Genomic DNA, 72,089 nt, shown 5'->3' with positions numbered 1-72,089 from the left:
TGCACTCTTACCCTGTGAGGAAATGTCACGAAATACCACAAATCCACTAACAAGAGTTTTATTAGGATGAGAAAGAAAGGGACAGACGTGAACAGGCCTGTGGAAACACACATGGTCAAGAGAGAAAGTGGAGCCAGGAAAAATGGCACCATCTTATAAAGGATGGGCTGCAACTGCATACACACTGACCCATGTGGCTGCCTCACATATGCATGTAGATCACATGGTTGCTCTGCACGCTTTACACAACCACATAAAGGAGCAGGGTCCTGGTCACGCCAGACATTTTGAGCCGGAAATGGCTATTTTGAACTGGAAATAGATAGGCGGAAGTGTCTAGGTCTGCTGGGCATGCCCAACCGTGGGGGCATGTTGTGACTTCATTTCAGTCAGAGGAAAGGCACTGGGACAATGCTGATGGGTGTGAATCATGGGGTGACTGATCAAAAGTGTTCCAGCAGGCACAGGAAGAACAGACCTCAGGGCAGCAGGTATGGCACTTAGATACAGCAAGGAGCAACACAAGGCAGGTCTGCAGTTCTGCAGGACTCTAGTGAAATGTGACATGGCGGCTATGGGGCTCAGAGGAGTCTTGCTCTTGTACCTTAACACCAGAGGGATAGGGTTGAATCTGGGGGAAGAGACATCCAAGAATCCCAAATGTGTTCCGGGATTCATAGGTATGAGAAGTCTACAAGGCATTCAGACTGCCCACAATGTGGTGCTAGCCTTCCATCCATCCTGGACTTGGATTCCTACCAGTAGACCTTCCTTCCTGTGGCCTGAATGTTTCTGAGAACTCACACATTTTCTCTAGCAACACTCTGAACTAATGAAAATCTAACCCATCTTTGAGGACCAGTAGCCCCTCCTGCAGGAGGGAAGGGAAGGGTGGATGTGGGGGTGGGGTCAAGACTGGGTTTGGAGGCTGCAGCCCTGTGTGTGCCCGCCCCGGAAGTGACTTTGGACACAGCCCTTAAAAAGGCGGCCAGGACCTTAGTCTCAGGGCATAGGTGGGGGTCGTGGGGGTCGTGGGGCTGGGGCAGGGGCAGTCTTCTTGCAGAGCAGAAAGTCTCTAACCTTCTGCCAGCTTGGCACCCAGGCATGCAAAAGACTACACGCATGCTGGGCATGAAGCCGCAGCGCCTATGGCTTTTAAAAAGACTTGCTTTCTCTGGTATACTTAGGAACTCTCCTTCCTTGAGGCAGACAATTTATGAAGTACTTGTAGACCTAAATTCTCACTCTCCTCCTGTTCTTAAAACTTCCCAGTAACGAAGAAAATGGCCGGGGTAATTTTCTAAAAGTGGTGGTGGCTTGGGGGTGGGGCATGAGGGTTGGAACAGGGTTGGGTAAGGGTAACTTTCCTAAAAGCGGGGTGGCATAGTGGAGGGGGAGGGGTGAAACTCTGTTGTTTGGGCAGGGGTAATTTCCTAAAAGAGGTGGTGGCATGGGGGGTGGGGGCATCAGGGTTGGAACTGTGTTGGTAGATGGGGAAAGAAAGCAAAGCATGATGCTCATTCTCAGCCTCACAATGGTTTGCTAGGACAAAACGAAGACATCTAGCTACTTGTTTGAAAAGCTCTGAAACTCTAGTTGGGAAACCAGAGAAGTGGTCTTTCAAAGGGGAACCCTTAGGAATTTGCCTTAGATGAATCAAATTCTGCTTTATAAGTTGGAGCCAGGTTTGTCCTGCTAATTACTCTGCAGGTCAGACCCACCGCTTCTCGGGTTCTCCTGGACACCCACCTGCTTCCCATCTTGCCTGATCTTAGCTTATCCTCTTACTCTAAAGTTGCTATCTAGTTAGTGGTTAGATGAATTTACAGCCTGCTTGCCCAAGTTTCATAGAGAGCATTTTTAAGTGTCCTCTTTTGGTCCTGTGTGGGAACCTCAGTGTTACTTGAAACTGTATCCTGTTTTCCTTAGTACCTGGTCTCTGTGCTCTGACACATCAACATTGAGGTTCCCGAATGCTACCTCCTGCTCTGTGACATCTGTTGTCTGCCAGGATTGTGGGTCTAGGGGTCCTAAGTAGTTTACTTTTCTGAAAAGTATTGACTTAGTCACAACTTTACTTAATGAGTCTCAACCTGGTGCAACCCTGAAACTGTAACCAGTGAGTCTCACCTGCCCCAACCTTGAAACTGTAACCAATGTGTCTCACCTGCCCCAACTTTGAAATTTTAACCAATGAGTCTCACCTTCTACAACCTTGAATCTTTAACCAACAAGTCTTACCTGCTCCAACTTTGAACCTGCAACCTTTTAGGGCTCTAGCCTGCTCTCCCCCACTTGCTGTGATGTTTATGGGTTGGCACTATGTCTCAAGGCTTGGAATGAGAACCTCCAAACTAATGTGGGTGCTTAATTACAGTTATGACTTACAACAGTCCCTTTTTTACTCTAGCTACCTTAATGCACAGTGTTGATAAACATGTGGCTGGCTCTGGTCTAAGGCTGTGCTAGAGATGTTTTCTCTAACAGCTACATGTCTGTCCTCAGATTCTGGTACAGAAGAGTGTAGGCTGTGAGTTTTTGATCTACTATGTAAGTTGTTAGAGATGACCTTCATAGGGCTGGAGAGATGGCTTAGCAGTTAGGAACACTGACTGTTCTCCCAGAAAACTCAGTTTCAATTCTTAGCTCCCACATCACACCTCACAACTGTCTATAGCTCCAATTCCAAGGAATCTGGCATCTTCCCAGACATACAGGCAATACCAAAAATTCAAATGAATGACAATGTTATAAAAATACATGAGCTGGAGTGCTCACTAATCAAGGTGGGAAGGGCCATGATAAAGCCTGCAGTGAGGGAGGGGAAGGAGGACATTCATCTCAGTTGGCCTGTACTTTATGCTTCAACAGCTACCTTCACTTTAAAGACACCCTTAGACAGCAGTGGGGCATCTGGGTACAGAGAAGAAGCAGGTGTAAGTGGTCAGGCTAATTTCTAGAGATTGAAGCTTGTACTGACATCCTCATCTCCCACATTAGGCCTTCATCAAGTCAGTCTTCAAGAAAGCACCTAGTGAATCTGGTTTTTAAGCTGCCTCATGTCACCTGGGTCTCTTAGCCAACTGATGCTGCTCTACATCAAATCAACCCATTACAGCCAGTGTGGTCTTGGTTGGCTCCTTACCCCTCTACTCACCTATGGCCTCTGAAGTCCTGGAGTTACCTGTCCTGCTTGGCTTTCAGAGAGCTTACTGGTTGTGGTTCTTCTCTGCCTAGCACCTACCTCAACCTCCTGTTCCTGCTCTTTCTAGGCCATTCCAGATACCTCCACTTGAGGTCTGCCCTCTTTACAAGCTACATACTGTGGAGTTCAGCACTGGTTATGACATTTGTCCCTTACCCCATTAGCCCTGAGCTTTCCAGACAATCCCAGTGAAGCTGATGATTGTCATTGCTGTGAAGACATGGGCAGCATAAAATGTCACAAATGTGCATTCAATAGCAATGTTGATGCTGACTCTAAAAAACGAATTCCATCTGGGAGAAATGAGCTTCAAGCACTTGTTAGATTCTGGGGCAGGGCCTGGTGGAGGTGTGGGGATTGTCTGTGAGGAGAGCTGAGCTGTTAATTCCAAAAGGACTGGTGCTCTGGGGTCCAAGCCTTGTCTGAGGACTGGCTCAATGAATTCTGGCCTGACTACAGACCTGCCCAAAAGTTATTAGCCTCTGTCTGGTAAACTCTCTAGAGAGGGATAACAAGGGAAATGTTCTCTCATCTGCAAGGGAGCTTGTTTACTGGATCCCTCCTGAATGTCTCCATAAATACTTTTTTCAATTGATCAGCCCCATGGCAAGCTCATGGCACCCTGTTTGCTTAGTTATTTTAGTTTTTGTGAATGATCCAAGAACAACCTGGGGAAGTTTATTTTCAGCTCACTGTCCAGGTTCCCAGCCTCTCTCTGAAGGAAGTCCAGGCAGGATTTGGAGAGGAAACTGGAGGATGCTGCTTGCTTCTTGCTCTCTAGCTCATGATCCTCATGCTCACCATCTTTCACAACTCAGCTACCTACCTGCTCAGTGGACTAAATCCTCCCCATCAATCTAAACAGTTGATCACAGATGAAGCTACTCTTGAAACCTCAGGGGGCAACTCTGATTGCAGTTCCCCTATTCCCAGGTGACTCAAGAGCTGTGTCAGGTTGACAGTATCCACCAGCACACCGGCTTTCCACTATATCATGGACCCAGTCACTTTCCAGTATGAGATCATCTACAGTAGTCACTTCTAAGAACTTTGCATCCCTGCCAACATCACAGCCACTACTATTGGGGAGATGTGTCCTGTTGTGGTTTTTACCCATCTCATTTTCCAGAAACTAACTTCCTAGGCAGTTAACCCTCTTAGTTTCATGGGTGGGGTGGTGATGGTACTTGGTAATGATCTTCATGAGGTTTGGCTGATGGCTAACTGCTGCAGTTGGCAAATCTTGTTATGAAAGACTGAGAGGGAGGTAATCATGTATCCTATGGCCATTTAGGGAATTCTCCTGTAGTAGGTATGGGGCCTGTCACTGTCTCCTGCTCTTCAGTCCCCACCTCCTTTTGATGGAGTGCTGAAGCTCAGGAGCATCAACCTTTACCTTCCTTGTGCTCTACCAAGTAAAGTGGTGCCCCGAAGGCCAGCAGACCATCCAGCCTCATCTGTTTGCCCACCCATGGCTATTTTCCAGGACAATGTTTTCTGCCCTCTTCTTTGGTGCACACTTTAAGAGAGCTCTGGGTACTAGTGTATGCTGTGTCTGAGCATAGTTTCCACCTACCAGTCCCAAACAGGGTTTTGTGGTCTAACAGTCCTGACTGTCCTAGAATTTGCTTTGTAAACCAGACTGGCCTCTAATTCTGAAACCTGCCTCTGCCTCCTCGGTTCTGCTGGGATTAAAGGAGTGTGGGACCACACCTGGCTTAACCCTTGTCTTTATTTCGGGGGCAGCAGGGGTTCAGGTTTTAACTTGTACAAGTTTAGAAGCCATAAGTGGTGTGCACCTACGGATCAAGATGAGTGGTTGTTTTAGAGTTGCTTAATACACAGAGAAACCCGATACACAAGGACTGATTTTTGTAAACCTCAGATTCAGCCATTCACTCACACTTGGAGTTAATGTACAACACATTCTAGCTTGAGCACCACTATTCCTCCTTGGCTTGGGCTTTTCAGCCAGCTCTCTTGACTTCCAGAAATGTGGTGACATGTCTGGTTGTAATGTTTGGTTCTGGGAACTGGTATGTGTGGTCTGACTGTGCTCAAGGCATGAAGGCTTGTCCTTGTGACTTGTGTCTGGGTTACTGTTTGCAGGGTCTGGGCTGAGGGTCACAGCAGAACCCATTGCTGGTTGCATGGAGGCAGCTTCCACAGAGATCTGCTTGTACAGAGCTCAGCCTCTCCTGATTACAAGTCTAATTAGCACTGTGCTCTCATGCTGACCCTGAGTGGGAAAACTATGGCATCCATTGGGCATCAGCATGGTTTTGGGGTGGTCCTTCAGAACTTTTCTGGAACTCGCTCAGTTCTCCTGCCAGGCGCTGCAGAGGATTGTGGTGTAGGTCCTGTATTTTCCAGAACTCCATCCCAGCTCCTGCCTAATAAGCCTCTGACCTTGTCTCCAGAGTGGGTGCTTCTGCAGGCTTCTCTCTTAGCTTCCTCCCTACTCCACAATTGCATGAACAGGAACCAGAGGCCTGTTCCTTCCAAAAGCACATCTACAGGGGTACCTTAGCTTCCATGGAGAAGGGATGCTGATGAGCTGGTGGGTCTACTCCAGGCTTCTCTCTTCCTCTTGTTTCCTAAAAAGAGTGAACTCTGTCCCCACAGATTATCTAGGGGAAGACTTAAGTAATTATCTTTCATCTGAGCTCTTCCTGCTGCTGGCAGGTACTCCAATCTACTTCCCTATGAATTGAGTATTCTCCACAAAGGGGGGAACTGAGCTGTAGACCTGCATGTGAATAAGGAATATTGGTTGACAAGGAAACCATAACCAAGCAACTCCAAACCCGAGTGGCCTAAAGAACAGAAATCTGTCTTGAATAGATGCCCAAATGAGGGAATGCTGGGTTGCTTTCTTCTGAGACCGAAAGTGAAAGTGAAATCTGTTCAGTCCTCTCTCTCACCAGGCTCCTGCTATGGGCTCTGCTTATTATACCTTAGCTTTTCGAGTACCATCCTCTTGGACCCGACAGTCTCCCTGTATACGATGTTTGCAGGTTTCTTCTGTATGAAAACACTAGGCCTATCTTAGCAGTTGGATGCTGCTGTTCTCCAAGCATCTTGTCAGTTTTCTGTTTTCATCGAGAGTATTCTAATCTTGAGACCACATCTCACAGGACTGTGTCGGCAGCTTGCACAGTCGTATAACACTTTAGTTAGGCTTATTCTAGGCTCCACTCTTAGCTCCAAGAACACTGGCACCTTGAAATGGCATGCAGCTGGGGTAGGTCTTCATGTAGCTACTGAGGCAGGGGAGGAGTAACTGAAATAATCTGAGGGTGTAAAGCCAGATGATCCTGAGGTGGGAGGGGTCAGCTGGTTGCTCTCAGGAGGAAGGCTTCAGCTAATTCCTGCTTCCTCTGAGTGTGGTTTCCCCTTCATGGTACAGAGACTGGCAAGGCTCTGGCAACCACAGAGGAGCTCACTGCCTAGCAGGGAATGTCTCCCTGCATCAATTTTATTTACTCTTTGAAGAGGAATTTATTCAAGTGTACTACCAGAAAAAGATAATTGAAAACCTGTTTTTGAAAGGCAGAGAGGCCTTTACCTGTGTCTTACCACAGAAATAGAAACCTTGAAATACCATGACCAAGGCAACTTGGAGAGGAAAGGGTTTATTTCAGCTTATACTTGCACATGGCAGTCCATCACAGAAGGCAGGATCTGAAGCAGAAACCATTGGGAAAGTTCTGACTGCCTTCAGTCCCCCATAGCTTCCTTAGCCTGCTCTCCAAAGGACCACAATCCTGAGGTGGCACCACCCACAGTGAGCTGAGTCCCCTAATACCAAGAAAATGACCACAGGCTTGCTTGCCCACACCCTAATCAGATCGGGACAGTGTTCTCAATTGAAGTTCTTTCAAAATGATTCTAGCTTGTGTATGTTAATATAAAACTAGCCAGCACAGACTGTCACATGGCATTTTACATCCTCTTGCCATAGGATAACCAGTACTCAGCTCTTCAACATTTCATTTAGATGTATACATGGAAGTATATTGCTTAGGTGGAGTCCCCAGGTGGGCAGCTCCATTGTTTGCCATCTAACATACTTTAAAGGCGAAAATGTGTAGAAATGGCCAAGCTATGTCTGTTTGGCATGGTTTGGAAAATGCTGTCAGTTTTGAATGAGTTCATTCTGCAGAAGCAACAGAGAACAAAAACACCCAGCTGGGTGCTCATGGCATCCAGTGGAGATGGCTGGAGGAGACCTGCTAGGGCACCAAGAGGTGACCTTAAACTAGGCTTACATCCAGCCAAAATCACCTTGGGGAGGCCAGCTTGACTTGCTAATGGAGAGTCCCAGGGGGAGCAGAGTGTGTCTCCCTAGGGTGAGCTTTTCATTGAAAGAATAAATAGGAAAAGGATACCAGTAAAATGGGCCAGATTTTATTTCCACAGAAACAGACCTGGAAGAGCTGAGAGCATCCGCTGAGGGCAGGCAGGAAGGCACCGAACTCAGAAGCCTCCAGCCAACACTGTTCCAGCTAGGGTTTGCAAGGTGGCCTGAACTCAGGAATTCCAAGTGGCTTAAGCCACACCTCACTTAAAAGGTTGCTTATGAGAATCCAGGGACAGCCTGGGGAGGCTGAGGTAGTGAGATACAGGTGAAAACTGGAATTGACAGCTAGGAGAGGGTCCTGTTGTCCTCTTCGTTACTGCAGGCATTTTGGATGCAAGAACAAACACTAGAAAACTCTGTTGGAAATGGCTTTCCCCGCCCACAGCCCCTTTTAAGGGCGCATCGTTACTGCTGGGTACGTTGGTTTTTTTCTCTGTCCTGTTTAATAGAACTACAAGGGGCAGTGGAAGCACATCTGGAACATTATGGGTCTTAGACATTTGAAAATATGCTGGAGTCTGGCAAAGGATGGCCCTAGTACCCAGAGTCTGCTTTCAAGCTTCCTAATCCGCACATGACAAGGTTTCCATCCCATCCTCCTTTAGATATATTTCCTATATATCCTATGTACATGGTGGAAGCAAGGGCTCTGCTTACATTACTGATCATTAAAAAATGTTCCCTATAACTCCAGTCATTACAGGAAGTAACAAAATAGCTGAGCTTTGTGTTCACTGTGATATTACAGTGGGAGAGAGAAAAGCAGAATTGTGATTAGTAGGTACAGAGACTAGTAGAGAGGGACAATTGGCTGGGGGGACATAAGACAGTTTTGAGTAAAGGAAAATGTAAAAAATGCCATCAGATAATCTGTAAGTTTCAGTTCTTAGGAGGCAGAGACAAAGACCCTGCAAGCCATGTTGGCTTATGTGCTTTGGGAGAGACTAACAAGAGGGACATGGCAATAAGGAAGGGACAGGGCAGGAAAGGTGGCCTGCTGCACCGACATTGGCCATTTGGAAAGAGGGACTATGTGTGGAGTCCTGAAGGGGACATAGGAGCCTGAATCTACCCAATGGCTGCTGCAGCCCTCAACTCCTCGGGTGTGCTTCTCTCTGCATTCCCAGACACTACCCCACTGGTGCCCTCCCATGTCAGTTCAGAGACTGAGTCCTTCAGTGGGTAGGCTTTCATGGGTGGATCATAAGTGGTCATACTTCCATCTGGGTGGTCCTCCCAGGAGTTTAGAATCTGATCAGGGCAGTTCTTGGTGAGGTTGTGTCACAGATGTTGGCCCTGTCCTCATGGGGTTGGTTTTTGTGTGTGGGTTTTCTTCTGGGTGTTACTTTTCCAGTGTCCCCCAGGCTACTTGAACTGAAAGCATTTCCCTAAAGCCTGACTCTGACCAGTGCACTGAGTACTGTAATGTGCTGGTGCATGGTTCTCAGTCCACCAATATTCTGACTAGGTTTTTTGCTTCTCTAGTTTCCTGATGGTGTGGAGCAGCAAGCTGCTGCCCAAGAAGGCATCTAACTGCTGCTCTGGAGACCTGAGAGGTAACTGTTCACCTCTCTAGATATGAGCATGGGCTTGGGAAGAGTGGGCCCTAAAAAATCAGGCCTACTAAAGTCTCCTGCCATAGCCAACTTTATTCAGAGCATCAGACAACTTCCACTTAGGTGACTCTGTTTAACCATCACTGAGTAAAATGTACAATCACGAGGACAAGCCACACATGGTAAAAACTTGTTTTTCCATAGAGGCATTGAAACAAATGATAGCCAGTTGGAATGAATAATCGGAAGTGAACTCACTCCTCTCTGCTCCACTTGGGAGGGAGGGGCAGGTAGTGACATTCCAAGAACAACTCATGTCATGGAGGAACAGATTAGACTCTTGTTTACTTGGAGTTTTCCTCACGAGGTCTCAAATCTCACACAGCTTTATTCATGGATCATGTTCCCCAACTGAATATCTCCTTAGCTGCCATATGCAGTCTCTGTCAAAAAAAAAAAAAAAAAAAGTGGTGGACACTACCTTAAAACGGACTTGAAGCAGGGAGATCACTAGACTGCCCTAATCATGAACTCCACTCCCATCCCCAAGATGGGCTCTGAATTTTCTGTTTTCATAATTGGAGTTCACTCGTGGGTACAGTGTATTCTGAGAATCTCTTGATTCCCCTGCTTCCAGCTGCAGGCTTTCCTCATCATCTTCCTTCCAATTTTCTCTCCAGCCCCTCCACACAGCCCAATCAATCAGTGCTGCTCGAACACAGATGGCATGCGCCCATTTACTGGAGTGTGGGCAACCTGACCAGGTGGCCACACTTCCAAAGAGAAACAACACTCCATCTTCCTGTACTATCAACTGCTGCTAACTGCTAAGGTAGGAACAGAGCCTCATGAGCTCCTCACATATCCATGCTGGAATTTGGACTGGAGGATCGTGTGCAAATTTATAGCCACATGTGCCATGCAACAGCCATGTCTGGAAGACAGCATTTCACAGTACTCTTCCCATCCTCCATCTCTCATAGTTTTCTGCCACCTGTTAATGGTTTCTGAGCCTTGTTGGGAGAAGGGCTGGTGATAAAAATGTCCCAGTTCGGGCTGAATCCTTAAGCCACTTATCTCGGCACTTTGACAGGTTATGAAGTCCTTGTGTGTGATGGAATACTAGTTGATGGTGTTCCATTTGTTTATGTCATGGATATTTGTTTAATGGTGCAAAGACATGTTGCTTTATATTGTTTAACTAGGTGAAGCTGTGAGAATTGAATGTCTAAAACCCTTGATTGGTCTAACCAAGAGCTGTACAGCTAATAGTGAGGCAGGAGAAAGGACAGGTGGGGCTTGCAGGCAAAGAGAAGAACTAGGAGGACACATCTGGGAAGAGAGATTGAGACACAAGAAGAGAGTGTGATCATCAGGGCCAGCAGCCCCTCGGTTATACATCAAGGCTCAGAATAAGAAGTCAAGAAAGGAATATAGAATAAAGACAAAAGCCGAGAGCAAAAGTAGACATAATAATCTTAGGAGAGCAGGCCAGAATTAAGCCAAGCTAAGGCTGGGGATTCATGAGTAAGAATAAGTCTTCATGTGATTTGTGAGCTGGGTAATGTGCCCCCAAAGAGTAACTACACCCATGTCAACAGAAAGCTTTTCTGACCAAGAGGGAGAGAAGCCCAAATCCTCATCTATACAATACTTTGCTCAATGGTCATGTCATAAACTGCCTTCAAATAGTGTTTTGTGTTTCCTTTGACTATTGTAAAGACAAGCTAGGTGTGAAGTTCATAATGAGTTGAGTGTGAGATCAGGCCTTGGTGCTTTGCTTGACTCTGGCTATAGGCTTAGTCTCAGTGCTTGGGCCACTTGCTTCCGGGTGGTTATGCCAGGAAAAGTGGGTTAAAGATGGAGAGTGGGTGGCCCCTCTGCAAATTGACTTGAAGTTGTCATCAGCATCCCAGAACTTGGTTGGAAGATGCCATGCTTCCCTTGTAATAGCATGGTTGTGTTTTTGGGAGAGATGGTATATTTCCTTGTCTGGTCCCTTCTGAAGGTAGAGCTCTGCAGTTCTCAGGTTCATTGCAAAAGTATGGTGTCTGAACGTATGTGGTTGCTGTTTAAACCTGGGGTAGAAGTGGCCATAAAGGATGAAGGATAATAAACAGATGGACTGCCAAGGGACAGATGTCTCTGGACCCTTATTGTCTGTCTGAGGGTTAGCTCTTTGGAATCCTGGAACCTACCAGGTTGGAATAGGCTTTCCTGGCAGTTTACATATAAAATTCAAATGAGGGAAAAACAACAACAACAAAAAAAATCATAAAACAACAACAAATAAACCCAAACAAACCCAGAGTTCAAGAGAACTAGGAAAAACAAATCTCCCCCCACAAAGGGGAAAATATTGTTTTTATCTCCTACAGCCTGTCAGAATTTAGTTTCCTTACCCCAGCCTTCAACTTTTCCCAAACACACTCAGGACTTTTAGCTGCTTTATGTAAACTTGCATGTGAGTGTATTGACATGTTGTATATGAGTTCACATGTGTGCACCTGCATGGAAGCCTGGGCTCAACGTCAGGTATGATGTGATGCCAGGTATGATGTGAGACTCTGCAAGTTTCAAAAAGTTGTAAGAAGACATGAGTTGTACTCATACTAAATTAAATGTTGAAGTACACGCTGCAGTGTTAATTATGCAAACGTCCAGATTCCTAGAGCGTACCAAGTGTGTGTAATGTACCCAGCAAGTGAATCCTACAACTTTGCATTGCCTTTTGGTAGCTTGTGGTAAAAATTATCTGGGATTAGCAGCACTGTTGTCTGCTACAGACATACAGCTCATTGTCAAGATCATAATTGGTTCAGGATGGGAACCAGACATCTTCAAAGAAAGATACGATTTATTAGTGAATTTAGATCACACAGCATGGAGCCCAAGTCCTAACTAAGGTTCCTGTAAGCTAAGAAGCAGGGATGCTGATGGGAGCAATTGAGTCAGGGTCAATGTTGAGAGCCTTGTGAGCTGATGCAGGTCCAGGTTCAGGGGATCTGGTGGCATAACTCAATGAGGATGAAGACCTGAGGGCTATAGAGAACCTGGGATATAGCTCCCTCTGTGAGGATGAAGTCCAGATAGTACAGGTAATAGCTATTTTCTGGCTATTATGAATAATATTGCTTTGAGCACTGTTGAGCAAGTGTCCTTGTTGTATGATGGACATATACCCATAGGATTCTCCAACAGTAGCAGTTACAGGTAGGAAAGTGATTGACTTGAGCTGCAACCATGAGTTCAAGGTAAATGTGGTCACATCTCTATAGGAGTAACCAATGTTGTCAGGACTCTCCTGAGGGACAAGGTAGAGTTTCTGGTTCAACTAAGTCAGATTTGTCCAGCGTGGTGAAGTGGCTCAAGGACAGCCATTGAGAAGTCATTGTTGGAGAGGTTGATTTTTGTGACTTAGTTACGTTGACGCATGACAGCCGAAGGGTAATTGGCTGGGAGTGCCCCAACCTGCAGCCTTCCAAGGTTTTAAGGTCTTGGCAAGCCCCATACATACATGGGACAGTACCACACCACTGAGGTTCAAGGGTGTGAGCTGATGCAGGTCCAGGCTCAGGGTAGATGAATAACTTCTGCATGTGAGAGTTGGCAGTGTCTCCAAGGGTGTCTTCAGCCACCTAATGGGGAAGAAGAGATGAGTTCTGGCAAAGCATGTTGAAAGTGGTTGGTGGGGTGTTGATGTCTCATTTTACGGCCCCACTTGGCACTAAGTAAGACTGCCCACACAAGAGAGGACAGTGTCAAGGCAGTTTCCATTTGGGGTCTTCTCACTCAAATCACACCACTCTTTACCACAGGCCTGTCAGCATCACTGAGGTACTGGCCCAAGCCTGAGATGAGTGATGGACACCTCATACATCCCCAAGTGTTGGTGACATTCCCTCTCCCCTGGGATGGTGCTCTTCATATAAAACATTTCATGTTTTCTCTTCCTTCTCCTTCCAAGAAACACCATCCAGAATAAGATGGTTCAGACCTTGAAAAGGTAATTCTGCTTGCTTGATGTTCAGGGCTGCTCTTCCTTTTTTATCATCTTAAAATCACCCTTTCTCAAGGAGTGCAATTGTGTATATGGGGAGGTTTTGTAAGGATAGGATTGTATTCTAACCATGCTTTCCCTCCATCTATGAAAATAACTTTCTGAATATTAAAGCTTTTTGTATTAAAAATCTCTTTAAAGAAAGTCCAAATACCCAAATAGGAGACAGTCACAACACATCAAATGCCAAGAGAAGCTCCTAGTGAAGCCATGCCTGTGACTCCTACCTGGAATCTCCACACTCAGTTAGCAGAAGGACAGCAGGAATGTAGAGGCTAGCCTGGGCTATGGGAACACTATCTCAAAATTGCTCTACATTAGAAACCATGTTATGATCCCTCACCAAGAAGTCAGTATTGTCTGACGTCTGTAGTTAGCTCTGCCTCAGCTCACTTGAGCACTTGGAAGCAGTGTTTCAGCAGCCTTCAGCTCCAGTGTGCACTGAGATGGAATGCCAGCTGAGGGGTCAGCCCTCAGACCTGTTTACAGGAATGTTACACACCTCTGTCCTGGTGTTGAGATTGAATCATTTGGGGGCTTTGGGAGCCCTCCATATTGGAAGCACTTTTTCCTAGACTCACTTGGGGTATCAGCTGTGTGATGGCTAGGCAAAAAGACAGCAGAGACTGAATGTCACTCAAACAACCTATTCACATGAAGCATTGGGAGAAATGCATTTGCAGATATATTTTAAAGTTCAATTAGATCTTTCTAGAACTGCTTTTTTTATAGGAATGTGTGGTATACCTGTAATATGCTTTATGTTGTAATACGCAAAAAACTTTTATTTTACTAGAGACATACACTGGAGCATTGTTGTTTTTAATTTGTAAAGGTATTACTAATATAGCCATAACTTCTAATAAATGTGTAATTAGAGTCAGCCTTCTCAGCACCTAAAGCAGTTGTCATGGTAATCCTGAATATGTACCTATGTCATGGTGCACAGACTTTAATTTTCCAAACTCTGGAAGGAAACCTATCCGTTTGCCAAATTTTATTTCTTTGGGTAACTTTTGGAATACTTCCTGCAGGTTATAACCTGGACTTTGGTTATACAAAGGAGGAGCAGGGTCTTTTCTTAATCTCCCTGACTTGTTGCCAAGTGATAGAAACCTCTTTCTTCAGATCTTGGCTAACATTTTGTTTCTTATAAAATTCTGAAGCTTTAACACATTCCCTATTAATAGATGATAAAATTCACCATTATCTTGTGCCAGAGGGGTGGATAGACCCATATGGGTTCTGATATGTGTTCTAAACAATGGATGTTCCTGTTTCTGATCTCATGTTATAGTTGAATAATAATAAAGTTAATTCTGAGTCAGCTGGAATAAGCTGGAGCCTGGAGCCACCCTGCCATGGCCACCTTTCCCTGTGTAGTATCTTCCCAGTGGCGTGTCTTCTTGTTGTGGTTGCAGCTGCGTTGGCATTGGTGTGGGTGGGAAGGGATGTGACTAAGGCCTCTTAGGAGAGTGGAGTGTGTGGAACCCAAAGGTGACCATTCTATTCTGCATGGTCTGGAGTGGAGGACACTCCCACAACTGGCAGGACTATGGAATATTAAAATCTCCCAAAGTATCACAGATGGATTCCTAGCCTGGCTTGGGGTATCAGCTGTGTGATGGCTGGGCAATAAGACAGCAGAGACTGAATGTCACTCAAACAACCTATTCACATGAAGCATTGTGACAAAGGCATTTGTAGACAATCTTCTGCACTGGTCTCTGAATTGGTTAAAAAATGGGGGGAGGTAGAAGATAAAAGTGTTGGCATACCATTTTTCATGGCTGTGTGTCTGTAAGGAATGAGTACCGATTAGAGCTGTCCTAAATAGTTGCTACTGGGATTCCAAACCATGGAACCAATGGGCAGTAGTGGAGAGTGAGATGAGAACCTAGAAGTGTCAACACTTCTACCTTCAATATGGAGGTGGGGAGGGATCCATGATACAGCATGCAGATGAGTCCTCAAAATACAGCAAAGTGTAGTAACTATGGAACATTCTGCCCTTGGACTGATGGCATTTGGAGAGACTTTTAAATAAGATTGAGTCTCTACAATGTAGCTGGAGGAGGGGGGAACAGTGGGATGGAGGCAGATGATGTGAGTCTGAATGCTGTGCAAACAGGAAAAAGTAATACCAAAATCCATTTGAGATAGTCCACATGACCTAAGGCAATGCAGGAGAGAGCAGTTCCCGATGAAGAGCTCCCATGAACTACTGGAGACTGGAGCAGTGTCCTGAGTAAGGCAGGCATTATTCAGAACTTAGTGTGAGCAGACTGTATTTGATGCTAAGTACTAAAGGCTACATGCATGTGACTGGTTTCCCAGGAGACTTAAGGACCTTGATGGTGGTAGAGGGATTTAGTGGTCTTGCTGAGCCCATGATAGGAAAGGATTTTTAACGAGGCAGGAGAGGCATGATTCAGAGTGACATGGAAATTGGTCTTGGGGAAAACCAAAGCATTCAAGAGGGGAAGAGAAGAACGAGATGAAGGGGCTATCTGGGTCACTTAAACAGAAACGTGCAGAGATTTGCATGAAGCCAGAACGTCTAAGGAAATGACAACAAAATTAGGTCCTTGAGCCATTTGAAGGCTTGAAACCTGAGCAAGAGATCACTGGCAGTATATATCCTAGAGCCAAGCACTGGAACGTCTCTGCTTGCCCTTCAGTAGGCATTCAACCCTAGAATGGGCTGTGTGTTTCCTTCCTACAAGAAAGCATCTTGGGGCTAGAAATCGTTCACCCTGTCTGGAGCCCTGTTAGCAGCCAGGTTATGACTGATGGAGAGGTAGCAGTTAGCCACCACTCAGCCTAAAGTACTGGCTGACTCAGGAAGCCTCTCCTGGCACAGCTGGTGAGAGAACTCGGCCACACTACCCTCTTCCTTAGTGCTGGACTAGGTAATTCAGAGCAAGGTGAGCAGCCCTAACCCTGAGTCTGGAGGTTGGGGAGAAACATGACAGCCCTGGGGCAGCACTCCAAGGATGTGGAGATGAGAGAATGACTGGATTGTATAGACCCATCAAGGTGGTGTCCTCCACCCATGCATCAGCACATACACTGATTATTTTTTAAAGGAAAAAACTGACATACTCAATGGAATATATGTCATTCTGTGTTAGACTTTGATGATTTTCTTTGAGTATCCCATTAAGGGTTGATTGCTGAAAAGATCTGACACTTGCTTAGCATGGTGTAAGGCCTTCAGAGATCCTTCCCATCATTTGCAAAAAGGGTTTTGTTTATTGATCTAATGCTAGTCTGAGTGTCCTGGAGACATAGAAAAGTGTCTAGATGACATGCAAGAACATGGGATTAGAAGGAGCTTAACATAGGGTACAGGACTAGGCACAATTGTAGGACATGATAAACTAGGGAGTGAGAAAATCCTTCAGCAGCCTGTGCTTGTTGCAAAAAAAAAATTACAAAACCTGTGCATAGGTGTAGCCCAGATGTGTAGACAATGATCCCAGATTCATAGGTGGTTATTAAATGAAAATCACAGGGTGAGTCGGGGAGGCCTGAGGTCCCAGTAAACACAAGGCTTATTGCCTCAGTTGTTGGCTGCCAACCTGAACTAGGTGTTAAGACCCTCATGCTGAAGACACATGCTTTTGTTACAAGACATGGCAACAAATCAAACTGGGCCTAAACTGCAAGTTTCTTGCTGCTGACTAGCTTTCATAGTTCCAGAAAGTGCTACACAGCTCTGGGGGAAGAATTATTCACAGTCTCAATCAGTGTGGACCCTACAAGGTATACCACCAACACGGCAAGAAGGTGTGTCCACCACTTCAAGTGTTGACATGATCAATAGGAGTACATGCAACTACTTTGCCAATTGTTTTCAGGTCTGCTCCCGGGGAAGGAATTTGCATCTGGGACTCTCAATCCAGTCAGAAGCTTGTGGCTAGGAAGGTCATAGGTTCTACTATAAGGCTGCTACAGTTTCTCCTTTATGTGGGGGAGGGGAAGAGGAGGAACCACAGTGTAAATGTGGGGTTTGACTGGAAACTTGCAGGATTCCTCTTTTTGAAAGCATGTGGGGCCCAGAGATGAAATTCTGATCAAGCTTGGTGGCAGCTGTCTTTATCCACTAAGCCATGATACTAGCTACCAGTGTCTCTGTGAATGGACAGGACGTGCTGGTCTGTTTTCTCCCAATTTCTCAGAGGGAGGTGTCTGGAGGCAATGGTCAGTGGATGTTTGCTGTCTTCCACAGCTGTACCTATAGCAAGGGAGTTCAGGAGATGTCATGGAATCCCTCAGCCTCCCCACTACCCTCCCTTTCCAGAAGATGCCATGCTCTGAGATTTCTTTGTATCAAGACAGGGAAAGGATGTGTCTCACTGTAATAGTGTTGTGTGGTTTCCATAGCAGTAAACTGGAGGCATCCTCTGGGGTGGCCATGACCTTCTCCTTTGAGGAGCAGATACTATCTTTGCTCACAATAAATTGAGGGAGGTAGCTGCTTGATAATGATACATGTTTTAATCCCCAAGTATATCATCCTTTGGGTACAGTGTGCTTCGGTTTCTGCTCTTACAGCTTCCTCTGGACGCCAGTTCCTCAGAGTTTGTTATCCATATTATACTGGTGTACCATGTTTATGTCAGTGATTTTACCTGAAAAGCAAATTTAAGGCAGGAGTTTTTTGAGAGGCATCATGAGGAGGAAGCCATGGTAGTATGTCTGAGTCTCTAGTATTGGGAACACACGGCACAGAGTCTATTGACATGGTAATAGACAGATGACAGAGTCTAAGTCAGTACCAGGGGAGGGACAGGGATAGTCCTAAAATTGGCCCTCTGCACTGGTAGCACTCACTACCTTCTTTAAAGGCTCCAACAGCCTTTGAAATAACATTATTAGCTGAGGACCAAGCTCTCAAAGCATGAGCCCAAGGAAGACATTAAACCACTGATCCAGTCTCTGCCCAGCCAGCCTATGTCCTATACTAGTATGCACGAGTAAGTGTCTTTATCTTGAGCCTCTTCTGCCTTCACATGCATGTGTTGACTGAACTTCTGTTCACTTGGAATTTTTATGACTAGTTTTAAGGATTTCTCCAAAGCACCATGGTAGTGTAATCCTTTTCAGTGTGATTTTGTGTTGAGCCAGTTCATCTCTGAGATAGGACCAGTGTTTGCTCCTTTTCCTATGTCTGTTCGGGTACTTGATGCTGTAATGAGATACCATGGCCAAGCAACTTGGGGAGGAAAGGGTTTGTTTGGCTCACACTTTAGCATTGCTGTTCATCACTGGAGGAAGTCAGGATAGGTACTGAAAATGGGGCAGGATCCTTTAGGTAGTACTCATGCAGAGGACGTGGAGGAATTCTGCTTCCTGGCTTGCTCTTCATGGCTTTCTCAGCCTGCGTTCCTATAGAACCCAGGACTACAAGCCAAGGGACTGTACCACCCACTGTGGGCTGTGGCTTCTCCTGTTAATCACCAAGAAAATACCCTACAGGCTTGTCGACAGCCTGATTTTATTCACACATTTTCCTAATTGATGTCCCCTCCTCTCGGATGACTTTAGTTTTTGCCAAGTTGACATAACTGCCCAGCACATTTTAGCTTATTTTGTGTAGTTTATGAAGTCAAAGGATTAACATTGCATGCAGATTCAGACCTAGGATGTTGACAGTCTGTTCCACCTGATCTCATCACTTAAATTCAGCTTTAAATTTACTTGAGACTTACTGAAACATTAATATGTTCATAAATGTAGCATTGTGTGCACAGGTGCTAATTCTTTTTGGTTCACAATAGGCAGTTCCACATACTGAGTCTTTGTAGCTTTTAATCTTTATAATATGGTTGCTAGGTGTTCAGAGAACTTTCTGACTTCATGACCATCAGGGCCAACAGCTAAGCTGCCTATCACTTCAGTGGCACAGTGATACCATGTAATAGGAGTTGTCAGTATTCCCACAGATCTTATTGTGATAAAGAAACTAAATTGTTGCACAACACCAAAGAAATATTGCTTAAACTCCAATGACACAGCAAACTGATTTTAACCTTCACTGAAGATTAAAATACAGTTTCTAGGTCTTAAGTTACATTGTGTATGTGGCAACCCCACCATTTGATTCGAAATCCTAAAGAACCAGACCTCTGTGTAAGTGCTGGTAGAGTAAAGGAAATGTACAAGAGGATGCCTCTTGTCTTAGTCACTGGTCTATTGCTGTGAAGAGACACCATGGCCATGGCAACTCTTATGAAAGAGTATTTAATGGAGGGCTTCCTTACAGTTTCAGAGGTTTAGTCTCTTATTGTAATGGGGAACATGATAGCAGGCATGAAGCTGAAGTAGTTGAGAGCTACATCCTGAGCCATAGCCAGAGAGAATATACTGGGACTGGCTTGAGCTTTTGAAACTTCAAATCCTAGTTTCAGGGACACACTTTTCCCCAACAAAGCCACACTTCCTAATGCTTCTAGTTCTTTCAATGAATTCCACACCCTGGTGAATAAGGATTCAAATATGAGCTCATAGAAGCCATTTTTATTCCAACCACCACAACTATCTTACTGATGAAGTTGAAAGCACTGTATAATGTTGACCAAGGAAACAGATCTCACCTCAAAGGAATAAAAGACCTGGTTGATTCTACAGTGTTAAGGAGTGGCCGTGGCCCACAAACACAATTTTGGGTTACCCTAAAATTCTATGTTCCAATGTGGAAACACTTTGAAGGTTTTATAGTCTTATAGACAGAGTCAAATCAAGGCAAGATTAAAGTGCATTGGTAGGTACATCAGAGTCAGTAAGATGGGGATAAATATCATGTAGGTCTAAGATGCTATCTGATGGCTGCCTTAGCTTTTCTGTTGACAGAAAGTGGTTGGCTTGCCTAGTCAATAGATTCTAAATGTTTTCTGTATTGTCACAAGATACAGAGTAGGGCAAGGTGAGGTTGTTCATGAAGACTTATACTAGCCCAAGATAGGTAATTAGCCTCTAAACCTACAGAATTCCAGCCTCTCCACAGTATTAAAATCCCAATGGGTTCATCTGTTTATTCAGACTCTGTTCAGTCTCATACAGTTTCTTTTCAGGACTATTCATTCAGAGCAAAAGTGAAGTTCAGGAAAGCCTTTTTGCCCTTAACTCCATCTATTGAAACATAATACATCTGTGGCTTGGATATTGGAGGACAATTGTAACTTGGCTTAGCATGTCATCTTTTTAGAAATTCTATTTCTTCAGCAGTACTTTGGTTCCCATTTAGGACCCTGCTATAGTGGAAAGACCAAGGTTCCTCATGAACTTGGGTTTAACCATGTTTATGTAAACCACAAGGAGGGTGGTTAGTGCTGCTAGGTCCCTGTGGGGTCAGTATCCCAACCTGCTCCCCATCTATCAGAACACCAGAGTACAGTTTTTCTAAAAAGGAATGTGAATTTCTGAATGCTGGTTCCTTTCTCTAGTCAAGGATTTGAGTCTCCACTATGTGACTTGTAGACACTTGTGGCATTTCAGATAGGGTATAGGTTTTGCTCCTGTCTTGTGCTTTGAAGAGGATCTTGAGGATGGTCCCTTGGGGTCTGTTTCTTTGCCTTTGGAGTGGCTTCCTGCCAAGTCTAGTTTTGCCCTCCTGGGGTGGACTCTTTCTCATCTATTCTGTATTGAGCTTTCTGCTCTCACGTGGTCCACACAAGCTCTGGCTGACCTTTTGCAAGTCTGATTATTGAAGAACCATGAACAAACGTACTTTAAAGGAGACTGAATGTGATCATCTTGGCCAGAGAAAATTCAGGGCTTCAGTGTCCTAAAAAATGTACATTGGAAAATGTAGACATCCAAAGAGCCACTATGTGGAGCTAGCATCTAAGGAGTTTCCATAGATGGTTCTTGACAAAGGCTGGATATTTGGTATATTCCTAAGAAGGTGGGGCTGACCTGACTATCAAGGCCTCATGGGAAAAGGGCATAAGTGTCAAATAGGGACAGTTTGCTGCAGTCATTGTGATGAGTGTGATTGTCCACAACCACCGCACTGTGTCTATGTGTATGGAAAAGTACAAGCAGTTATTACTGGATATTTGAGAAAATCATTTAGGATACAAATCAACCTGTTCATATTATCATGGCCAGAAGCCATTTGATGTTTACACTGAGACTTATTTCACCTTTGACTTGGGCCATAAAGAATTTGGCTTGATTCATAGATCCTTGTGAACTGTCCGTGTGCTTTGTGAAGAGTCTCTCTGTGTAGCATTCATCTGTGGAGGTGTAAACTACTTGGATGGCATTGATTCCTTAACACTGCATCTGTTCCTTGAAGAAATGGGTGGCCTTACTGATACAAGTCTGGATTTGCTATGACCAACTTTGAGTAACCTACAAGTTAGTCTTTTATGAGACTGTTCCTCTGATTTATACTACATTTGACTTCCTTGATATCACAAAATCATGAGTAAAGGCAAATTTAGAGAATGTGGCTAGATAATGTAGCTAGATATCTTGGCTTATTTCTCCTTTCCAGAATTGTGATAGTTGGAGGAGACTGAATTCTTGACTATGGAACAGGGTCCCCTTATATCTCTGTACTTCTTTTAGTTTCTGTGGTCAAGGGCATGGCTGTTGGCATTTGCTGGGCCATGGTATGTATGAAGATTGCAAACGAGCATATTGTATAAAACAACTGGATAGAAACAGGCAGGGCCGCATCAGGCAGCAGATTGGGCTGTAAGCCTGGCTGGGAACTCTACATGGGATTCTGAAGGTGATTGTGACTTGATCCCAGTTTTAGGGTGTCCTGGTTGTGTTTTTTTTGGGGGGGGTCACTTAATGCAAATGTGACCAAATCTGGGAAAAAGGGATCTTAACTAAGAAATACCTGGCATGTCTTTGGGAATATTTTTTTTTTTTTTTGAGACAGGGTTTCTCTTTGTATCCCTGGCTGTTGTAGAACTTCGTTTGTGAATTTGAGGTCAACTAAACTCGTATCTGTTTGGATTAAATCATGGCACCACAACTGCCTGACTGGGAACATTTTCTTGATTAATGATGTGGTACCCTGCCTGTGGGTGGTGTCACCCCTGGGCAGATGGTGCAGGGATGAATAAGATAGTGGGCTTAGCAAGCCAGGGAGTGACATTCCTTTATGGCTTCTTGAAGTGTGATTTTAATTAGTCTTAATAAATAAAATCCTGGAGTCAGGGTAAAAGCAGAAAGGTCAGAGAAGCAGAGCAGCCATAGTTGCTTCTTACCTCTATCAAATCTCAGACCCAATGGTGGGATCCTACCTCTAAGAATCCCCAGAACGAATGGGCTTGAGATCCTGTGTCCATCTCCCTAGTGCTGGAATTATAGGTGTGAGCCACAACGTCCTGACTCTTTAGACTGATTCAATCTCATGTCCACAGAATAGGTACCAAATTCCACTGAAAGGGTCAGTGCAGTGGCAGGTGGATTTAGTTCACCAGATGTCTTCTACTTCTCAGCTAAACATGCCACTCAAAGGCTGAGCATTATTACATCATTTTTGTGCCCATGTGCATAAGAATATAAAAATCATTTCCAGCTATCTATCCCCATTCTCCAATTCCTTCCATATCTCCCTCTTAGTTTGTGTTATTTTTGCTATGATGAATGAGCATGATAAAAATTCAGTTGGCGAAGAAAGGGTTTATTGGACTCATGCTTCTACATCCATAGTCCATCACTGAAGGAAGCTAGGACATCGCTTGAAACAGGGCGAGAACCTGGAGGCAGGAGCTGCCAAGGAGGGGTGCTCCTTTTACTGGCTTGCTCCCCATGGCTTGATCATCCTGCTTTATTATAGAGCACAGGACAACCAGCCCAAACAAGGCCCCACCACAATGATCTAGGACAATGTCCTAGAGGCTTGCCTGCAGCCCCATCTTGTGAAAACATTTTGTTAATTGAGGTTTCCTCTCAGAAAATTTTGGCTTATGGCAAGTTGACATCAAACTGTCCAGCACACCCTCTCTCTCAAACTTGAGTTCTTTATTGCTATACACACATATGCAACCTCCTAAGTCCATTTAGTGTTGCTTGTATGTACTTAAGTTTTCTCATCCCAAGTGGTCAACCATAAACATAGCTGGGGGCTTGTCTCTGCAACTGATTTCTCCTTTTCTTAGTAGACATTGACAGTCTGTAGCTCTTAATGGAGAACTGTGTCCTTGTGATATTTCCACCATCCATGTTGGCATGCCAACTGGTGTTTTCATTGTTCAGGTTTTGTTGAGGGAACCATATTGTTGAGACTTAGGGCCTTCTAGAACTGACAGGGCTGTACCTACTATCTGCTCTTGGTATTCCTGTGAAGGAAATAATTAGGTTGCCAATCTTAAGTGCCATGCCCCGGTCTCTCTGACAGCACAGCCTGCAACTGACACCTCGAGGAGACGTAGTCAGTGCTGCCCTGAAATTAAGGAAGGCAGAGTCCATACTGAGGTTTTCAAAAGTGGAGCATTTGTTTGAGACCATGGAGTTTGAGGTCTGGGAACCCGAGTCTAGCATTCCACTCTCTGCACAGGCTTTTAGTGGGAAGTTCTCTCTAGGTTAGTTTTATTGTCATACTTTATAAATGTGTTAAAGTTGTCTGCAGTGGATCTTTCTAGATGTTTAAGTGCATGTCTAAACGCTATTTCAGAATTGGACTGCTGTAGAAGCTTTGGTAATCCATGGCCCTATCTGGAAGCCTTGTCTGACTTGCTCTTCTAGAGACTGCCATGATACTGATAGAAATGGGAGTATGTTGACAGGACTGCATGTGGAAACTCAATGACATTAAGAAGGCTCCATTGTCATAATTTTATTCTTGACATCTCCTCCATTGAAACCTGACAGCTTCTTGGTTCTGTTACTGTTTGACAATTTTGGAATTGTCCTACAGACTAAAACCTCCAAGGAAACAAAACTCTTCATGGTGGGAGTTGGTGTCAGTTCCTTCACAATGCTTGCTTCACTGATGCATGCCACACAGTTACTACTACAATGAGGATGTCTGAGCCTACACAAGCCATGGTGTCTTTCTAATAGTGGGTGAGGCTGCCTGGAAGTTTGACTGCCCAAGGGGTTACTTTAGAAATAATTATGAAAATTATGTCTTAGTGCTAATGACTCATGCGAGGTGATGAACTGAAACCTGGTGACTTGTACCTTCTTTGGCGTTGGATTTTCAGCATCTGCTGAAATGACCTCATGAGAATCTAGAAGTAGTGAGGGAATGAACAATATTGCTCTTTTCTGATTCTAGATGAGCTTTGTCAGAAAGCTTATGCAGGTCCTCCTGCCCCTCAGGACCTATTTCAGATTTTTTTTCTCAATTTGTATGTGTCTGAGAACATTTCATTTTGTCATACTGAATAGTCCCTAAATGCTAGTCTTCTCAGAAGTGACAGGCTTCTTGTGAATCACTGGAAGTCAGTGTGGATGTGACAGTTACTGTCTAGATCTCTCAAGTTCTGTATGCACTCGAGAATGGCAGCACAGTATTCCAAGGAAACTGAATACTGAGTGGATGGGGAAGGACCAGCTATAGGGGAGAATATTTTACCTTCGTAGTAGTTGGTGAGGCCAGCTGACACCGGAGCAACCATAAGTTAGATGCTAGAGTGATAAGCTTCTAGATAGAGAGCTCTCAATATTGGTCATTAGAGAGTGGAGCGCTCTCAGTAATGTTGGTACAGCAGTATGCAGATACTTCTCGGCTTTGTCAGGCAATAGTGTATGGCCTTTGATATGAGTTGTTGAGTATGTGAGGCACCCTCACAGCCACAGTGCCGGCTGCAGCATATGGGATTCCCTATTGCCACCATCTGAGTACTCATGTCTTCTGTCTGGAATCTTGAGTGTGGTACCAGATCTAATTTTTGTCATAATTCCTCATGATAACTAACCAATTGGTTGCCATGGTGGCATTCTGACATTTGAAGATGACACTGATGCTGGTGGGTTTCTAGGAGAGTTCTGTGGACAATGGACATTGTGTCCTATTGTGGAATGGGTTGGAATGTGAGCTTATTTCCTTTGTAGCTCACCAAGTTCTAGCTATGCTAGAGGTTTAGATCTTTCATAAAATACCATGAGCTACCTCATAAAATGTTAGATCTAGGAGTTTATTTCCATAGAAATTGACCTTGAGGAGTAGGTGGGAGCATTGGCTCAAGGCAGGCATGAAAAGCACTGAAGTCAGAATATTGCAACCAACACTGCTCCAGTTCCAGGGTTTGCAAGTTGGCTGTACTTTCTCAAGAAGAATTCCAAGTGTCCTAAGGCATACCTCACTTAAAAGTATGCTTATGAGATTCCAGGCAAAGCCTGGGGATGCTGAGGCAGTGAGATGAAGTTCAGAATGGGGCATCCAAGGCAGCAGGTGCTATTATTCTGTTCCAAGGACGAGCTTTCTCACTATAGGCTTTTTTTTGGATCGTGGGACAAACCCTAGTAAGCTCTGTTGAAAATGGCTTACCCCCTGCCCCCAACCCATTTTAAGGGCACACTTTACTGCCTGACTAGAGTGGTAATTTTTCTCCTTTATTAATAGAACCACATGGGGCAGGGGAAGCACATTTGGAACTTTAAGGGTGTTGGACACTTGAAAATATGCTGGAATCTGGGAAAGGATGACCACAGAGTCTGCTTTCAAGAATCTCAAGCCTCACATGATAGGATGCTTTATCACATTGAACTTGGGATATATAACATGTATGCATGTGTACTTAAAGGGTTTTAGTGGTGTCTCTTGATGCTGACTTCCAGATTTAGGGAAACCTAAGAATGTCCGCTGTATCCCAAGATGGCATGTTGGAAAAGCTAACTGTCCTAGAAGAGGGGAGCTGTGATAGGGTGACTCCAGTTCCTCCAAAGATGGCTCATGGGAAGAGGCTGAATGATTGAAACTAAGGTCTCCAAGATTCTGCCTGGAGAGAGCACTTGGCTATGACATTGTTCAGAGGCCAGGAGACATGCCCAATTGATGAGACTCTAAAAGATTAACCTTAACTAAACTTCTAAGTCTTCAGGTAGTGGACTGTACTGGCTGTGCTTGCTTCTCACTTTGGGAAATGATCTTAACCTGTTAGACAGCCCACAAACATGAAGAGTGGATCGGGCAGGCTGGTTAAACCACAGCTGAGAGCTGACACCTCAAAACTGCAGGCAGGAAACATTCCACACTCAAAATGGTAGGAGTCTTTAAACTGAAAGACCACCACCTTGAGCAAGGCTGCATCTCCTAAATATACCCAAGTGTCATTACCTGGGACAAACCCAAATAAGGTCACTAACTGGGGACATGCATGTATTCAGATGTCCAAGTCTATGGGGACATTTCATTCAAACCAGCACAAGAAGATGGAGACTCAAGAGCCAGATCTGTCCATGGGCAGATCTTCAGGAAGGAGTGTCCTTGATCTACAGTTGAGACTCTTCAATGTTGTGTACTGGCCCACCACCAATACTAGGATAATTGCACAAAGTCAGTTGATGGCTGAGGCAATCTACATTCTTGGCAGATCCTGTCTACATTAGAGTTGTCTAGAGATTGAAAACTCTCCTTGAGTTGACACTGTGATGGCTTTCTCTTATTTTAGAGGCATTGGGAAGTTGAGTCTGGTCAGTTTTGTTATAGGGCAGCATCCTGAAGCTGTCAGTTCATTGCCAGTACCTTTTGATCTCCAGCACAAGAGTTGGAAGTCACCCCAAAGGGAGAATTATTTCTGCATAGAAATGGCTGATGTCATTGCTTCCACTTTGGCTGTGGAGTATCTGGAATAGGCTGGCTTCACTTGGGAAGAAGTGATTCTGGGGACAGCAGCTTGTTCTTGAAGCTAATCTAAGATTCAGTAGGACATCATGGTTTAAGCTAGCAACATGTGTTCCTTACAACAGGCTAAGTAGCCTTTACTAAGGCATTGTGATACAGTAATAAAATGCCTAGGCTCACCTAATCAAGAAGCCGTTGGTATGGACAGATGACTATTGTGGGGATTAACAAGGCAACTCCACATAGTTAAAGGATGTTTATTTAGGGGTAACTTACAACCAGTTTACGTTAAGGGTTAAGGGTTCTGGGAGAGGTGTGATGTAATCTAGTGGGGCTCTCTGAATAACTCTGTTCTGTCTGCCTTCCAGCATTCAGGATCACCAAGAACCAAGAGAGCTGGCACATCAGTATCTTGTGTCTTAATGGCTCCCAACTCGTCCAAGCCCCAGGTGCATGTCATCGGTAGGTGTGGCAGGTCCCTGAAGACTCACCAGGGGTAGTAATTCCAGCTCAAAGCTGGAACAGCTACCCAATACAGATGACCTCAGACTGTCCCTCCTACTATGTTCTTGGATTGTTTTTGGTACTCGTGAGCTGTTAGGTTCATTGTGAGGGACTCCCCTGCCCTGCACTGATCACAAGTAGGTTTCTGGTTGGAGACGTTGAGAGAAGGGCATGGAATTTGTTTTCTCAGGATGTCAAAGGATTGGTAGGCCATTTTATTGGTATGAATCTGGGTAGGGGTCCTACAGCAAGTAACAGGAGGACACAACCTTGGTGAGGGTGTCTCAAATAAAGACTTGGTTATTTGATTCTTATGTCTTAGTCAACAACAGATGTCATATCTCTGTCCTGCTGACAAGGGTCCTGAAAGACTTTATGATAAAGGATTGAATTGAGTGACTCTGTGTCCACCTGTGGTGAGCAGTTAGTCTCATCTCTTGCTGCTCTCAGGACTTGTTCTATTTGGAGGAGACTGAATTCCTGACTTTGGAACAGGATTTCTACTACAAATCTCTGTACTTCATTTACTTTCTGTGGTCAAGGTCATGGCTTTTGGCAGTGGCTGGGCTCCTATTTCAGCTTCAGAACATTGAAAAGTGGCCTATGAATTTAGCCATGTGAAAATTATTGCTGATTGTCTAGTTCATCTGACCTCAGAGTTTAGTGACTTGGTCCATCTTGTCCTGTGGAACACTGCATTGTAGTCTGATCTATTGAATGATGCCTTGCTAAGGAATTTTCAGGATAAAAGCTCTGGAGGCTATGAAGATGGCTTACATAAAAAGATCAGGACCTAGGAGGGTCAGGAGTCAGCAGCATCTTGCTATTACCCCATAGGAAGAAACAAGTTGTTTTATTTGCAAATTGTCACTGAAGGTGAAGCTAGATCTGCAAGTTAAGTTTTGCTGATTTGAACAAACTGCTGAGACTTTTGGAAGAAATGTAGGTAGTAAACCCAACCTTAGCATAGAAACTGCATCTGGCAGAAGCAGAGATCATGGTCATGGGAGATGGCTATGGAGCAACTGGAGAGAGTGCTGGGGGCTGCTTGGCCCTTCATAGCCCATGAATATCACTAATGGCCACTGTATTCCATGACTGAAGGGAAATGGCACATCCATTCTCAGTTGCTACCATGTCTAGTTGGACTATTGAAAGCAGCAAAGCACAAGGTGTTCAGCAAAACTCAGAGATTAAGTAGAGGTGGCTTATCAAATCTCTGGGCAGTATGCTTGTTGTCATGGTAATGCTTTCCTTGTATGCACACCTTGGACCATAAAGCCTGAGGTTTGGAAGTGTGAAACCCAGGGGACAAATGGTTTGTAAAAAACTGCAAGGGTATAAAACAATCCATATAATGGTAGTAGTGTATTCTACAGGTGACATCCTATCTTCAGGGAGCTGGTGCCCAGAGTCTTCTGTTTTAATAACAAAGGATGTGAAGTCTAGAGGGTGTGGACTTTGGAGTGCTTCCTGGAGCATGTGGGGTCTCAGTACCTGATTTCCCTTTGAATGATTCTTTGCTACATTGAAGTCCTAGTGGGATTCATTTGAGGATCATGTCCTTAATTCTCGAGAACACAAATATTTTGAATTGTCGACATTATCCACCTCAAAGTTTCAAGCCTTAATTTGTATAGGTTTTAAAGGCAATCTTGACCATAAAGAATGTAACACAAGATTTTATGTGAAAATAAGCAGTCCAGGCAGGGTCTTTAATCATAACATTTTAATGGACAGCTCAGGGCCATTTTATAGTTAGTGGTCTGCCTCATCCTAACTGAACTCAAGAATGCATCTTTGTCCTAAGCTACTGCATTGGACTACAGGGCGGGCCAGTTCAGGATGACATTCATATCACTAAGTTCCCATGAACCTTGGTAAAGAGATGAGAGATGACTGAATCTTGCACATAAATTCAAGGGTAGGGAGACTTTGATAGTTAAGCTTTTAAGAAACAGTGCACTCCACTCATGCAATAATTTCCTCCATTCTCAAACTCCAGCTGCCAAAAGAGGCTACTTCTGTGTTTATGTGGCTCATAACTAACTTGAGTACAGAGCAGCTATAGGGCAGAGGATAGCATCTCTTCTGTGCTTAAGTCCCAGAAGCATCTAGAGCTATTTTAGATGGGTACCTTCTCCACCCACCATGGTCATATTACATATCTTAACAGGCTAGCAGGAACTTTATTGTGTGACAGTGCCTATCTGGACATAATCACTTGATGGTGTAGTATCACACCAAAGTCTGCTGGCTCTATAGTTCCTAGTGATCCACCAGGGATTTCTACGGAGATCAGCATCATAATGTGTCACTATTTGATTGGCTGTGGGATGTGTTTTCCCAAGAATTTAACTTTCATCCAAGCCCTGTCTCTTGGGAGGAGGGTCTTTCTAAGGAGAATTCCTGTCTTTGCACTTCTGGTCCAAGTGTTTTCAATGACCTAGAGTAGCACTTATCTAAGGAAGGTGTCCTAAGCTAGGTACAGAGTTCCACAGAGAGAGAGGGTCAGTGCTATGGCAGGTGGATTTAGTTCACCAGATGTCTTCCACTTCTGAGCTAGAAATGTCACCCAAGGGCTGATCATTATTACATCTCAAGGTTTGATTGTATGCCTCTGTTGTGTGTGTGTTGAAACTTACAAAAAATCATTCCCACTGGCCCGCTCCATTCTACAACTGTATTCATTCAGTCCCCTCTTAGTATGAATTACTTTTGCTGTGATGAAACAGCATGATAAAAAATCAAGTTGGAGAGGAAAGGGTTTATTTGCCTCAAGCTTCCACATCCATAGTCCATCACTGAAGGAAGCTAGGAGAGTAATTCAAACAGAGCATGTACCCGGAGGCAGGAGCTGCCTGGAAGGGGGTGCCCCTTTTACTGGCTTGCTCCCCATGGGTTGATCAGCCTGCTTTCTTATAGAGCCTAGGGCCACCACTCCAAGGATGGCCCCACCCACAATGGTCTGGGACTCTACCCAATTAATCACTAATTACATGTCCTAGAGGCTTGCCTATAGCCCTGTCTTGTGAAAGCATTTTCAAAATTGAGGTTCCATTTCAGATGACTTTGACTTATGGCAAGTTGATATTAAAACTATCCAGGACACTCTCCCTCTCAAAATTATGACCTCTATATTGTTATACACATATGCAACGTCCTGAATCCATTGATCATCTGTAGCTTTTAATGTAGAATGTGTCCTTGTGATATTTCCACCATCTATGTTGGCATGCCAACTGGTTTTTGCATTATTCAGGTTTTGTTTAGGCCACCATACTATTGAGACTTGAGGCTTTCCAGATCTCACAGGCTGGACCTACTACCTCACAGAAGAGGTCACGACCCCTCTGGCTCTTCCATTCTCTTTAGTCCCTTGTTTTGCAATGATCTGTGAGCCTCATCTATAGGGGTTGTACTGTACAGACAGGATTTTGGTTTGGGTAGCCCATGCTCAGTTACTCTCTTCATTTTGACAAATTGTAAATTTCTTGAATAGATTCCACCTCTCAAAGGAAACATACTTGAGAGCTTACACTTATGGATGTTTATAAGGATCCACATCTAGAATACTACTAGAGATTTCAATGGTTTAGCAAATTGGTGGTAGTAGGTGTTTGTCTCCCAGGTCCGTGATCTCTCCAGCCACAGGAAGTTGGCCAGCTTTCCAGTACCACACTTAATTTCCCTTCTGTTGAGTGGAACTTAATCCAATTTGATAGCTGTTGGTTGCCTCCTGTATAAAAGTGTCACTACTGCACCATGGTGGATCTTGCTGGGGTGGTCATTGCTGTGCTTCATGGGCAGCCAGAGTGTATTCTCCTGGAAGCCTTGACTTGCTTCACCCTAGGCTGCTTGCAGGCAGGATACTAGAAGAAAGTGGTCAGGTGAGGCCACTAGTTCTCTACATGAGACAAAATTCCAACTCTGATCTTGTTCAGCTTCATACTACTGACAAGTGTGGCACCCTTCAATAGCTCAGTTTTCAGAACTCTAGACTGGGTGAAATAATTCAAGAGTCTCTGAACTGTAGTGGAGTACATTACTACCTGATTTTTGACATGTGTCTTGTCTGCCCTGAAAGGACTAACTACAGTCCATGTTTATTCATGAAACTCCATTTGTATTATGTAAGCTGTAAGATGAGACACCATTTAGGATGTAGGCTGCACATATTGTCTCATTGTCTGAGCCTAGGATCTGGTATGAATGACTTTATTGCTTACGTGAAACAGAAGCATTCCATATGTCTACATCTCCTGAAGTTAAGCTGATTTCAGGAGTGCCTGTCTAGAACAGACAAAGATTTGTGTCCACTATTGTCTACACATATGACAGATAGACTCAGGAAATAAAGGAAGCACTTGGGGATTCAGATTCAAAGCTTTGATAAATCAAGGAGTGTGGGAGCCCGTTTTCGGGTTGCTCATAGTTTTACCCAGCAGGTCCGCATAGAGGATGATTAGGACCACTGGCCTGAGTACAGGTGTCTGAGATGGTCTGCACTTGGCTGTGCTGAGGGGGAGGAGGTCTTTTGCTCCACCCCTTGGCATCTCTATAAGTACCCTGGGGCAGAGACAGGGCTCGTTGGAATAGGTTCCAGGCTCTCTTGAGGCTATCCTGTATTTTCTGTTTATCTCCACACTATAAATCCTCCTATCTAATATTTCTTGCTGCTCACACTCAAGAAAACTCTGGGGCGCTGTGGGGTTGGTGGGTGAACGCTCCCCAGAATGGCGCCTGAATAGGGGCTAAAGACAAAAGGGGGAAAGGAAAAAAGGGGGGACTAAAGAAAAAGAGGGGGACTAAAGACAAAGTAATGTCAGAATTTCTATCTTCCATCCCTTTCTCAATTCCTATCTGTGAAAAATAAGTGTAAGGCACAATGTAGTATTATAGTGTGGGAAAAACTTAGAAGCATAAGCTTGTGTAGAAAAAATCTTAAGGAAACTGGACAGAAAAACTCAATTTTCTAACTTTTGGTCTATGAACGTAAACTGGGAAAAACCTCTTTCTTTGAGCTTTACGGGTAGTAAAAAAGGTCTTTGCGCTTATAGGGAAGAACGTTTCCTATAGAAGCTCTTGACATGGGGACAGCTGAAATGCTAAGTCCAAGCGGCAGGAGAAAGTGATTTCTGCCTGAGGCAAAAATGCGGGTGTAAGAAGCCAAAAAGTTTAAAGTTGGGAAGTTTTGGGAAAAGTTGGTCTTTCTCTCTTGGGAAAAATATTTCTCAAACTTATAAAGCTTTTCTTGGAAAATTTTGGGGGAAAAATCTCTCTAAAAAGCTTCAATCTTTCTCAAAAGCTCTTAAAAAACTGAAACTAAAACCTTTAACTTTCTCAAAAGGACAAAAACTAGAATTACCTGAAGTCATTAGTATGGGAACCACTTGTGACTAGCTCTAAGGGAAAATAACAAACTTCTTAAGACAGCAAAACCTCTCCAAGTTCTTTTTCAAGCTTTAAAAATCCTCCCTGCAATGCAGGAGGCAGCAATGGAGTTCCTAAAAACCTCTTCTAAGCTCTGTCTCTTCAAGCTAGTAAGACAGTGGGTCAAAGTCCCCTGAGGGAAACGCTTGGGAGAGTAGGTGAAGAGCTACAGAGAGCCCAAAAGGGCAGAAAACCTTACCTGAAAACAAAAAAGCCAAGCTTTTCAGTTACAGCCGAGCTGAGGCATCAAGGGTTTTGTTTCTGAGTGAGCATTTCAGAAGGAAAAGGTGCTCCTAATTGGCCTAACACAAAGATCCCCTGAAGTGATACAAACTCTGTTAGCATTGTATCCTCACTTCTGAGCAAAAAAACCCAGAGGTGACTGTCCAGCGTCTCTGAGTTGGAGCGCATTTTGGGGATACCCGGGTTCCAGCAGTTGCAAACTTCCTGGAGCCCAGAGCTGAGGCAGGAAGGTGCAGGACCCAGGGGAAGAGGCTAATGAACAAACACAGCTAAAGCCGGTGGGAACAGCACAATTGTCCGCTTTCCTACGAGTCCGGGGTTGATAAGTCCACAGCTGCAAAAAAAATCTGAGAAAAGCTTTCCTATCAGAGAAAGGACCTTTCTGGGAAAACAGCAAAGCTGAACTGTGTCTGAAGCAGTTGTGCTGCTGAGTCAGAACGCTTTCTGGGGAAAGAGCCCAGCCAGGGCAGAACAGAACTATCCAGGAGTAAATCTTTCTTTTCTGTCAGAGAAAGCATCTCTTTGAGAAAAGCTTTGTTTCAACTGACTCCAGGTGAGATAGAGTGTAACCCTAAGGGGTGATTGCCTCTGGCATAAACTCTGTCCTTTAGCACCCAGACAAGCAAATGCAACCCACTGGGGGGACTGAGCCAAGTGAAGGCCTGATGAGGTAAAACACCTGTCCTAATGCGAGCTTAGAGATGGCAAAAACCTCTCTTGTTAAATTTTCGGTCTGTATGCAAACCACATAGACCCCCCAAACAGAAATGGACAAAAAGCCCCTACCTTCAGTAGCAGGGAAAGCCGCCACTGTAGTGTTGGAAACTGTTTCTGGGGTAGAGGGAATAAAGTGAGACCAAACTGGGAACTGTCAGGGAGAAACTCTGAAGAAACAGAGGGGGACAGATTCCTCCCCAGAAAATGCATGACCAGTGAAAGCTGCTGAGACTTTGAGGCAGATTTGGGGGGAAGAAAGCCCCTACCTCCAAAGGCTAGCAAAGGAACAATGAATGCAGCATGAGATATCTGAAGCTCTGCATCTCGGGGGAAAGGAACCAAGCAAAATGAGAAAATCAGTGGGAGAAATCTCTCTGAAGGATCTATGGGAAAGTAAATGTTTTTTCACTGACTGGCTAAGGCAAAGGAACACAAGCCTGGAGGAAGGTTGCTCTCAGGAATGCCAGCCTCAATGCACTCTAACGAGGCAGGTGCAGTTCTGATCCCGGGCCAGTGTCCAATGAAGGAGAGACACCTGTTAAAGCCAGCGGAGGAGAGTATAGAAATCTCTCAGCGTCCCTTAACTGAAAACTCTTGGTTCAAATGTCTTGTTGCAAAAGCAAAAACATCTAAAGCAAGTCCGGTAAAAGAATAGGAGGTTGACTCCTGGACCCAAAATGAGCCATAGGAAATGGAATCCATAAGCTAGCTCTTAACAGTGAGCTGTTGAAGAGAAATGCATTCTGGGAAATGTCATCTTTAGCTGAAATATGATACTGTTCAAAAACTTTCCAGCTCAGAATGAAGTTTCTTCTCAAAGCAAGCTAGAAAGCTTAATGTTACCTCTTGAGAACTCAGATCAGACAAAAAGCTACCAATAAGAGCAAACAAGCCATTTTAAAATCCTTAACCAAGGCAAAGCAGTCCATATATTGAACATTGTGTTAGATGATACGTATGGGAAATTTAAAAAGTTCTTTGCCTTGAATGAACAGCCTGCAAATGAGTGATTCCTTTGCAAATCTAATAGACAAGGAAACAGGCATTCAAAAAAGAAATGACTGCTTTATAGATGGGAACCAAACTTCAGAGAAATCTGCCTTAAAAATAGTTGCTTCACCTGAAAGTTCCTTATAAGAAATCAATGTTAAGTATTACAGCTGCTAATATCAGGAGTTAAAACTAATGAAGTGAAAATACTAAATCCTGAAAATGCTTTTTCTCAAAGTAAGCTAATGAAGGATATGTTTCATGAAAGAACATCTATGTTCTGACTCCTTTGACTAGTAAAAGTTTTGGTGAAAATAAAGGAACTAGCAATCAAGTCAAAATGTTTCAACAAATTCAAGATGCCATTCCACAAAAGAAAGCTGCCATGCTTTGAGGGCCATGTTAGAGCTCACTCCAATCTTCCTGGTCCTTCAGCTGAGGGTAATGCAATGGCTGATAAGTTAACAAAGATAGCATTATCCCAAGTGGAAATGGCTCAACAGTCACATGCTCTTCATCATCAAAATAGTAAAAGCTTAAGGAAGCTATTCAGTCTTACCAAAGAAGCAGCTTGTCAAATAGTTAATGTGGGGTATGTCCAAAATATTTTCCTGTCCCTCACTTACGGGTTAAACCCTTGACGTCTTCTTCCTAATCATCTATGGCAAATGGATGTTACTCATAGCTCAGAATTTGGCAAATTAAAATATGTACATGTTACCATTGACACTTATTCAGGATTTTTAGTGGCTAGTGAACAACCTGGGGAAGCTACAAAACATGTAATTATGCACTGCTTGAAGTGTTTTTACGTATATGGGGATACCAAAAATTATTAAAACTGATAATGGTTTTGAATATAGTAAGTAGTAAGGCATTTCAGCAATTTTGTACCCAATAGGAAATTGTACATAAAACAGGTATTCCTTATAATCCTCAGGGACAAAGTATTGTGGAAAGGGCTCATAGCAGTCTTAAAATACAACTTCAAAAAATAAAAATAGAAAAGGAGGAAATTTACCGTCGATCACCACATAATGCATTAAATCATGCTCTTTTTGTTCTGAACTTTTTGAATATGGATGTCCATGAGCAGTATGCCGCAGATAGATTTTGGCACAGTGGCACGAAAGTGACTTTTGCTCAAGTGAAATGGAAAGATCCCTGCTCAGGATTATGGAAGGGTCCCCATCCTGTTTTAATATGGGGTCAAGGACATGTTTGTGTTTTTTCACAGGAGGAGAATGAAGCTCAGTGGTTACCGGAGCATTTGGAACTAAGGAAGGTCAGCTCCAATGATGTTCCTATAAAGGAACCAGAATGAAAGAGGCTCCATGAGTGTTTCTGAGGTTTTGTCACTGGAAATAGAGTTTGGAGATGTGCCGCTTTGGGATTTACTAGCTCCTTTAGAAAAATACTTTATATCACCTAATAGCTGTGCAGTATTTTGCAAAGAGCAGCAGCTAAATACGGTAATTTCACCCTCAGGGTGAAGTGAAGTTTTTCGGTAGAATAAACCAAAAGTACTGTTGCAGTAGAAACGTTTGTCTGAATTGAAGCACTTTTAAGGGAGCTATTATAAATTTGGATGAAGGGACAGCCTCTAGTTAAAAACAATTTACCACTGACAGTGCATCTCTGCCGGTTTTGGAATGGCTGAGAGAACTCACAACTTTGGGGTGTGGCTTTGTCCTGAGAATGTTAGTTTCCTAGCAACAAGTATCACAACTCTATAATGACAATACTCACTAAATCCCAGTATTGTAAAGCAAAGCTGACTGTAAACTCTAAACTTTAGAAATGATGTATGTACTTCCTGGCTAGTTAAGAGAATCTTTCTAATAGAGATAATGATGATAATTAAGAGTAAGAAGTAGAAAAAGATGAAAATAAGCTATATGAGTTTGTAGAAATTATTCTGTATTGTTAGATCTGTGTTAAGAAATCTTTAGGTGTTTGCTAAGTTAAATATATGCTAATGGTAGCCCTATATAAGTTTGTAAAATAGATAATAGTTACTTCTTGCAAGCTTATATTCTTAAAGTATCTAAGGTAGTCTTAAAACACGTAGTAATGAGCTTGTAAGAAAAGATGCTAGTTGTAAATGTAAGTTTAAATAAGGAAGAAGATGGAATGAATATAAGTATATAAGTAATAAGAAATATATTTGCTAAAGTAGCTCTATAGTTTCTTTAAAGAGTATACATAAGTAGATATTGATACGTTATATGTGAGTTTGTGAAAAAGTGTAAATATTGAGTGTGAATCTATGCTTAATGTATATGGTGAAAGAACCTGAGATACAGAAGTTAGTGTCCTAGTAGACTGCAAAGTAGGCAGTCTGAATGGTTTCAAAAGCTCCAGAAGCCACTAAGAATGGCAGATGCCAGAACCAGCACAGGGCATCCACAGCTGAGATCCATGGAAAACCAACGCAACACAGAAAAACCTGAGCTAATGTCAAAAACAGTGCGGTTTAGAATACTACTGTAACTAAAAAGATCTCTGAGAACAAAAGTTGCAGAGATGCTTGTTTGAACTAAAATTGTTAACTGCAAAAAAGTTTTGGTTGTGAAATGTCTCCTCATATTTGGAAGTGAAAGCCTGATATCAGAATTTACTTTTGAACTTTTTGCACTTAAAATAATGAGATAAAACTACAAAAAGATTATGGCTATGGATTTCTTCATATTTGGAAGGCTAGTGCCAGAATTTATCATTTGAATTTGGGAGTTAAGAAATGAAATGAACAATAGAGATTTCATTGCGATGGAACAATTTTGAGTTTACTTATAGTAATGACCTGTTTTCTGGAATTGGGTTAAAAATGGAACTGTTTAAATGAAGAAATTTATTGTTTCTACCTAGAGTCAAGATGAAATTTTGTGTATGCATATATGCTTTATTAACTGGTGACTCATGAATTGTTTTATGGAACTGTTTATGTAAAATTGAAATTACTTTATGGAACTGGTTTTGTGTTACAAATGGAACTGTTTAAATGGAAAAGTTTGGGTTTTCTAACTAGGCTTGAGACTTTTGCTTAAAAAGTTATAAAGAAAAGGAAGAATTAATATTCCTTAGTCTATTTAATTTAAAAAATATTGTTTGAGTGGATTAATGTCATGTTTTGTTAGTAAGAAATGCAAATGGGGTATATTAAGAGATTACTTTTAAAGTGTAAAGTTTTAAGGAACTGCTTTTGGATGTTTTGCTAAAAGTTTTCAAAGTGTTAATGGTTAGATTGAGAATATCGCTTTTTAATATGGGTTTGTAGGAACTGTATAAGTTTGGATTTTTTCCAACTAGGTTCAAGATTTTGTTTTAAAAAATTATAAAGGAGTTATGAGTGGAATTAAGAACGAATGTATGTTTGCGGAAATTATGTTTAACTTATTTGTATTAATGCACCCTGGTTTTGTGGAGTTAAGGAAATATTTAAGTTTGTGAATACATCAGAAGTTTTTCCTATGTTCTGTTAGCAAGAAATTCAAATTATTCTATTAAGTTTTAAGACTGAGAAAATTGTCAACTATATATAGCACCATTTATGTTAATTCAAATGGTTCTGTAAAGAGTTTGCTTTGAGTTGTAAGATTGGAAGAATTGTGACTATGTACAGCATTATTTATGTTAAACTGTTAATGGTAATGGTGAAGTTAAGGAATTCTTTAAGTTTGCGGTTTAGAAAGGGCTTGATGCAGCTAAAGACTGCTGTAGTCACCTTGGACCAAATTAAAAAAAAAAATGCTATCTATATCATCCTCCACTCCTATACTGGGAGGTATAACAGCTATGGAGATTGCTGTAAGCTATTAATAATGAGTTATCTTTTTTATATATTAAGAAAGGGGGACCTGTGAGAGCCTGTTTTCGGGTTCTTTGTGGCTTTACCCAGCAGGTCTGCATAGAGGATGATTAGGACCACTGGCCTGAGTGCAGGAGTCTGAGATGGTCTGCACTTGGCTGTGTTGGGAGAGGAGGTCTTTTGCTCCACCCCTTGGCATCTCTATAAATACCCTGGGGCAGAGACAGGGCCCGTTGGAAAAGATTCCAGGCCCTCTGTCCTTTATTTTCGGTTTATCTTTGCACTATAAATCAGTCTATCTAATATTTCCTGCTGCTCACACTCAAGAAAACTCTGGGGCACTGTGAAGTTGGTGGATAAATGCCCCACAAAGGAGCCCATGAAATGACTCAAACTTGTTATGGTCTTGAAAGTGGGCATGCATGGCTTACAGGTGACCACCTATCCCCCGCCCCCTGCCCAAGAAAATGTTGAGGAATGTGAAGGAATATGACTGAGTTCTCAGGTGTGGAACTACAAGCTTCAACCTGGTGTGAGTTCTTTCTCTGTGTGGTTCCTTATGATGAAAGACTTGATACATGTTCAAGATACCTGTGCTTCTCTGTACCTGCCCAAGGGTCTAAAGTGTTGGTAACTGATGGCCAAAATTACCAATTTGTCTCAACTCAACCTTATGGTGCTGAAACTCAGATGGATGATTCTCATAGCCGGGTATCCTGTGCATTAGAAGAGGTTGCCAACATCCTCGTACTTTTCTTCCTAGTTAATCTTAGCATTTCCAGATGTGACAAGAGGAAAGGTTTTTCCTCTCACTGCTACAATTTTTCTGGGGTTCCATCTCTCCTTAGGTTGGGAAAGCTCGAGGACTTCCTAGATGTTGCCAAGTCACCCATGGGCGTTCATGGGTGGAATTCTGAATAGTTGTGGACTTCTACATCATCTTAGAATTAGGGGACAGTTTATGCTTATCAAATACAGGATGATTCCCTCACCAATGCTTGGGCCCTTCCTTCCTCTTAGTTTATTTTCTATGGCCTAGAATAGGCTTCTCGTCCATTACTTCACTTTGAAAATTCTTGCTACTTGATGGTGATCACAAAACTTGAAGACATGGCACTGACCTCTACTGTTCTTACCCCTGCTTGGACATATTTCTGCCCAGCTTTGGATCCTATGTTATAACCCGACACCCTGGTCCATATGTACTTTGTGTAGATGCTGAGGGAAAGACTAGCCAGTGCTGCATGTCTGGAATGGACAGAAACTGTGAATGATGGGTTTCTGCACAAGGTACTGCTTGGACCAAAGTCATAATTTGGGGGACTAAAAGGCACATATGTGGAAACTCTTATCACTTAAATTTCACTAGAGAACAAGAGGCATTGATACATGGCAAGGATTTGCCCCACATGATAGTGGCTGTGGGTGGATGCTCAAAAAGGCAGGCTGGGCCATGATTATCTGTTACAAAAAAGCCTATAGATTTATGATCTCCTTATTCAAGTCGTAGAAAACAAAATCTCTATAGATCAAACATTGTTCTAGAAGGGAATTTGTGAATAGGACAGGTGGCCATTTGTGACATTGCCTTCACATCTATGTGGAAGTGGTATGAATTATTCTACAGCATGCTTAGTGGCCTTCATTTGTGTAATGTAATGAGAATAAGCTACTATAGCATGATTCCTAATTGTTCTCATTAATAGAAATCTGGAGTCAGATCTTGGATAAAAGCTGAGAGATCAGGGAAGCAGAGCATCCAGCCACTAGTTCTTACCTCTATGAAATCCTCAGCTAAAAGGGACCTGAACTCCTGTCTTATATTCCTCTCTGTCCAGCCATATTACTTCCTGTCTCCACCTCCCTAGTGCCAGAATTAGAGGCCAGAGATGCCAAGTCCTAGAATCAAAGGTGTGTGCCACCACTGCCTGGCTATGTTTCTCTTTTAGAGTGGATCAGTTTTGTGTAGCCCAGAGTGGCCTTGATCTCAGATCTGTCTTCCTCTGCCTTCTGAGTGCTGGGATTAAAGGTGTGTGCCACCACTGCCTGGCCTCTAAGGCTAACAAATGGCTTAGCTCTGCACTCTGGTCTTCAGGCAAGCTTCATTTGTTAGATCACAAGCTAATTATCAACACAGACTACATGACTCCTCTCTAGTAGTTTGTGTAACACAGGTGGTTTCAGACATGGCCCTTACCATAGTTAAGCTGTGCTAGCTTTTGCAGGTTGTGTATTCTGTGTCCAGATTAGACAGTGTCACTCTGGCTAATCCAGGAGTTAGCCAAGCTGGCTGTGCACAGATGTCAGCTGCAGCCATTTACAGCTGTAGCTATACCCAGACTGTTATATCTACCTATGTCTTTTCCTTGCTATCCCCGAGAATGCCTTGTGACTTCCAGAGGAACATAGCCCAAGTCAGCATGCATTTGGTGGGGTTTTGCCTTTCCATTTCCTCACATTGTTAAGGTAATAAATACTCAGACATCACCATATCCCAGGCTCTGCTACAGGGGTCTGTGCTGATCCAAGAACACACAGATGGTCTGTGCAGTCTGTCACTCACTGTGCCTTCTACTCTGTTTCCTGGCTCTCCCACAGAGGGTGAGCAAAGCCTTTTCCACATTAGATAATGCTTCTTTGGGAACAACTCCTGGTCTTTGGTGTCCACCCCAACAACCTCATGTCCAGATTCCTACTTTCAGGCCAATGACTGGATGTTGGACATGTTTAGGAGTCTCCTTGGACTTGCACACAAGTCCGCTTGGTTGTCTTAGGATTTCAGCCAGAGGCTTAATTTTCTAGGTGGAAATTAGCCTTCACTCTGAAGGCCATGACATAGACCCTTCTGTAGTTGGAGCACTTCTCTCCAGGTGCCACCAAGCCCTGTTAGTCCAACAACCCACTTGTAAAATAAACACACAGACACTTATATTATTTAAACTGCTTGGCCATTAGCTCAGGCCTACCATTGTCTAGCTCTTACTCTTATATTTAGCCCATTTCTATTAATCTATACTTTGCCACATGGCTCGTGGCTTACCAGTACCTTATGTCTTTCTCGTCATGGCAGCTAGCGGTGTCTCTACCCAGCCTTCCACTTCCCAGAATTCTCTTCTCTCTTGTCCCGCCTATACTTCCTGCCTGGCCACTGGCCAAACAGCATTTTATTTATACAGAGCGATTTCCACAGCACCCTTCCATTGTTTCCTTGGATCTCTGGACCTTATGTCATTTGGAATGTAAATAATTTTCATAGCTTTGTGTGGTGCTGGTGGCTGCAGGTTGAGTTTCAGAGCCAGAAGCTCTGAGCAGGCTATCTAAGCCTGGGTTGTGTAGAGGCTTCAAGAAGCTTCTTCTGAAGGTCCTTGTTTCCATCCCCTTGGGACTGTCAGGTGAACAGGAGCACAGTGTTCTTCAGGAGCAGGAGGACATACTGGCTCTGCAAGTGCTTTCAGGACTCTGGATGTGGCAGTTCCGTGTGTCCTTCCTGTGTGGGCTGTTTGCCACAAGCACGGATTTTAGAACCAAATAGGCACTGAGAAGTAACGTTCTTTGTGCACCATGTCCAGCTGTTCAATACAGCCTGAAATTGGAGTTTCACAACAGCACCTATGTTGGAAGTATCAGTGTGTCCCCCTGTCACAGAGTTCTTAGGACTGTTGCTGCTCTTGGTATTCTCCTGAAAGAAAAGGGCATTAGCTTTCCAACCTTAAGTGCCATGCCCTGGTCTCTCCTAAATCCCAGCTTGCAACTGACTCCTAGGAAGGCCTTGTTCAGTGCTGCCCTGGAATTAAGGAAGGCAGAGTCCTTACTGAGGTTTTCAAAAGTGGAGCACTTGTTTGGGACCATGGAGTCTGAGGTCCGGGAACCTGAGTCTAGCATTCTACTCTCTGCACAGGCTTTTAGTGGGAAGTTCTCTCTAGGTTACTTTCCTTGCCACACTTTATCATTGTATTGAAGTTTTCTGCAGTGGATCTTTCTAGATGTTTAGGTACATGTCTAAACACTATTTCAGAATTGGACTGCTGTAGAAGCTTTGGTAATCCATGGATCTATCTGGAAGCCTTGTCTGACTCACTCTTCTAGAGACTGCCATGATACTGTGCAGATATTTCCCACCCATTCTCTGATAGAAATGAGAGTATGTTGACAGGACTGCATGTGGAAACTCAATGACATTAAGAAGGCTCCATTGTCATAATTTTATTTTTGACATCGCCTCCATTGAAATCTGACAGCTTCTTGGTTCTGTTACTGTTTGACAATTTTGGAATTGTCCTACAGACTAAAACCTCAAGGAACAAAACTTTACATGGTGGGAGTTGGTGTCAGTTTCTTTACAATGCTTGCTTCACTGATGCATATCACACAGTTACTACTACAATGAGGATGTCTGAGCCTACAGAAGCCATGGTGTCTTTCTAATAGTGGCTGAGGCTGCCTGGAAGTTTGGCTGCCCAAGGGGTCACTTTAGAAGTAATTATGAAAATTACGTAGATAACTTTTAATTTCATTAATTAGTAATAATTTGCGTAATCATGTGACTGTCACAGGAGTGATTGAAAACACAACTTCATCTGTCCTAGTGCTATTGACTCATGCGAGGTGATGAACTGAAACCTGGTGACTTGTACCTTCATTGGTGCTGGATTTTTAGCATCTGCTGAAATGACCTCGTGAGAATCTAGAAGTAGTGAGGGAATGAACAATATTGCTCTTTTCTGTTTCTAGATGAGCCTTGTCAGAAAGCTTATGCAGGTCCTCCTGCCCCTCAGGACCTATTTCAGATTTCTTTTCTCAATTTGTATGTGTCTGAGAACATTTCATTTTGTCATACTGAATAGTCCCCAAATGATAGTCTTCTCAGAAGTGACAGGCTTCTTGTGAATCACTGGAAGTCAGTGAGGATATGACAGTTGCTGTCTAGATCTCTCAAGATCTGTATGCACTTGAAAATGGCAGCACAGTATTCCAAGGAAACTGAATACTGAGTGGATGGGGAAGGAGTATGCAGAGGGGAGAATACCATCATAGTAGTTTGTGAAGCCAGATGTCACCATAGGAACCAGAAGAGTTAGATGCTGGAGTGATAAGCAGTGTTTCATAGAAGCCTTCTAGATAAAGAGCTCTCAATATTGGTCATTAGAGAGTGGAGTGCTCTCAGTAATGTTGGTACAGAATTATGCAGATACTCCTGTTTGTCAGGCAATAGTGTATGGCCTTTGGTATGAGATTGAGTATGTAAGGCATCCTCACAGCCACAGTGCAGGCTGTAGCATATGGGATTCCCTATTACCTCTATCTGAGTACTCTTGTCTTCTGTCTGGCATCTTGAGTATGGTGCCAGATCTTATTTTTATCATAATTCCTCATGATAATTAACCATTTGGTTACCATACTCGCATTATGACATTGAGGATGACACTGGTGCTGGTGAATTTCTAGGATTATTCTGTGGACAATGGACATTTGTGTCATATTTTGGACTGGGTTGGGATGTGAGCTTATTTCCTTTGTAGCTCACCAAGTTGTAGCTATGCTGGAGGTCTAGATCTTTCATAAGATACCATAACCTACTTTATAAGATGTAAGATCTGGGAGCATCTTTTACCTAGGGAATCAATCTCCCTGTGAGCTGAATTTAAGTGGGTCCTTGAGGTGAGCTTTCCATTTGTGAGTCTGTTTGCCTTGTGATCAATCAAGTCTAAACCTTTCATTTGCTTGTGATACCTGATGTGTATGCCGAATGTGAAAAAGATAACAGAGGCCATCTTGGGGAGGAACTGAGGAGGTGACATTTGTTTCATTAAACTTTATTATAAAAAGCTTGCAAATAAAATGTGCCACAAAGGTAACAAGACCCAAAGTCTGTACACCTCAGTGAACTTCTGTACAGTTAGAACAGCCATTCTGAAGGTGTGGTACTTCATATGGATTTTATATTTTTGCTATTGAATGTATTTTTATATATGTAATCACGACCACCTCAATCCCCAAAATGACCATTAAAACTAAGAAAGCATTGAACTTTATATCTCCTTCCAGGAGTTAATTGTTCATTTCTGCCACTCAGTCCTTCATAGCAAGTACTGTTGCTAAAGGGATCTCTCATTTTGACCAAGTTTATTTCCAGTGTTTGGAAATTAGATTTCTGTGGGAAGTTCTGGATCCGTACTTGGGGTTTCTCTGATACTGGGGTACCACATATGGGATGGCAGGGATAACAATTTCCTTCTTTCCTCTACTCCCCCACCCAAAAATACACCATGTCCAGCTAGTTGGCATTCTTTTATCTTTAGAAATACGAAAGCATTTGTGCCCCAGTGATGAGTTCCTGGTTTTTGTCCCCAACTTTTTCAGGTCAGGTGTAGCTGAGAAAGATTGACTTTTCCCATCCCAATGGAGACTGCTTATTGCATGACTCTTTTGTCTTTTTAAAAGCAAGATGATAGTCTGTTTCTGTCACCAGGCTTGGGTAATCATGGGGGAGGCTTGACCCAGGGGAGGGGGTATTCTCTAGCTGAGACTATTCCTACCTGCTGACAGCATTCCCACAGTGGAAAGTACAAATTCTCTGCAGGGAGAAATCTGATGCAGTTTCTGGTCTGCAGGCTTGTTATACATGTCAAGTTAAACTTTTCAGGAATGTGTCAAGTGATAATGAATCACAATAAGCTAATGTGGAATGATTATGCAAATATGGTTACTAGCGAAATGCTCTTTGTACCAGAGTTCTAGATGTGTTACTGTGGTCACCAAAATTAATGCAAAGCACAATGATGGTATATTATATACATGCAAAAAGGAGGTAGAAAAGTCTTGGGATAGTTTTGGGTTGACTTTGGTTATTACCAGTTAAATTGGGAGCTCTGGAGGAGAAATGTCCTGAGGTTGTGATGTGTTGGCCTAAAATGAGGTCTTGATACTCCAGTAAGTGGGTGTGGGCTGCTCTTAAAGGATTCATCTAGGGGAGATGGCACTCTGGAGCCAATGCCAGCCCTGTCTGATTGCATTCTCAGAGCTGGCAGGTTGGGGAGCAAGGTATTTCTGTCGGGGGAGAAGGGGAAGGTGTATTTCCTTATCTACTACAAAAATAGATGAGAAAAGCCATATCTTGCCCCCAAGAGAATACTATGTAGTTTATTCTGAAGCCAAACACCATTGACCAGATTTTTTTTGCCACAAATCCCATGTTCCAAAGTGTTACATGGAGTTCTAATGGCTTTCCTTGTTGTATTACAATAAGTATATTTTAACCCATTGAGTCCAACTAGTGCTGGGTGTGTTCCACTAGGGGGTGGGACACTCTTCAAATGTGGTGGTCAGAGAAAGGTAAGGCTAGAGACCCTTAGATCTTCAATGGTGATCTGCCCTGAATGTGATAGGTCTGTCCAGTAGTGGTTGCTTATTCCAACAGTCTTTGTTCTACTAACTGATTGGATTTAAGGCCCATTCCAAGAGATAGAAGCCATGACTGACACTGCTTGGTGTCTTAGAGCCTGAGTCTAAATAAGCTTAGGGGGGGAAAACCAAATATCACTGTCCTGCTAAAGAAAAGTTGTCATGAAATTATTCTCCCTAACTTTGTCTCCATAGTACAGTATTTCAGAGAACTAATACAGAGATCCACAACTGGGCCATGTAGAGAGTTAGATGTTGGAATTCTCATCCTACATGGGATGTCTTCCTCAAGCCCTTCTGCTCAGGGATCAGGATCTATGCAAAGAGGAGGTTAAAGATTGTAACAGCCAGAGGGAATGGATGACAGCAAGGGAAACAGTGTCTTCTTGACACAGCAGGACTGATGCACATATGACCTCAGACTGGAGCAGCATGCACGGGGCCTGCACGGGTTCAAGCCATGGTGCAGCAGCCTCAGATTTGCCTGCTGAAAGTGCACACCTGTGAGAAGAAACTGACTCTACTTTATGCCTCTTGGTCCTGGGACATATGGATTAGAAGTGAACTTGAACAGAAATAGTTTGAACTCTTGTGCTCTTCAGGGTTAGGGCTCCTGGTCCTGAAACTCCTTTGGGCAGAAAGCAAATGCCATCTGAGTGGGTCACTCCTGCAGGTCATCTTCATAGTAATGCAGTACAGTTTAAAGTGATTAAATAAAAAACTCCTCCTTCATGGAGTGCTATTTTAGGTCCCCCTATCTACTCATCCAGAATTCAAAGTGTACAGAGCACTCTCCCTTGTTGGTTGAGGCAGGTAATGGGTAGATTCCGTGGTTATTGATCATTCCTGTGCTTTTTCCACTCAATTGGATGTCTTGTCTCCTCCTGCATGGGATGCTGTGTTTTGGGTTTGAATGTTCCAAGGAGGAGGAGGAGAAGCAGCTTCTCTGCCTAGGATATTTACTAGCATGCATGTGTCAGGTTAAAACCATGCCCTGGTCCTGTTTGGGTTGCAAGAATCTGTGGCAGCCAAATTTATTCACAAATGGCCAATACAGCCATGTAGAGGAAGGGAGAACTCTTTTTCTGAGCATACCACTGATGTCTGTACTGGAGTTAAATCATCTGAAATGCTAGCAATGCTAGCCATGGAAAGGAGCAGCCTTGAATCTGTGGCCATGGCAGATGAAATTGGCCATCCCTTTTTCTTATGAAACCTGCCTGTGCTAGCCTCTACTTCACTGACATTCTACTTCAGTGCCTGAAAATGTCCGGGGTCCGTGGTAGTTCTGTTGGTTTGTTCATTTAAAAATTCCTAGGGTCATGTGGAAAGAGACTGATCCTTTGAAATATGGCCCCTGGTAAAACTGTGGTATGTTAAACCAGAATCTGTGCTGCCCTCTAGTGGAAGAAGCTTCATAGGGCTTTGCTTTCTTGGAGTTAATAGGCTGAGTGCTGTGCCCATCACAATCAACATATTGGCACATGCACTTAGGATATCTGATATGTCTCCACATGGGACCCTGGCATCAGTCACCATCATAGCTACCACACACAGGCTTAATTCATACACTAGAGCTGTGTTCGATGCAACCACTGGGTATAGAAAATGTTCTAGACCTCAGGGAGAAGCCTGAGATTCTGAGCCTAAAGCCCCACAGAAAGGGTCAAGGGACCTCAAATAGGACAGTCCTTACCAGAAGGTTACACACATGTCAGGTTAGCACACTGCAATGATAGTGAAGGGCTGAATCTGCTCCCCCATTCTGAGACTTTCACCCTTAGAACTATGAGGTGGCCCATTTCCAGTGGTGGGGGGCTTGTGTTTGAAGTTCCCCCCGTGAGCAGATGGTGTCTTCCCTGGTTCAGAAGGATGTGCTTTGTGCCTGAGGCTGAGTGATCATGTGAGTGGCCTTGAAGTGGTCCAGTGGAAGGAAGGGCATCTGAGGCCTGAGAAAGTGGAAATTGCTATGAGGATGGGTGCAAGGGGCAGTCCTAGGCTCCGAAATGTCAGCATCCTTGGGAGAAGAGTGATGGACACCTAATACATCCCCAAGTCTCTACTCCCCAGTGTTCACCTTGTGTTGGTGGCATTCCAACTGGTTGATGCTCTTCAGGCAGTGCATTTTTCAGGTCTTTTCTCCCTTCTGCTTCCAAGAAATACCACCCAGAATGGATGGTTCATACTTTGAAACAGGAAATATGGTTGCTAGCTAATGTTCAGAGCTGTTTGTTTGTTTGCTTTTTTTTGTTTTGCTTTGTCTTTAAACCTCTCTTAGGCAGTGCAATTGTAATTATGGTGAATCTTTAAAGAAATGATTGAGGGGAAACCATGGTTGGAATACAACCTATGAAAATAACTGTTTTTAAACATATTGAGAAAGCTTTCTTTGTATTAGAATCTTTTTATTTAAAGAAAAAGTTCAGATGCAAAATAGGTTGTAGTTACAGTTTTCCTGCCTGGCCCAGTCAGGACAAATCTCTCTTACCCGCCAGTCCCACAGTTGCTCAGACCCAACCAAGAAAGCACACAGAAACTTACATTGTTTAGAAATTGTATGGCCGTGGCAGGCTTCTTGTTATCTGCTTCTTTTATCTTAAATTAACCCATTTATGTTAGTCTATACTTTGCCACATGGCTTGTGGCTTACCAGTGTTTTTACATGTTGCTTTTCATGGCGGCGGCTGGTGGTGTCTCTCTCCAGCCTTCTGCTTCCCAGAATGCTCTTCTCTCTTGTCCCACCTATACTTCCTGCCTGGCCACTGGCCAATCAGAACTTTATTTATTTTAACCAATCAGAGCAACATATTTGACATACAGAACATCCTATAGAACTAGGTGACCATTACCACAGTTTATATGCCAAGAGAAGCTCATAGTTGAAGCTGGGCATGTTAACTCACACCTGGAATCTCCATACTCAATTAGCAGAAGGATAGCCAGAATGTAGAGGCCAACCTGGGCTACATGTGGAAACACTTTCTCAGACTTGCTATCCATTCAGAACCTTTCTTCATGGTCCGACACCAAGAAGAGTCAGTATTGTCAGGCTCCTGTGTTTGGAGGCTTGCCATTGGGAAGTTGATATTTTATCATCCCAAGTCTTAAGGAATCCCCTCTTCACCTAGGCCATGCACCATGTGGCAAGTACTTCAAGGTCATAGGTAGCTGCAGTCACCTGCCACCTCATTAGCAGCTGTGCTTCAGGGCATGTCTCAGAAAGCCACCTAGCACATCCATGGAAGTGAGTCTGTGTAGACGAGGTGAGAACACATCTTAGTAACATTCCTCAATTTGTTTCTAAGCCATGGACAGTATCATACTGTTCTTTGAAGATACATTCAAAGGATTCAAAGGATTCTTTATCAGCTGGGAAAATACCCAGCTAACAAGCCAAAAATTTTTTCATAGGTCCTTTGTTGGTAACAGCAATCAAGTATGCTGCAGAAGTCTGTTTGTCCCTAGTACGCTCCATTTTGAGAAATTTGTGTGTGCGTTTGAGAGAAGTTGTTTCTTTAAAGTGTGGGATCTGAACAGGAACTGTTTTGCTAGTAATGTAGCCTCTTTCTGGTGTTTCTTCATCAAAAGAGGAGTACTTCTTGCCACATTCAGCACAACTCCAGGGATGAACCCGAGTGAGGTGGCAAGAAATGGAGAGAAGACTTACACAAGGCAGAAAAGCTGGAGTCGGGGGGACTGGGTTCTCTGATGGAGAAGCTTCAAAATCTGGATGGAAGCTCGAGGTATTTGTTATATACAGGTGAGCCAGGAAAGTAAGTGGAGCTACTTTCTCCATAGGAGCAGTCTCTGTAGGGAGCAGTCTTCAGCAATAAATATCCAGGAGACAATGATATGATCTTTTTCTGTACATGCTGTCAACATCCACACACAGAGCAGAGGAGATATTTGCCATCCCTCAGTCTCATCCCTGGTGTGAGGGATGAGGATGGGGGTGTTGCCATTTTGCAATGCGACTGAGGCTTTGGTCGCTGACATGTCAGGCTCATGTCAACAGACCCATTCAGGATTTCACATTCATCTTCTGCTCCCTACACTACCTGACCACTGGACTGTGCTCTTCAATGGCTCCAAGAAGGTCATAGCTCATCCCCTGATGGATGTCCGAAGTTTTACTATGCTTTATCATTGTTCTAAAGTTCTTGTTCTGGCCCTGTGTTTGGAATCAATACCAGGGTCTTCCAGTATCTTAATTTTCCTGTTTGGATTGTGGCTGTCAATGCAGGGTCAGTAACAGGCCTCACTGTTTTCCTAGTTTTCTGGTTGTGAGGTGGTTAACTTCTCATGAAATGGAGAGTATTTTCAGTCATTTGTCTAGCCTGTTGCTGCAACTAAAGACAACAGTGAGGCTACTGGATACATGTTATCTATTTGGAAGCTCTCCTCTTGTGTCCCTTGGTGATGTGGATATTCTTTTAGCTTGATCAAGACTGATATGTCCAGAAGCTCAACAGAACTAAACCTCCAATGGAACTGAGAAGTAGAAAAATAGAATAGCAACTGATGGGAGCAGCAAAGGGTAGAAACAAATAGAGAAATCTGTTCTGTCCTCTCTCATGAGGCCTGTTCCTTCCCAAAGCACATCTATAGGGGTATCTTAGCTCCCTTACAGAAGGGATGCTGATGAGCTGGAGTATGCACTCCAGGCTTCTCTACCCCTTTTGTTTCCTAAAAAGAGGAGTGAACACTGCCTCATAGATTGCCTAGGGGGAGGCCTAAGTAGTTAACTTTCATCTGAGCTCTGCTTGTGGGAACTCTGCTCTGCGGGAACTCTGCTCTGCTTCCCTGTGAGTTGAGTATTCTATGTGAAAGGGAAACTGAGTTGTAGGTCTGCATCTGAATATGGAGGATTATTGGTTGACAAGGGTAACCATCACCAAATAACTCCAAACCCGAGTGGCCTAAAGAACAGAAATCTGTCTTGAACAGAAGCCCAAATTAAGGGAATGCTAGGGTTGGTTTCTCCTGAAACCAAAATAGAAATCTGTTCAGTCCTCTCTCTCTCATTAGGGAAGAGGCAGTCATGATGCTGATGCCACCTCTTGCATTGTAGCTTCTGAGTGTGAGCATCCTTCGGCTCTTTTGAGGAGAGAGGGATAAGAAATATTAGAAATACCTAGTTTTCGAGAAGAAAGAAACATGGGATAGCTTTGGGAAGACCAGGGTCAAAATCCAAAGGCCTTTCCCATTTATTTAAAAGGGCTTTTCATAAGAATGTCAAGGGGTGGGGCTACAGACCTACCCTTTGCTTGATCAAAGCACACTGCACAGCCAAGTGTGGAGCCTTCCAAACACTTCATAACCATACCTGTGGTCAAATTATCCCCTTATGCAGCCCTGTTGAGTAAAGCAAGTTCAGATTTTTGGACCTTGAGTAAGTTCTCACTAAGAAACCTCTGTGGGTTTCCGAATAAAATTGTTGTGTCAAACAGGTGAAGTAATGTCACTGTCATTACCAGTATCTACTATGGACAATTAGGTCATACCTAAGTGACATGAGGAATTTTGGACCTTTGTGATGCTATGGTATGGAGCCTAAGAGCCTGATTCCATCACAATAGTCTATAAGAAGAGACTGTTAGCTCTGCCCTTAGGCATGAGACTGTGTGTGTTGGTTCTGGGGAAATGGCTCAGAGGTTCTTATAGGAGGCTGTAAGAAGTGGAACATAAGAGCTTATGGGTCTGACATTATATACTCTGGTTTGTCACTACAACAAGATGCTTTCTTCTAGTGGTTTCATTGCGCACAGCCTGAGACCAGGGTCTCACTCATACTGTAGGAAATACTTAAATAACAGAATTATCAAGTGGACCATTCCCCCTATCATTCCCCATGCTATAATTTCTGAAGGGTCAAAGATTGATTTTATGTGATCCCAAATTTTAGCAAAGATTATAGTAGACACCTCCAGTGGTTTCCACACGTGTGGAGTTCAGCCTTAAGATTTCCTTAGAGTTGTACTATAAGGTTTAAGAACACTTTTTTCCGTCTAACCAATGATGATTTCCCTTAACTAACTCCTGGCTTGTGTTATATTCCAGACCAGATAAGGGGTTAAACAAAAAAAATTGGATCATAGTTTCCTTTTAATGCCATCTTAATGTCTGTATTTCTTTATCTGGTAAGTCTATTTGTTGTAAATTAAGTATAGCAGAATGAAAATGGGCATTGATTAGCCATTGAGTACTTAATGCTCAGGCTGACTCTTCTATGGCCATATTAAGTGTAGAGGAGGTGCCCCATTTGGATCAGGAAGGCTGTGTCCGCCACCCAACCTGCCACAGCTAGCAGATGGCAGTCATTATGGCTGCCGTTCTTTAAAGTCTTTTTATTCTAGTCCACTCTAGTCCACTCTATCAGTTCCACTCTATGATAGTGTGTTACATCAGTGGTTTCCCAATGAAAGCAAGAATAAATAGCAACCGTGCACAAAGGGCCTCGTTTGCATTCCAGCAGGCACTGAGCCAGCATATTGTCTGGGAGCAATTCAGCTTACGCTGTGAAGAATTGGTTAATATAAAAAAAGAGGGTCCTTACACAGATGGGTGTGCCCTTGAAGGTAAAATTCTGTGGCATGTGTGCCTTTTGTATGTGAATTTGTAATTGCAGGCCCTGTTAAATCCAGGTCTTGCACCATTCCTGTAGTTCCATTTCATTTAAAATCCCCCGTGGAGTAGGAATAAAGGAGAATGCAGTCTGTATTATTGGGGCATACATCAAAAGAGATGTCCTCTGTCAGGTTTACAAGTCCAGCTATATAATTCACTGCCTATAGCAGTGAGCTGAATGGGAGGCCCAAGATTCTATTGGTGGTATATATACTGGGAAAAGCAAGGGCAGTTACTGAAACCAGCATTGGTATAGGAGGGGCTGGGACAAGTGCCCAAAGATCTTCAGCCTGAATACTCATTCACAGGATCAGTAGCACAACTATCAGCAAAGGGAGAGGTCCTCCTAGAGATGTTCTTGATCTGTAGCAGGCTCTGTCTCTGATAGACACCCATATTGGCTTAGCTTGACCCTGTGGAAACACACAAGGATATCCTCACCCACATGTTAATAAGGGGGCAAGAGATTGCCCGTGATTAGATACAGGGTCTCTCCATCTGACTAGAGTGAGTGGTGTTTCTCTGAGGAGAGAGGCTCAATGATTATAGGCTGGACTCAGGCCTTTATCATCAAAAGACAAAAAATTCCTCTTCAACAGAGCTTCCATCAGGCCAAGTGTTGATCCCTCTTCTATTCATTGGGTATTTTTTGTAAATCATCCTTTAGTGAGAGTTCTTTCTCCAATGCTTGTTCTTGATGGTTAGATGGAATTCCTGTGTTGTGTTCTATTTTCCATTGCCTAAGGAAATCTTGAAATTGTTGAGAGGTGTATGCTGGGCCATTATCTGTTTTTATGCTCCAAGATACTCCATGATCATCATAGCAGTTTTTAGTGCCTTGATTGACTGACTGGTTGGCTTTTCCCCCAGTCTGTGTTAGGGCAAAGGTAAATGAGGTATATGTATCTACAATAACATGTATACAGTTTAAGTTGCCAACGAGGCGGTGATATATAATAACCATTTGCCAGAGCGTATTTGGCATTAGGTCCCCAGGGTTAACTCCTGCTCTATTTAGTGGTCCTATTGGGGGCACAGTTGGTGCAGGTCTGGGTTTGATTTTCATTGTGCTATTGGTAGTTCAGGCAGCAAATTTTGTGCAAGTTATGATGGGACAAAAGACATTGTTGGAGTAGTTGAGCCTGTTCCAATAGGGGCAGATTTACTGTCTTGATCTTCTCAACCCTATCATTGCCTGAAGCAAGCATTCTGGGAGCCCCGAATGAGATCGGATATGGGTTATATACCAGGGATGCCCCCTCTTCTCGTGTATTGCTTACATCATGGAGATGGGATCTGTATGGGGTTTTTAATTTAGCAAAGGACATCAGCTTGCATGCCTGGGTTGCATATTGGCTGTCAGAAAAAGTGTTTATGGCACTGACTGGCTCAACTCCAGTACTTTAAGGATAGCCAGGAGTTCTCCCATTTAGTCAGAGCCTGGGTTGAGTGGGTGTGAATTATTTCTTTGCAACTGGGCATTGTGATCATTAGGCCAAAGTTCATTCTGTTGGCATCTGTAAAGACTTCAGCCTTTTGAGGGAGAGGGACATTGGAGGGATTAGCACAAGGGCTAACGTGGGGAGTGACAAGACTGACAAGTGTCCATCTTGGGGAAAGTGGCTCAGGTGCCTGGTAAACCCTTCATCATGTTTTGGGAAGGGAAGAGAGTCTGCCCATAAGGGCTGGATATTTTGGAGGGAGAAGGGGAGGACAGTCTTGTCTGGTTCATGGCCAATGATTCCCCTGGCAGTTGCTCTTGCTTTAAGGCCTATCTCAAAAGCAATATCAAACTTGATGGTGACATGGGATAGCTCAGAATATGATAGAGGTATCCAGATTAGGGGGCCTGATTGCCCCAGTGCTTCCAATACACTGCCCTTAGTCCAGAGGACTAGGGCTGTCAGGGGAACATTTGGATCATGTTTCTTCAGGGACACATTACAGGCAAACTTACTAGCCCTCTTTAAGAGATCCCAGGCCCCCTCTGTCAACAGTACTTTTGCAGAGGGAGAGGAATGTCCCCCCCCCCCCGAGAAGGGAGAATGTTGTCTCATGTCTTCATCAGGAATTCAGAGAAATTCTTTGAGCTAATGTATTGTGCCACGAGTTCCTGGAGTTCTATAAGGGCATAGAACTCTCATATTATAATAGAGGCATTAAGGGGTTGGATGCATCTGCCAATTTGGAAACCCCAGAAGGTAAATAAGGGTAGCCATTGCATCTTTTCTGGGGCCTCCTTGAGGTGAAGAGCTCCTAAATCCTCAAGGAGCTAAGGCAGTAACTCCCGAAGTCTCTCTCTGCTTGGAAGGGCCTACAAGATATCATCCATATAGTGAATCATTAATACCTTATCAGAGATCCTAACTAAGGCCTGTTGAATATAAAACCAGCAGATGATTGGACTGTTTTTCATACCTTGTGGTAATAAACTCCAATGATAATGGGAAGCAGGTTTTTGAACATTGGGCTCCCAGACAGTGAATGTGAAATGCTCTCTGTCCTCTGGAGCCAGTGGTATTGAGAAAAAAACAAACTTTAATATCTATTACAAGAATATGACACCCAGTAGAATAGCACCAGGGTGTGGAATCTGTGACTGAGGTAAGCCCATTTTTTCCATTTGTGCATTGATTTGTCTTAGGAAAATTTTATCTCCTTAAGACTTGACTTTTTTTTTTTTTATTATGAAATTGGTGTTGTTAAATCTACTGCAGGAAGCTTCACTATGGCCCAATGACAATTTCTCTCCAATTAACTTTCTCAACTGTTAGTTTGGGTTCTATATAGGCCACTGGTCCACCCACACAGGCTACTGCAATGTCTAATGTAATGATATGGGCCTCAGAATATTTATATCTGTGTGGGGTTTAGTGGCCCTTAGAATTGGGGATGAAGGCTAGAATTTCTACCAGATTGACCTGTCATGTGTTACTATATCCTCAAATAGCCTTATCTGTGGTAAGCATAGGCCCCATTTTCTTTAATAAATCACAACCCCAATGAGTATTGGGTATATCAGAGATAATGGGGGGGAATCACCCCAGATTGCTATCGAGGTCCTTCCAGTGAACTGGGTGAAGGGTTGCTTTAGAAGGCTTATCCCCCTCTTACCCCAGGAATGGTTGAGTCATCTTTAAGTTTCCAATGTGGAAAGGCCCAAGCATCAGTAATAGATATTACAGTGGCTTCTGCCCCTGTGTCTACCATTCCCTTGGTGGGGCTGCCATCCAGGTGAATGGTCATCATGGGAGAATGGGGGAATAGGGAAGGGTCCAGAACAGTCTGGGTTTGGAGGAACCCCCTCTAACTTGCTGGCCTGAGGGTTGCCCCTCTTTATGTTTAAAGCCATTTGGGGAGAGCTTCTACAATCATATGACCAATGAAAACCTTTTTGGCATTTGGGGCATCTGGTCTTGGGTTGAACTTTAGGACAGTCTCTGTGAAGGTGACCCCAGCAAGAATGATCAGGTAGGTTGGGAGAGTGAGGAGGATTTTTGTTCCTTACAATGGTCATTAAAAGACCAGATGAATTCTTCTATAGTACCCAATTTTATACAAGCTATGATTCCCCAAAGTATTGGGACAATGGCTGTGTTGGGGGTTTTCTCTTCCTGCACTTCCTTTTTCTTAATTACTAAGGTGTACCCTAAAAGCAACACAAATGGGGGGAATGAAAGGATAGGGAGAGAAAAAGACCCCAATACTCACTGCTTGGGGTAGGAAAACAGAAAACTGAGAAGAGGGGTCTACTCACTGAAAATGGGAAAACAGCCAAAGGGGGCATCTTAACATGCCATATTGATTCTGGGATTGGGACAGCAAGCTGGTCAGCACTAAAAGAAAAACAACCTAAGTTGGGGGCCAAGATGTTACTGGCTCTGCAGCTGGGGTCTCACTGTCCCTGATCCTATGGGCAGGGAATGGGTAGAGGAAGAGTCAACAATGCAGACTCTGGGAAGATTGCTAGCAATCTCTCCTTTATTACATGAAGGACTGAGTTTTTTATGTAAGGGCTGTTTAGCAGGCTTTGCTTCTAGCTACTATGGCATTTCTTGGTCAGTTCTGGGGCTGCACATCATCACCTTTCAGTTTGGAGTTTGTGGGTCATGTTTCCACTAGCCAGGGTGCTCTCTGTGCATATCCCATTTCTTTGTTTGCTTAAGGCGTGACTCAATGCTTTCGGCCTTACCCACCTCACATGGAATCATTTAAGTGTCTAGTCAAAGAATAGTAAGAACTGAATGTGTAGACATTGCATTAAGCCACAATTTCTAAGAAAATGACAGCAAAATTCCATCCTTGAGCCTCTGGAAGGCTTGTGCCTGAGCTAGGGTTCACTGGCAGTATACATCATAGGGCCAAGCACAGGGAAGACTCTGCTTGTCCTGGTAGTAGGCAGTCATCCCTAGGATATGCTGTATTTTCTTTCCTACAAGAAAGCATCATGGGGGTGGATGTGTTCACCAAGTCCAGAGCCCTGTTAGCAGCCAGGTTATGACTGATGGAGAGGTAGCAGTTAGCCACTACTCATCCTAAAGAGACTGGATGACTCGGGAAACCTCTCCAGGCACAGTTGTTGAGAAAGAACAGTCATACTGCACTCTTCCTTAGTGCTGGACGAGTCAGTTCAAACAAGGTGAGCAGCCCTAACCCTGAGTCTGGAGGTTTGGATGATACATGGATAGCCCTGGGGCAGCACTCCCAGAATGAGGAGAGAATGACTATGAACTGTATAGAGCTATTCTAGGTGGGACCTTCTACTCACACCTCTGTACACAATGTAGATCTTTTAAAGGAAAAATTGGACACAGTGGGATATACTGCATTTTATGTTGGACTTTGAAATTTTTCATCAGTATCTTATTAGGAGTAGATTTCTCAAAAGATCTTGCACTTACTTAGCATGTTGGAAAGCCTTCAGAGATCCTGTGCATCATTTGCAAAGGTTTGTTTTATGGATCTAATGCTAGCCTGAGTGTTTTACAGACCTAGAAAGGCATCTAGGCGACATGCAAGTACAAGTAAGTGAGGATGGGAAATGGCTAATGAGTGTACAAGTCCAGACACAGCCGTAGAGATGATGAGAAGGGAGCAAGAAAATCCTTCGGCAGCCTGTGCTTGTTGCAACACAAGGGTTTACAAAGCCTGTGCAAAGGTGGAGCCTGAATGGGAAGATAATGATCCCAGATTCATGGGTTATTAAATGACAATCACAGGTTGAGTAGGGGAGGCCAAAGACGCTGTAAACCACAGGGTCTATTGCATTGGCCTTTGGCTGACAACCAGAACTAGGTGATAAGACCCTCATGCTGAAGACCCATACTTTTGAAGACGTGGCAAAAAATTAATCTAGGATTAAACTGGAAGATATTTTCTGCTGGGTAGCTTTCATATTTCCAGAAAGTATTATGTAGCTTTGGGGGAAGAATTATCAACAGTCTCAGTGTGGACCCTCAAGCTATAGTACCAAGCCAGTGAGTGCCCACTGCTTGCAGTGTTGGCATGAATCATAGGAGTACAAGCAACTACTTTTCTCTTTGATTTCAGGCCTGCTCCAGGGGAGGAAATTTGCATCTGGTACTCTAAACCTAGTCAGAAGCTTGGACCTAGGAAGGTCATAGGCTCAACTAGAGGCTGCTACTGTTTCTCCTTTATGTGGGGGTTAGGGAAGAAGGGAACTACAGGTCAAATGTGGCACTTGAGGGAAACTTTGCAGGATATTTCTTTCTATCATGTGGGATCCAAGGGATCAAATTCTGATCAAGCTAGTTGGCAACTAAGCCATCATACCAGCTACCAGTGTCCCTATAAATGGACAGGATGCACTGCTCTACTTTCTCACCATTTTCTATCAGTAAGAGACAGGAAATTTCAATCATTTTTATTCTGTTGTAAGAGTATTAATGTGGCATTACTACAAAGTTTAAAAATGGTAACTGGCCTGGAACATTAACAATTCTGGAGTCATATCAACCTGTACCTCTACACACTGTGACTTTGTTTAAAGTGGCTAAGTGGTTGATCAAAAACATGCCTGGACGTTTTGGAATTTGAACCCATAACTTATTAGGAACTTTAACAAGAATACTTACCCAGGTTAGGGAATTGCATATGTATGTAAAAAAGTATTAAAGACAAGATTTCTGTGTAGTCCTGGCTGCACCAGAACTCAGTCTGTAGACGAGGCTGGCATTGAATCCACATCTGACAGCCTCTGTCTTTCCTATTTGCTGATATAAAAGGTGTGACCACCTCTGCCTGGCTTGGAATTGTCTTTTTAGAAGCTGATCACTCCTAATAATACTTAAATATTAGCATTTGACACAGTAAATATGACCTGAGTGTCTTTATTTCTTGAACTAAAAGAGAAATAAAATCAGACCTGTGTTTGTGCAGATGGCATTCTGAGTATCAAGCCCCAGAATGCCAGAGGAGGGAAGTGGCTGTGGAAGGGAAGGGTGAGGGGATAGTATGGGCCTTGAGGTGGTCAGCTAAGCCTGTATATGGAGTGGTCCCATTGGAACTCCAGAATGATACAGAAGATGTCTCTCATAGGAAACAGAGTCCAAGAATTGCCAACTACTCTATCCCCTCAAGGTCTGCTTATGATAATCTCTCTACAGGCTGAGAGAAGCCCTTGTGACTGAGGTTGGTTGCTTTTGAAATACCTTGAAGAATAGCTAAGATAGTGTATCTGATATGGTAGAAAGGTTTCTGGAGGAGATGGTCAGTGGATGTGTATGATGTCTTCCACAGCTGTGCCTATAGCAAGGGAGTCCAGGAAATGTCATGGTATCCCTCACCCTCCCCACTACTCTCCATCTCCAGAAGATGCCATGCTTTGAGGTTTCCTTCTACCAACACAGGGAAAGGATGTGTCTCACTGCAATAGTATTGTTTGGTTTCCATAGCAGAAAACTGGAACACCCTCTGGGGTGGCCTTGACCCCCTTTGAGGGCCTGACATGGGAGTAATATTTCTTCTCCTTAGAAACTCTGAGGACTAAAATGAGGGAGAATTTAATGATTGAAACCACAGTGCTGCTGTCTCTGCCTTGTCTAGCCTTCGCTCATGTTGACTGAAACACTGTTAACAGAGAAGCAGTGGGATCCTCTGGAAGCAGGTGTCAGTTGACTTTGTGTGTTCATCCTGTGGAACCCTGGCTGTCCTGATGATGATCATGCAATCTGCATCCCCATATGTCTTTTTCTTTGAGTCCCTTCCCTCCCTTGGCCTGCTGAGCACATCAGAATATCTTGAGTCCTGGTGTACCTGTCAGAAGCAGATTGTCCTCCTCAGGACAGAGGCTTCTGCTTTGTTTCTCAGAGGCATATGGTAAAATGGAAATTCACTCATGCACTAATGAGCTAGAAATAGAACACAACTCCTAGAATCTTCTCTTGTTTAATGTCATCAATATTTATTTACTCTCTTGTTTTCAAATATCTAGGAAGAGTTTTGGTCATGATTGGTATCCATTTCCTCACATTCCAACAAGAAAAGGGTTTTTTTGTCTGGTCAAAATAGGATTGTGAAGTCACTTCTGTCTCCATGATATGGAAATGGTGGGCCTGCCATGCTCAAGTCCAGAGCTTGGGCCAACACTGCTCAGAAGTATGGAACTGGCTGCTAGAGCAGATATTAGATCTAGAACATTTTTAGCATGGCTCTCTAGGCAGAGTTGGAGTGATGGCTGTGTTCAGAGCTATTGTCAAACCTGTGTGTGGGGTGGGATGTAGAAATGGTCGACCCTTGAGCTGCTCTTATCAAGACTAGGTCCACTGGGGTTGGAGCCTCCAGTAGTTTTAGCCAGGGAAGGATATGGGAGAACGCGTCCTGCTACTTCTGTCAGCCCTTGGGTTTATCAAGGAAGTGTGACATTGTCAGACATTATCCTTCCTGTTTCCTCAAATAACTAAGTCATAACTGGGATCATGTCTTCACTCTGAGTAGAGTAGAGCAAAGCTATTGGAATCTGTGAAATATTAATGTAAAAATGACGTCTTTCATAATTGTGCCAATATTTCAAAGTGAACTTAAAAACTGATGACATTGATCCTCAGTTCTACCAATGTTGCTATGAAGATAATTGTCTTTATCAAACATCTCTGCTCAGACCTCAGGGATCGATGAAGTAGATGATGTGGAAAGATTGTCAGAGTCAGAGGGGATAGATGACACCAAGGCAAGAGTATCTTCTAGACACAACATGACTGCTGCAATATGAACTGAGACTGTGGCATCATGTATATTGGTCCAAGCTAGATGGGTCCCAGCCCTGAAAGAGGAAAGTGGACACTGATTTCAACCCCTAACCAAGAATCTACCTCCAATCCATAGCAGGTTGCAAAGGAAAGAATTAGTTTTCCCCAATAAAATCTCACTGGATATATATACTACCCTTAAGGGCAGGCCCCATGGACAAAGTAGAGGACCACTACATAATGAACTCCGTGTTCTCTTTGGAAATCTTTTTATCTTATATTGCCTTGTTTTGAACAGTTTGTTTACCTTACTGGTCTTCTCTTTTTTTTTTTTTTTTTTTTGTACATTGTTTGCAATTTTGTGTTTTTAAATCATTTATCCATGTGCTCTGCATGTATATTTCTTGACCTTTTTGTCTGTCTTGTTTCTGAATTGTTTTTTTTTTATTTGCCTGTTTTCTTTCTAGCAAGTAGATTTGGTAGGGTGGTGCGATGAAGGATGTGGAAGGATTGAGTGAGGGGAAACCAGAATCAGAAATGTTTTATTAAAATAATTATTCTTGAATAGTAAACAAAACAGCAAGATTGTAAGATGAAAGAACCAAGCAATGCACTGGAGGAAGCATCAGGGAGACATGTTAGAGGCCTAGAATACTATCCAATTACACCCTTCACTTCTTCAATGGGGTGAACATCATTCCACATCCCGAAATAACTTCCAGAAAAGTCTCAAGGACACTGGCCACGCAGAGGTGGGCAATGAAAAGCTACCTAATGGGGCTAGAGATGCCCAAGATAATTTGGCTCTGGATCTGCAGTATTATATCCTTTCCACAGTGAGTGACATGCTAATCTATCAACATTATAGAGTATTCACTATAGTCAACTACAGTAACTACAATTCATTCTTTTAGCTACATGGGATCTATTCCTTCACATGTTTGAAAAATAGTTCTCCACAGTTCAGACTACTTGCTTTTGAAAGGAGTTAGGATCCCTAAAGGGATAGACTAGTTATTGCCATTTTAACTGCTCTCTCCATCGACTGCAACATCCACTGTCTTCTGATGGCATCCCTCCATCTCCATCCTACACTTGGTGATTTTGTTAATGTAGAAGGATTTCCAGGTAGCCCACATTAGACATTCCTCCTGAAAAGTCTTTTCCCCTGGTAACCATGCTCCTCTGAGGTTGGAGTTGTATGATTCTCCTGGCCAATACTATCAGAAATGGGCAAGAAGTGTCCAAGGTGGTCACTCGTGTGTTAAGCCCTCTTCTTGCCCCAGCTGTGGCTCAGCAGGCACAGATGTGCCTGGTGAAAATTCACACCTCAGAGATGAAACTGACTCTACTTTGTGCCTGTTGGTCCTGAGACATAAGCCAGAACTGTCCCTGAGCAGATAATCTGAACTCTTGTGCTTTTTAAGGTTCGAGCTCCTGGTCCTGAAATTTCTGAGGGCAGAAAGCATCTGTCATGTGAGTGAGTCATTGGGAATGATGATGAGTGGGTTATTTCCTGCAAGTGTTCTTCATAGTATCATAGTACAGTTTAATGTGCATATTTTTTTAATAAAAAACCTCTACATTCATGGAGTGCCATCTTAGGTGCCCCCCTGATCTCCTTCTCCTCCTCCAGAATTGAGCAGGGGTTGACAGCCTTCTGCTGAATGAGGCAGGTAACAGATAGTTTCCATGGTTATTGATCATTCCTGTTCTTTTTCCACTGTAGTGGATGTCAGGTTTGACTTTGCATGGGATGATGTATGTTGGGTTTGAATGTTCCAAGTACTTAGGGAGAAGAGGTGAAGCTTCTGAGCCTAGGATATTGATTAAGACATATGTGTTCTGTTCAAACTTAACCCTGGCCATCCCTGGGTTGCAAGAAACTCAGGTAGTCAACTTTAACTACAAATGCCAATACAGCCATGTAGAGAATTGGAGAACTATCCTTTGAGCTTGCCACTGGCTGTACTGGAGTTAAATCATCTGAAGTGATAAGACTGCTATTTGCCATGGCTAATTTCATTAACAGATGATATTGACCTTGACATTCTCTTTGTTAATGAAAACTCCCTTTTGCTAGCCTGTATTCTACCACCATGATGCTGGTTCTCATAGTTGATAAGGTTAAGCTCAAGAGGAAGAATGATATCCCCAGCCTTGTGTCCTGTCTCTGTACTAGCCAATGTGTTGATTTCTGCCATAAACACACAGAAAATGCATAAGGCCACTTGTTTCCTGTGGGCCCATGCAAGACCTGGCAACTGCCCACTCGTGTAGATGTAACCATCTTGTTAAATAAGAAACACAGAGCCAATTACAGAGTTAAAAGCCAAGATGTCAGAGCAATAGCAGAAAGCTGAAAACCTTACCCTTCACTGCTGCTCTTTCCTCTCCACAAGAGAGCTACTTTCTGTGTCCTGTCTTTTATATAGACTTTCTGTTCTGCCTTCCCATTGGCTGTAAACCCAGCCACATGACCTCGTCACTACCTGTCTGTACAGACCTCCAGGTCTTCTATGGTTGGTATTGAGATTAAAGGCATGTGTCACCATGCTGGCTGTATCCTTGAACACACAGAGATCCTGCCTTTCCTTGTTTGTTGGCATCTGTATACAATTATCCAATTCCACATAAGGGTTTTTCCTGTATAATTCGAGGCAAGATCCAATCTACTCTCTTTATAAGATCAATTCTATTTCTTTTGGGATTTTTGCTGTTAATTTCTCCCAAAAAATTGCTGCAAGCTCTTTGCCAAGGTTCACTTTCTGTCCATAATTTTTCAATGTCCTCTTTAGTTAAAGGTACAACAATTTCTGCTGGGTCTATTCCTGCTAATTGACAAAGTCTCAATTTTCCTTTCAAAATTAAGTCAGATTTTTTCCACATAAGTTTTTAATTTTTTATTTGGTAAAAATACCCATTCCAATATAATATCTTCTCTCTGCATTAACATTCCTCTAGGAGAATGCCTAGAAGGTAAAATAAGCAAAATGTAATCCAACTTTGGATCAATACGATCCACGTGTCCTTCATGTACTTTCTTTTCTACCAAGGCCAATTCTTTCTCAGCTTCAAGTGGTAATTCTCTTGGACTATTTAAGTCCTTGTCACCTTCTAAAGTTTTGAACAAATTATTCAGTTCATCATTTTTTACCCCAACAATACTTTGTAGATGAGAAATGTCTCCAAATAAACTTTGAAAGTCATTAAGATTCTGTAGTAGATCTCTCCTAATTTGTACCTTTTGAGGTCTATTTTTTTGTAGCTCTATTTTATATCCTAAATAATTAATAGAATCTCCTCTTTGTATCTTTTCAGGAGCAATTTTAATCCCCAGCAAGGCAATATTTTCTTTACTTCTTCAAACATTCTTTCTAAAGTATCTGCATTTGAGTCAGCTAGGAAAATATCCTACATATAATGATAAACTATAGATTTAGGAAACTTTTTATGTATCACTTCCAATGGTTGTGGTACAAAATATTGGCACAGGGTTGGACTATTCAACATTCCCTGTGGGAGGACTCTCCACTGAAATCTTTTAACCGGTTGAGAATTATTGTAAGTAGGCACCGTGAAAGGGAATCTTTGTCTTTCCCTTTAGGGGTATTAAAAAGAAGCAGTCTTTAAATCAAAAACTATGAGAGGCCATCCTTTAGGTACCAGAGTAGGCAGAGGAATCCCTGGTTGTAGAGAGCCCATTGGCTGAATTACTTTATTAATTGCTCTAAGGTCTGTTACCATTTTCCATTTACCAGATTTCTTTTTAATAACAAATACAGGAGAATTCCAAGGGCTGGTATATTCTTCAATATGCTGAGCATTTAACTTTTCTTCTACCAGCTCTTCTAAAGCCTGGAGTTTCTCTGTTAAAGGCCATTTGTGAACCCATATAGGCTTGCCTGTTAACCATTTTAAAGGTAGAGCTGTTGGTGTCTTTGGAAGATCATCAGTTTTTGTGCCCTGTTCTTGAATAATATGAATGGCTGGTGACCACTCATTAGAATAATAGCTTCTAATATTTCTCTCAGAAACATATGCTAGTTTATGATTTATTTCTGAGGTTGGAGGGATGTTAATCTGAGTATTCTATTGTTGTAACAGGTCTCAACCCCACAGGTTCATAGCTATGTTAGCTACATATGGTTTTAATTTTCCTCTCTGTCCTTCTGGACCTATACATTTGAGCCACCTGGCACTCTGTTTCACTTGAGAGATAATGTTCCAATTCCTAACAGTTGAACGTTTACCTCCTGAAGAGGCCAAGTTGGATGCCAAAATTCTGGTGCAATTATGGTCACATCAGCACCTGTCACATCAGCACCTGTGTCTACCAGACTAGATAACAAAACACCATTTATTTTTATTGTTAATTTTGGTCCTTGTTCATTTATAGAAGTTTGCCAAAAATTTTTCTTTATGGTTTCTCCTGAATTTTCTGTGCTCTCTGTCTCAGTGGTTCCATTACTCTGAGTAGCCTGGTTTATTCCAATAGGCATTTGGTTATTTAACTGCTCTGAGTAGGGGTCTCCTCTATGATTGCTGGAAAGGTCTGAATTAGATTCACTGTAGGGGCCTACCTGAGGCCTCTCTGGGAGTTTCTCAAAGACTGAGGCAAAGTATTACCTTGTCTGTCCCTTGTTGATCTACATTCATTGGTCCAGTGTTTTCCCTTATCACACCTTCTACATACTCCAGAAGGAAGGGGTATTCTGTTGCCATTGTTCCTTGAAGAAACATTGTTTCTAGAAGTGCCCTGTTGACAGTCCCTTTTCAAATGTCCTTGCTTTCCACATCCAAAGCATCTGACATTCCTCAAACCTCTTGAAATTGCTTCTCCTACCCACATATTATCATGATCATGAGCCTCAACATTGACAGTGTCTCTAATCCAATCTTCCAAGGGTGCAGATTTTGCCTTTAATGGCCTGATTATTCTCTAGCATGCTACATTTTTGTTCTCAAAAGCCAAAGATTCAATAATTATCTGGCTAGCCTCTGAATTTGGGACAATTCTATTTACAGCTGAAGTCAGTCTTTGTAAGAAATCTGTGAAAGATTCTTTTGGGCCCTGTATAACCTTTGTAAATGACTCAGTTTTCTTTCCTGGTTCCTCAACTCTGTCCCATGCATTCAAGGCTGCCATTTGACATAGAATTTGGATATCATATAAACATTGTGTTTGTACTGTAGCATATTGGCCTTCTCCAACAAGCTGATCCTGGAAGACTTGTATACCTTTATCCCTACATTGTTTTTCTATGTTTTTAGCTTCCTCTTTGAACCACATTTGCCACTGGAGCTGTTGTCCAGGTTCCAGAACATCGTGTGCCAGTTCCTGCTAGTCCTGTGGTATAATCCTATTATAAGTTGACCAGGAGTTTAACATTTGCTTTACATATGGAGAATGCATGCCATTAGATACTATTGCCTCCATGTGGAGCCCTCTAATGGGCCGCGAAGTGCTACTGGTCACAGGCTGGATGATGCTAAAGCCATAGGCAGAAGGAGTCTGGTGACTCAGGGGTCTGGTGCACCCATGGGCATGGCACCTTCCTCACAGAACTGCATTACAGGTGTCTTGGTTCTTCACTGGCTCCCAGTATGCACCTTCATCCTTCTCTGTTGAGAACTCTCTGATCTGGAGTCTGCAAGCATTTTCCATACAGACCACCCCTCATGATGACCCTGAGAGGCTCCAATCTATTTGGACCTCTGACCTGTCTGTATCCTTTGCCATCTGGTCTTCCCAGGGTGGCTCTCTTGCCATCATTCAGATGAGGTTTCTTCTCAATAGCTGCTGAGATGCTCTTAAGGAGAGACTGGTCTGCCTCTGTCTTGCTCTAGAAGCTGTGTCTATGGATCTCTCCCAGCTCTGACTCTTGTAAACCTGGAAGTTGGAGCAAGTGCAAGGCTGTGGAGTGCTCAGTCCCCACCGCTTCTCTTTGTAAAGTTCCTCTCAGCTCATGTGGATTGTCCCCTTTTTTCTCCCCAATATATAGTGTCTCCTTGTCATATTTAAAACTGACCAAAGGATGTAGTTACTTTCTTTTTTTTTTTTTTAACTTTTTACTCCTTGACATTTTGTTGGTGGTAGGGGACAGGGGTGAACCTGCAACCTATCTCCCAAATCAATACATGAAAGTTTACTCATTCTAAGGATTCCTGGGCTTAGCTTCACTATTTTCCTGCCAGCTTTTCTTAAGTTACCCATCTGTCTTTTGCCTCCTGGCTTTTATCTTTCTTTATTCTATATATCTTTCTTTACTTCTGTGATTTCCTGGCTCCTGATGTCCACTTCAGTAGTTGAAAGTGTCAGGGGTCTGTTGCAGTTCTCTTGGTTGGTCCAGTTAAAAATTCCCAGGGACATGTGGGAAGGGAGAGACTATCTGGAATTTGGCCACAGCAGGACTATGGTATATTAAACTGGACTCTGTGCTGCCCTCTAGTGGGAGATGCTTCATAGGACTTCGTTAACTTGGTAGTCCAAGAGACTGAGTACAGTGCCCATCATAGTCAATATATTGACTAATGCACTTAGAATGTGCATCTGATATGAAATACATGGGACCCAAACATGGAGCAAATTGGGGGAAGACACTAATTTCCTGGTGATAGACAATTCTTTTCCCTAGATAGGCACTGTATGTTTCTTTCCTACAAGAAAGCATCTTGGGGCTGGAAATCATACACCCAGTCTGGAGCCCTGTCAGTAGCCAGGTTATGACTGATGGAGAGGTAGCAGTTAGCCACCACTCAGCCTAAAGCTACTAGATGACTCTGGAAGCCTCTCCAGGCACAGCTGGTGAGAAAAGCCAGTCACACTACCCTCTTGCTTAGTGCTGGACTAGTTAATTCACAGCAAGGTGAGCAGCTTTTAGTCAGAACTTGGCTATGCTTTCTCTCTCTCTCCCTCCCTCTCTCTCTCTTTCTGGATTCTGGATTCCCACCTCAGACACTAGGTGTTTGTTTTGAAATTCCCTCAGATTTCTACTGTTCTACACAGAATTGGTAAGTCAATTATATCAGATATTTTAAAGGAAACTATTTAAAAGAGATTTTTTTTTCCACATTTAAAAAAATGGGTTTTAGGTGTACATTGGAAGAAATTGGGCTTTGTTTGAAATTTTAGGCAGTCTGTCAATGGAACAACTATATGAGAAGATTAATGTTGATCAAATTATGTACATTATTCTTATCCTTGTTTTACAATTAAAAAAAATAGTCAATTTAAGTGCCAGGATAAAAATTTTAGAAAAACTTGTTAAACCTGTTAAAATGAATTATAGAGAAATTCAGATTCAGACAGAAGAAATTAAAAGTGAAGTTGTTTCAGGATTGGATTATGAGGTTATAGAAAGAAAGCCTGTTTTCACACAATCACCCTTAATTTATCCAGTAACCATACAACAGCTACCTGGTCAAGTGAAAACACAAAATATTTGGACTCAAGTTGAAATGTTAGACTTACGAAGGTTTAAGGAGGCAATAGTATCTAATGGCATGCATTTCCCATATGTAAAGCAAATGTTAAACTCCCGGTCAACTTATAATAGGATTATACCACAGGACTGGCAGGAGCTGGCACAAGATGTTCTGAAACCTGGACAACAGCTCCAGTGGCAAATGTGGTTCAAAGAGGAAGCTAAAAACATAGAAAAACAATGTAGGGATAAAGGTATACAAGTCTTTGAGGACCAGCTTGTTGGAGAAGGCCAATATGCTACAGTACAAACACAATGTTTAAGATATCCAAACTCTAATTCTATGTCAAATGGCAGCCTTGAATGCATGGGACAGAGTTGAGGAACCAGGAAAGAAAACTGAGTCATTTACAAAGGTTATACAGGGCCCAAAAGAATCTTTCACAGATTTCTTACAAAGACTGACTTCAGCTGTAAATAGAATTGTCCCAAATTCAGAGGCTAGCCAGATAATTATTGAATCTTTGGCTTTTGAGAACAAAAATGTAGCATGCTAGAGAATAATCAGGCCATTAAAGGCAAAATCTGCACCCTTGGAAGATTGGATTAGAGACACTGTTAATGTTGAGGCTCATGATCATGATAATATGTGGGTAGGAGAAGCAATTTCAAGAGGTTTGAGGAATGTCAGATGCTTTGGATGTGGAAAGCAAGGACATTTGAAAAGGGACTGTCAACAGGGCACTTCTAGAAACAATGTTTCTTCAAGGAGCAATGTCAACAGAATGCCCCTTCCTTCTGGAGTATGTAGAAGGTGTGGTAAGGGAAAACACTGGACCAATGAATGTAGATCAACAAGGGACAGACAAGGTAATACTTTGCCTCAGTCTTCAGGAAACTCCCAGAGGAGCCTCAGGCAGGCCCCTACAGTGAATCTAATTCAGACCTTTCCAGCAATCATAGAAGAGACCCCTACTCAGAGCAGTTAAATAACCAAATGCCTATTGGAATAAACCAGGCTACTCAGAGTAATGGAACCACTGAGACAGAGAGCACAGAAAATTCAGGAGAAACCATAAAGAAAAATTTTTGGCAAACTTCTATAAATGAACAAGGACCAAAATTAACAATAAAAATAAATGGTGTTTTGTTATCTAGTCTGGTAGACACAGGTGCTGATGTGACAGGTGCTGATGTGACCATAATTGCACCAGAATTTTAACTTGGCCTCTTCAGGAGGTAAACGTTCAACTGTCAGGAATAGACATGGCACCTTCCTCCCAGAACTGCCCTGCATTACAGGTGTCTTGGTGCTCCACTGGCTCCCAGGATGCACTTGCATCCTTCTCTGTTGAGAACCTGTCTCTGATCTGGAGTCTGCAAGCACCTTCTATACAGACCACCCCTCATGATGACCCTGAGGGGCTCCAATCTGTCGGGACCTCTGACCAGTCTGTATCCTTTGCCATCTGGTCCTCCCAGGTTGTCTCTCTTGCCATCATTCAGATGAGGTTTCTTCTCAACAGCTGCTGAGACACTCTTGAAGAGAGACTGGTCTGCCTGTGTGTCTTGCTCTAGAAGCTGTGTCTAGGGATCTCTCCCAGCTCTGACTCTTGACATATGTTGCCCGCCGTCCCACGGCCCGTGTAAGGATGATGCACAACACGAAGATTCTTCGTCTATCACGCTTTATTGAGGCACTCGGTTGAGGGGAGAGCTGAGGCGCAGGGCCCCAAAGCAGGGAATTGCTGCTGCTTATATGCTGCTCAAGGACTATGGGTCATGCTGTGATTGGCTATGTAAGGTTGGGTGCCACCAGGCTTTTCAGGATTGACTAGTGCTTGTTGCTAGGCTGATTACATGTATACCACAGAGCAAGAGAAAAACAACACGTGTTGTTGGCTAGTTTCCCAGTGCCATCTTGTAATGGCGTCCACAGTTTCCCCTTTTTGTTTTAATGAAATGTGTGGTAACTGGTATGAGTGGACACTCCCCCGAGCCATGCTGTCCTCTATTTTTTCGGGGATGGGGAGATCAGAGGAACACCCATATGCAGAGTATCATCATACCTCGGCTGGATGGACCGATGCAGTTTCATCTGCAAGTTACACACCAGATCTCAGGGTGGACAGCCCATCCTACTTGGAGAATTAACTGTGTACACTCAAGGATTGAATCCCTACAGTGTGCAATAGATACTACTGATCCCACGGGTGCTTGGGCATCCTTTCCTAGAGAACTTTATACATAGATTTCCAAGCTGTAGGGGAACTACCATGCTCAAGGGCAGATAGAGCCTTATCTAGGACCACCTTTTTTTTCCTTCTGGTGACACGCATCCTACACACAAGCCACAGCAAGACAAATAGTTCAAGGATACAGCAGGCCAAAAATATACCTATGCCAACCCACTCTTTGAAGAAGGATAGCGCAGATTTAACCCAGTCAGTAAGGCCTTCTATAGTGACCAGGGTGATATAATTATTATTTAATTGGATAATCTGGAACCGCATATCAGCCTGCATTTTCTCAAATTCCATGGACCAATTACATGCTAAAAATTGTCCAATATTATGACTCATATTAAGGTTGGTTTTCAATGGGGTAAAGCAAAGATTTTTTCTTTTATCTACACAGCTCAGCTGCACCACCTCAAATAACCTTGACAATTCTGCTTCTACTAAATCTATTCTCTTATTCAAAAGTAAAATACCAGATGCCAAATGTTGGTTGGCTCGCTGTTGAGAGTCAAAAATTTCTGAGGTGCGTTGTACGACCTCATTTATTTCCTGAGCTGTTTTTATTTGAGAGGTCATGGCAATACCTGCAGTAACTGCTGCTGTAGCTGACAAGGCAATTGCAGTAACCAGAGCAAGAGTGATGCCAAAATCTCTTTTTGCTCTAAAAAGCCAGGCAATTGGAAAGTGTTCCGGGTCAGCCTTCATGGGAATAGCGACCATGGTTGGTAGCTTCATCACTACCGCTGAATTTCCTAATGACATATTCCAACACTTTCTGGCTACAATCGAGCTCAACAGAACTAAAGTTAAAAATAAGAAAAAGATGAAGTGAATCCACACACACTGGGGAGCTAGTGTAATTCAGTTGACTTTTGAACTCTTTCCAATTCCATGAGAACTTTTTAGTGGTATCATTATAGATACCAGTGGCATTATACAGAGTAACCTGTTCTGCTTTAAGAAAGAAAAAAGGGGATAAATCTGTAAAAGCTCCCATGTTATTCTCCAACATCCAGGCAAAAAAGGGCCAACCTTTCTTGGTGGAATTTTGATTCTGAATAGTGAATGCGTCTAGATTGGGGGAAAAGGAAAAATTTTGTTTCACAGTAGCTCTATATCCTGTTTTTTCCATGCATTCATAAAATTCAGGGGGAAATACAAAAGAATTTTCTCTATAGAGACAATGGGGGGCAGTTCCCAAACGGCTAGAATTTTCAGTAGACCTTTTATCTTTTATAACAAAAACTCCTCTACTTTCCAATAGAAGGGTGGTGATATTTATAGCCCTGTGCCTGGTAGCGTTAACAGAGCCTGATCCTTCCGTTCGCCCTGTACTCACCTGCCTTAGTGCTGCTATCACTATGTCAATGCTAAGACCAGGTTGTAGATGCTCCATTGGATTTTAAAATGCCCATAATGACCCTGTCCTCAAATGTATGCAGGGTGCACTGTCATTGAATGAGAAACATAAACTTGGGGATAAATTGAACCTAGAGCTATTATAAGAGTGATATTTTGTCAACTCTTTAGTAGATCTCCTGCA

Source organism: Onychomys torridus, chromosome 10, assembly GCF_903995425.1.
Source record: "Onychomys torridus chromosome 10, mOncTor1.1, whole genome shotgun sequence".
Lineage (NCBI taxonomy): Eukaryota > Metazoa > Chordata > Mammalia > Rodentia > Cricetidae > Onychomys > Onychomys torridus.
This window is presented reverse-complemented; position numbering follows the sequence as displayed.